The sequence below is a fragment of the Cibotium barometz genome, chromosome 24 (assembly GCF_041138505.1).
Source record: "Cibotium barometz isolate CiBa-2024 chromosome 24, ASM4113850v1, whole genome shotgun sequence".
In the NCBI taxonomy this organism is placed as follows: domain Eukaryota; kingdom Viridiplantae; phylum Streptophyta; class Polypodiopsida; order Cyatheales; family Cibotiaceae; genus Cibotium; species Cibotium barometz.
This window is the reverse complement of record NC_141069.1, coordinates 21,104,713-21,176,801: the sequence shown is the minus strand read 5'-3', so window position 1 is coordinate 21,176,801 and position 72,089 is coordinate 21,104,713. Positions and strand designations below refer to the sequence as shown.

Sequence of the window (72,089 nt, the reverse complement as noted above, 5' to 3'; positions counted from 1 at the left end):
CCTTGTTAAGGAAAGGGGGACTCTTGAGGTAGGTGCCTCTTTCACATGTGTGGAAGGGTTTTTAATTCAAAAAATTATGATATTTTTATCTCTCCTCTCTCCTAGATTAAACCAAATCAAAAAGGGAGCCAAACTGGTCCAAATCTTGTCCAAATTGAGTCAAACTAAACCTGGAAAATTCTAAAACCCAGTTGGACTTGGTTAGTGGCCTTCCTCACCTATAAATAGATCCTCAATAATTTGTAATTAAATATTGGAGCTATACCATGCCATTATTATATTAAAATAATCATATTTTCTATTATCCCTTGAATTTTCCTCTCTCTTGGGAGCTTGGAGCTCTCTCTCTCTACAACAACTCTTGGAGTTGCTCTTCTCCTCTTGGTGGACCAATTGATTGGTCGGGGGCTTCACTACAACTAGAGAATCAAGCCAAACTTGGAGGTAAAATTAATTTTTATGGTTTTTTTTAATTTTCTCAATAACTTTCTTCTTCTCAACCCCTCTCAAGCTTGAGAAGCCTTCTAAATGATTGTTTTAATTCAAATCAAGCTTTTCCTTAAAGTCTTAATGTTTAATTAAAAGAAAGTTAATCTTTATGCTTATTTGTAATTCTTTCTCTCTCTCTCTCTCTAAAAGAATATACATCTTTATGGCTAAATCCCTTGAAAAAGGATGCTTCTCAATGATAATCCCTTAATTCAAAGCTAAACTCTAGGCTTGATAAGCTAGAGATTAAGAAAATGATATTTTCATGATTTTGTACTATTAAAATAATGGTAAATTCTTTTAGATTGTTTATGAGTAGTTAAAAACTACTCTAATTCATTCTAAATGAGAAATGGATTATCCTAACAATTTAGGAAAATAGGAATGTTGAAATCACATGGTTATGTTTAATTTTATGGCTAAAATTATGATTTAAATTCATAGTTTGATTTTAAGCATAAAAGAGGAACTACTATCATATTTTCATTACAAGCTTTTATTCTCTAGAATTTTTTTTGAGAATTATCAATAATAGCAGCAGCGAAGCTATGGCAAAATTTTTAGAAAATAATACGTATCTTATTTTTATGCATAATGCTAAAAGAGGCCTTCTTACCATATTCTAGGATTGGACATCCTATGCAAAAAGAAATATTTTCATCATATTCATGAGAAATTAAAAATATATATATAATTATGCATAACTAATTGATTATGAGAAAAGAGTAATTTTTGGTAAATTTATTTTTATGCAAAAAGAGAAATTCCCATGAAATTCTATTAAGTTACGATAGTTGAAGTAAATCCCAGATAACCCTTGTTCTATGGAAAAGAATCAATGGCTGTGCCTCTTGATGAGGAAAAAAGCGTTGGACTCTATGATCCAAGTGTAATTCTCTTCCTTGATCTGACCATGAGACTTATGGGTTCGGTCGGATTAGTTTGGTTAGTGAAGACTTGACTACGTTAGAATAAAATATCCTGGAGGAATCGCCTATGTCTGCTGGGCGAGGGAGGGTTTTCCGGGTTTGGTTTTGGAAGAACCGAGGGATTAGTCTCTTGTCCATATATCCATGGGCGAGGCCCCGAGTAAGAGGCTCTACCCAGCGCAAGAAGTGCTACCGAGGGATTAGTCTCTTGTCCATATATCCATGGTGGGCGAGGCCCCAAGTAAGAGGCTCTACCCAGCGCAAGAAGTGCTACTTCCGCTTCTAGTACCCCAGAATTTGTTGCGCAGAGGGGGCATGGATCTTTCAATGAGAGGACCCCTAGGCCTAATGCAAAGTCTTTGTCCGTTGACTCTACATTCCTTTTCTTTAAGAGGTATCAACCCCATGTCTTGATAGAAATATCCTTCTACGAGGAGACCCCATTGGCCTCTTGGTCATAGGCCTATTCCAAGGATGTTAGAAGGAAATATATCAACTACGGGATTCCTAGTATTGTCTATATAATTCAAGATACTACGAGACTATCAAGATTGACTAGTCTTATTCTCTTAACATACAGTTGTGCAACAAGGTGATGTGGCAGAGCTCATAGAGGTGGAAGCATCCGAAGATGAAAGAGATGCCAATAAAGAATCAAATTCACTCAAAAGAAAATCTATGGTTAGTGCAAGTGATCCAGTGATGGGTAGTCAGCAGTGCATTGTCTAGTTATGAAATGGTGGTAGCCCAAACTAAGCAAAAAGAAATTGAGGCGAGTGATCTCAACATTACAAGGCTCAAAGAAGTTCGAGTAGATTAAGGTGAGAGAGAAGTTTGACCTCGTGATATGCCTCATTTAATAGTAGAGAATGATTTGTCTAGCATGTCCATTATGAGGCTTAACCCGGTTTCCAAAGGAGATGATAACAATAATGTCATCCAGCAAATGGATCTTGAAAATAATACAAATTAAGGAAACCTAGTAGATAATGTGTCTAATGATCATGTGCTAGTCAATTTGCCATTGGAAATCAATGACACAGAGTTGCATAAAAATGAAAGTCAGTTGATGGAGAGGATAGGGGATGCCATGGTCAATATGCCAATGGAAATAGAAGATGATGTAGTGTCTAGAACATGTGGAGAGAAAGAAGAGAAACAAGTGAGGAAAACACCCTCAGATGATTTGTTGGCAAGCGTAGTGCATATTGAATCGGACATGTGTTCTACTAATAGGCCAATGCTAACAATTATATTTAACTTTTGTGGATTACTTGTGAGGCGTTGTTGGTAGAAGTCTAAAAAACTACCGAGCTTGAAGTGTAGCCATGAGTATCTTGTTCTACGATCAGGATGTTTGGAATTCTTAAAGACATTAATGGTGGATATCTTCAATGTGGGAATATGGTCAGCTGTGCAAATGATAATTTTGTGGTAGGTATCATAAAGGTTTTGGAAAAAGAGGCAGGTGGGAAGCTTCCATTCTTTATGGTTTGGGGACAAGGTCAATGCCAAACATGTGCGATAGCAAAAATATGTCATCCAGATAATCCAGGTGCATAAGCATTTTTTAAACCATTAGCTTATGCATCAAAGATCTTTGGCTATGATGCAAGAAGAACTTTACTTGATGATGCACCATTAAAGGGATGTGTTAACCTTGTATCTAGTTGTATACTTGGTTGCACTACTTCATCATTTCTCTGACTTTGTACAATGATGAGCGCTTCTCTTTATGGTGGACAAACACCATTATAGTCAAAGGTCATAACTGTACATTCGCGTTCAATAGATTGTGGAAGAGTGGGAGGAAGAAAATAAATGTTGGTCAGATGATATACAATATAATACAACACAAGTCTATGGACACCTGGTCATAAGGCCTAAGGAAATGGTTGATTATTTTACACATGGTTTAATTTGTTTTGTAGGATAGACTTCAAGTTTTAAGTAACAAGGTTGCAAGAGTTTCCACTATGTAAGAAAAAGGTCACAAGAGTTTCCACCTTTTGCTTACATAGTGAAAAGCAACAAGGAAGGTGAAACTAGCTAAAATAAGGACAATTCATGCAAAAAATAAGGACAATGAATGCCAAAAAGACATGCAAATTAACACTTTTTTTAAAGGTCAATTTATCACTATGTAAGCAAAAGGTCGTAAGAGTTCCACCTTTTACTTACATAGTGAAAAGTAACAAGGAAGGTGAACTAGCTAAAATAAGGACAATGCATGCCAAAAAAACATGCAAATTAACACTTTTTTAAAAGGTCAATTTATTAAATAGGAAATGGGATTTTCCCAAATTATCTAAAATGGTGTTCCTTCCCAGAAATCTCTCTAACAACTCATGGTTGTGTCAGGGAGACACTTTTGTGGCCCTTGTAGACGGTTCTTCTTCAAAGTTGTTGAGTACCGGACCTCTAATCCAGGCCCACATATAGTTCATGCATTATAACCAGATATTGAAAACCATACCAAACATGCTAATCATTGTGATGAGATATGTAAATAACACAAAAATACCAAAATCGTGAAATTAAATCAATTCAAGAAATCTTAGAATAATTAACTTACTAGAGCACTCTCCATAGCCTGGCCAATCATGCATGGTCTCCACATAAGTATTTCTTGCACTGTTGTAGCCCTCTCTCCAAACCGCTTACACGCATCATGAACTTGGATACCATCCCATAACGTGTATAGCTTGTCAACTGATGGAGCCAACTAGATGTCCTTGTTCTTAACCTTGTATTTCCTTAGAACTATCAAGGAAAGTAAAAGATGCCCCTTCTTTATTGCTAACCATGGTGGAAGGTTATAATTCACTAGTAGGCAAACGGTCCATGTACTCCATGATGAACTTCGTAAGCCAAATGGATTGACTCCGTCCATTGCTAGTCCGAGACGAATATAACGAGGCTCTTCCCCAAAGTCCGACACTTCTCTTCGATATGTCTCCATGCTAGAGAATCAGCAAGCATACACATAACGTCATCTGTGGATCTGGTGTTTTGATTCCAAGTCATTAAAGATGCAATGGATTTGCATCTAAACATTTTTTGAATACGTGGAATGATGGGGAAGTGTCGTAAGACTTTAGCAGGGACCCTTTGTCCTTGGACATCTTGCCTATATCTCGATGAACCACACTGTGGACACTCGTGAAGAGTGGCATACTCATGCCAAAGGAGAATACAATTATTTAGACAAGCATGGTCTGTATTATAGTCCATCCCTATGGAGTGCAACATTTCTTTTGCTCGTGCACAGTCTGAAGGCATCTCATCATCTTTTGGTAGAATTTGATCCTATGGACACTTGTGAAGAGTGGCATACTCATGCCAAATGAGAATACAATTATTCGGACAAGCATGGTGTGTGTTATAGTCCATCCCTATGGAGTGCAGCATTTCTTTTGCTTGTGCACAGTCTGAAGACATCTCATCGTCTTCTGGTAGAATTTGATCCTTCAATAACCTATTATATATAACAAAACGAATAGTAAAGGAGAAAGACAAGACATTCATGCAAGCATGTGAAACATAAAGAGGGAAAGGGACACATGCCCCATAAGTTTTGAAATGCTCGTATCAGACCACCCATATATTGATTGCAAGTTCAATATGGAGAGGCAAGTGTGGAGAACTAAAACATGTTCTCCACAGTAAAGTGGTAGACAGGCAAGCCTATGTAGCTCTTTTCCCTCTTGAGAAGCATGCTCCACACGTCGTCTAATGTCTTCTACTTCATGAACATCTAGGGCATCTATCATGTCAGCCAGTCATCATGCTTTAGAACTTGATCCGAGTTTGTAAAAGCTTGCTCATGTTCGAATCCCATCAAGGTTGCCTCTACCCTTGCTCTTTTTCTCCGCTCAGGTTAGATATCTAGCGGTTCATTGTTGTCTAGGTGAACATTGAGGCTAGTAAGTAGATGTTGCAACAAGTACTCTGCTCGTCCCATTTTTTGGAATGCTTGTTGCAAATTCTTCGACGTCGAGTAACTAGGTACTTGCAAACGACTGCATGGGCACAACGTTTTCTCCTCTAAATTGATAAAATTTAAAAGATTCATAGCACTCATTGGCTCCATGTATGTTGAATATACATGTGAATTTGGATCCAAATGAGGGCGAGGTGGAGCTTCTTTTATACTTCATATGCATGGCCTAGTTGATATATTCTTGTTTTTTATGGAAAGGTGTCAGATCGCCAAAAAATTCAAAAATTAAATGTGAAAAGGAATTTTAAAAATGAACTTAAGCAGCCGTCGAAATAACTGTCGAAATAAGAGTCAAAAACATTATCTATCAACGCGCATTTCAACTTTTTTTCTTACGCGTATTTCGATAGTTATATCAACAGTTATTTTGACGACGATTTCGACAACTATTTTGACAATGATTTCGATTACTATTTTGACCCTGGGATTTTTAAGAGAACCATGGTGCCTCACTATTAGCGTTTTCGAAAACCAGGTTTTGCTTACCCTCTTCAAAAAATTGAAGGTTCTGTTCTCTCCCTTTCCTTCAAGTTTATGCAAAGAGCATGCTTGTTTCCTTTGCCTTCCCAAGCTCTATTAATGGTTTGATTTACTTGTTGCTTTGCTTGTGTTGTGTGTATTTGCACGTTTACCTATCTTTACACAATCTCTTCACTTCCAAGTATGTATTTACTACTTTTGTTGTTTTTTTTTTCTTTTTTTACTTATATACAAGAGGCCCCGAGATGGGGAGGTGGGTAGATAAAGTATGCTATATAGGCTTCTTTCCTTGTACAGAGTTTATACAAGAATCTCATGCATAGAACTTGCATAGGCTTCTTGCAAGCTCTATGCATAGGCTTCTTGCAAGCTTACATGAAGCTTATGCATAGAGCTTGTATAGGCTTCTTGCAAGGTTACATGAAGCTTATGCATAGAGCTTGTATAGGCTTCTTGCAAGCTCTATGCATAAGCTTCTTGCATAAGCCCTTATGGTTTAGGGTTTATGCAATAGGCTTAGGGTTTACGCTTATGCATAAGCCCTTATGCATAGCCTTTATGCATATAGGCTTATGCATAAGCCCTTATACAATAGGCTTATGTATAAGCCTTATGCATAGGCTTATATGGGAAGGCAAAGGAAACAAGCATTCTCTTTGCAAGAAGCCTAAGGTGAAGGGCTTATCCATAAGGGCTAATGTAAGAAGCCTATGCATAAGGCCTAATGCATAAGGGCTTATAGATAAGCCCTTATGCATTAGGCCTTATGCATAGGCTTATCTATAAGCCCTTATGCATTAGGCCTTATGCATAGGCTTCTTACATTAGCCCTTATGGATAAGCCCTTCACCTTAGGCTTCTTGCAAAGAGAATGCTTGTTTCCTTTGCCTTCCCAAGCTCTATTAATGATTTGATTTACTTGTTGCTTTGCTTGTGTTGTGTGTATTTGTAGGTTTACCTATCTTTACACAATCTCTTCACTTCTTCCAGGTATGGACCGTAAACACTTGCTGCTTTTGTTATTTTTTCTCTTTTTATGCATAAGCCCTTATGCATAGCCTTTATGTATATAAGCTTATACATAAGTCCTTATGCAATAGACTTATGCATAAGCCTATGCATAGGCTTATGGATAATCCCGTATGCATTAGTCTTAGGGTTAGGGTTTATGCAATAGACTTAGGGTTAGGCTTATGCATAAGCCCTTATACAATAGGCTTATGCAAGGGTCTAGGGTTTATGCAATAGACTTAGGGTTTAGGCTTATGCACAAGCCCTTATGCATAGGCTTAGGGTTTAGGGTTTAGGGTTTATGCATAAGCTTAGGGTTTATGTATAAGCCGTTATGCGATAAGCTTATGCATAAGCCTTATGCAAAGACTTATGCATAAGCCCTTATGCATAGGCTATGCATGCTTAGAAGTTTAAATGTGTAACTAATCACTTTTTCTCATGTTATATTTTGTAGGTCTTGCATTGTTGTCCTCTCCTTCTTCTTGACATTGTCAAGGTAAGCTCTCTTATTCATGCAACCTCATGTTTATTGAAACCTCATGTCGGGTTTAGGGTTTAGGCTTATGCATAGAGATATGGGGCATTATTTTAGGCCATCTAGAATGTTGTTTAAGTCAAATTAGGAGTGGTTATCCGTGAGTAGGTGGTTATAGTGGAGAGGGAGCCCTCGATCTTCTCACTATTTGGCTTTAATAGTGGGGGGAGCGTGTGGAAAGTCCTTAAAAGCTATCATCTAAAAAAGGCACTGTCCACTTGCTTATCTAAGCAGTATTGTAGAAGGTCTCAACAATGTTCTAATATCACATGTTGTCTCGTTTGTTTAAGCGAGCATTATTGTGTTATTGTCCTCTCCTTTGACTTGACATTATCAAGGTAAGATCTCTTATTCATGCAACCTCAAGCCGAGTTTAGGGTTTAGGCTTATGCATAGAGATATGGGGCATTATTGTAGGCCATGTAGAATGTTAAGTCAAGTTAGAAGTGGTTAATAGGTGATTATAGTAGAGGGGGAGCCCTAGATATTTTCATTATCCTTCTCTTATAAAAGAAAGGTTGCTTTTGTCTTTAATAGTGGGAAGCGTGTGAAAAGTCCTTAGAAGCTATCATCCAAAAAAAAGGGGCACTATCCACCCTACTTGTCGAAGCAGTATTGAAGGTCACAACAATGTTCTAATATCACATGTTGCCTTTTTTGTTTAAGCTTTAAGCATTCTTCTGTTATGCATAAGCCCAAAGTGCTCTAGATCTTAATGCTTTTGATTCATAGAGCTTTAAAAATAGCTAATATGCTTTGTTTTATTTGTGTAGACTATGGATCGTACACTTGGCGACACACCGACATATAGCCCCAATCTCTCCACCTTGCCTACACCACAGGCAATGTCCCCATACCAATTTTACCATTTCATGTTGCAGATGAGTCCGAGAAAAGGGATATGGTGCAAGCCTACTTTGGGGGAGGTGCTGGCACTTCTACACAGCCCACCCACACCCTTAGACACTCCACGGTGGCACGTCACAAAAACCCCACCCATGGCTCGCTCGACTACTTCCAATCATCATGGACAAGATCATTCAACGGGTTGTTGCCATGGTGGTGACTCCACGGACGCTTCTTCCCCTTAGTGCCGCGAGCGTGAACCATCTTTTCAAATCTTCTAATGATGATGTATCAATGTCTAGCGAATTGGCATAAGTATTATACTCTCCTTCAATGTCAAAATTCATTTCAACACTCATCATGTTCATAAACACATGGCATTTTCACCTCTCCCTCAACATCAATACCAAGCTTAGGCATAATGTCAATTGTTGACAATCTAATTCTCATAGAAATCAGATTCTAAGAGTGGTAGTTCATTCATATGTAATCATGTTTAATGAACTTGGATAGAGGCTATCCTATTTGTCATAACAAAATTTTCCCAAAATAATCGTCCACCCATAGGATGTGTTTTCCATGTGTTTAAATCAACCTTCAACATGTGGCCATTCTTTATACATGGCTCATAGACTAATCATGCACTAGCTAATCATGCACATAATGGTTAGACTAATTTAGCATCATAGGAGTCAGGTTGCTTTTACGTCACCACACAGTGTGACAATAAGTAAAGGAGAAAATCTTAATTTTTAAATCATGTAATATTCCCATCAACCTAGTCGCCATACCGTCAACCCATACCATTTTACAATTCAAATTTGTCCTTTCTAAGAGTAGTGGAGGAGGTGGTAGTAATTTCTTCATCAACAGAGCCACTTTTAGGTGCCTCCTACCAAATAATCCCTGAGCAAATTTTTAATCCCACACTTCTTAGATGATAGCATCGTTGCTTGCATTATTAAGGTACTCTTCTTAGGCCACTATACCAATCTATGTGGTCCATGGCACATGTATAGCACTGAAGAGGAGCTCATCATATTATCAAGTCTATATCTTTTCCTATGGGTTAAATGCCTACTTGGAACATTGAAAACATAACTCCTTGGGATCCCAATAATAATAAAGAATCTCTTCCTATATTGGTGGAGTTAGTTTCAACTCAGCATTGAAACCCAAAGTTTCCATTGTTTCCTCCACCAATACGTGATTAATCTGAGTGGAACATTATAGTCAATGTTGTGTCATTTGAGGTTAGTTTGTTAAGACTTGGCCCGAATGAATTGGTAAAGCAAGAGGCACTCCTTTGCTAATAAGGCGCTTCATATAGGCTATAAATTCTTTCACCATTTAATTCTCATTTTGAGTTACTTAGCTAAGTCGCACCCACTCCACTTTGCACCTGTTTAAGCATGCATAAGACCAAGAGCATAAATGACACAGCATCATGGATAGCATCTCTTCCATGATCTAAGTACACGATATAAGTACACAAAAAAGCATTTGTGTCTTTGAGAAAAGACCCTATTACTCTAAGGGAGTGGGAAATCGATTTTCAAGAAAATGAATTCCAGATGGAGGTACATTGATATGCATGGACAACTACCTTTTGATGTATAAGAAGATGAAGCATATGTTTTGATGCACGATAAGATGAAGCATATGTTTTGATGCATGATAAGAGGCAGCATATATTTCATTAATATAAAAGAAGATGAAGAATAATATATAGGAAGTAAATACCAATGAGAAGAAAGACAGGAGGAGGTGGGGAAACATTCATGCTTGGGCTAAGTCCCATCACTTTTAAGAATAATAATTCAATGGGATGTATTGCTGTTATCCACATAGCCAAAACATAACAAGACAAAAGGAGGTGGGGGAACATTCAACCTTCTTTTCTCTCTCATTCTCTACAAGCTTATGCCATTGTTTAAACTTGCCAAAAGCTTCAGCCTTATCTTGAAAAAAATAATCCCACATCTTCCTATTGTAATCGTCAACTAATAGCATATAGTAAGAAGATCCCTCCAATGTAGTAGTAGACATCTTACCATAATGATCTGCATTTAGCAAGCTCTAGAGGAATGTTTGCCCTATTGTGTGGCTCTCCTATGAAAATGCCTTGCGATGTTGCTTGCCCATGTAAGCTTTACATGGTTCCTGTAATTCTAAAAAATACAAGCAAATTAGCTACCATTCCCTTTTTCTACATCTCCTTCACATACAGATTGTTGTGTCTTACCCTTTGCCGACGACCAGCATCTAGAATTTTTGCTTTAGTTTTCTTGAAGCATACCTTAAGCCCAGCAACAACTGATAGCAAGTTCCTCTTAATTTGAGGTATATAGAGAACATGGGATAGCTTCTTCTCTTCACTTGTAGCTACCACGTTCTAGACTCCTCGACTAGATATTTAACATTATTCCCAACAACACTGATGGGTTTGTGTAGAGGGTTCCAGGAACTATACCACCGGTAATTGCTCATGCCAAATCACCCCGAATCATGTCCCAGCCATACCGACTTACGAGCACAAAGCTCATCAATCTCACCAACCTACAAGTTGTCCATTCAAACACATTACACACCCATTACACATGCTAAAATTACACAACAGCACACAAGCATTAAATCTAGCACTTAGTTCTAGCCATCTCTAAATACATATGTGCTACATATTTGGAATCACCCAAGTACCATGCTACGAATATAGTGGTAATTAGGCTTCCTCAATTAATCATAGAGGGATGGATGGACAAACCATAACATCCCTCCAACGCCTAGGATAGCAACTATCCTCAGTTGTGTCATATCAATCTAAGCTACTAACGAAAAATTATATAAAGAACCCCAAGGGGTAATTCACGTGCAATAAAATCAATAGGTCCATGCCCAAGTATAACAAAAGTGGACAGCCAACAATAGTACATAATATCTCATAGTAAATACTACAGCCAAAATACCAAAAATGAGAGCCTTCCCAATAATTGTTCATACGCCAAATCACCGCCATTATGTCCTAGCCATACCAACTTACGAGCACAAAGCTAGTCAATCTCACCAACCTACAAGTTGTCCACTCAAACACGTTACACGTTAGCAACACATGCTAAAATTACACAACAGCACATAAACATTAAATCTAACACTTAGTTTCAGCCATCTCTAAATTCATATATCCTACACATGGAATATACGGAATCACCCAAGTGCCATGCTACGAACATAATGGTAATTAGGTGTCCCCAATTAACCACAGAGGGATGGATGAACAATAATAGCTTCAAGTTTAAGTTCTTCTACCTGGTCAACAAGACTAGGTGCTTCCTCATATACAGGATGTGTAGGGAGTGGTCATTGATTTTATGAGAAGGACCATAAAAATGACAAGCTAACTTAACAACAGGGTTAGTCTCAACACTTTTAAGACGTCTCTTCTCAATACAAACCAAAACATATTGACCTACTTGAAAAACCATGTGCTTTCTTTTCTTATTAGCATGTTTAGTGTATTGCTGTTGTGCTTTAGAAATAGCATTATGAACATGATCATGAATGGAAGTAAAACTAATAGTGAATTGATATACAACTTCACTAGTGTGTGACAAATGAGTGATAGGAGTAGGTAAAACTTTGCCATCATACAGTGTGTTATTATTTACAAATTGTAAAATATGGATATACTTGTCCCATTGTTTAGATTGTGATGAAACATATGCACGAAGTAAATCCAAAATTGTGCTATTTGTCACTTCAATTTAACCATTAGATTCAGTATGAAATGTAGTGGGAAAATCCAATTTAGAGCCTAGATTATCAAACAATGTAGTCAAAAAATCACTACAAAACTTAGAATCTCGATAAAAAACAATCACTTGTGGAAAACCATGATGTGTGAAAATCTATTTAACAAACAAGTGTACAGCTTGATGTGCAGTAAGAGTCTTTTTACAAGGAAGAAAATATGCATGTTTGCTAAATCTATAAAAAATAGTGCAAATCATATCATTATGGCTTGTAGTCATGGGAAACTAGTGATAAAATCCATAGAAATCTGTTCCCAAGGATCATTAGGAATTGGAAGAGGCATAAGCAAACCAAGTTCCTTACCCTTATAACTTTTCACTTTTGACAAACATCACGTTCAAACACAAATCTAGCTACATCACGTTCAAACACTTTTCACTTTTGACAAACATCACGTTCAAACACAAATCTAGCTACATCACATTCAAACACAAATCTAGCTACATCATATTTCAATTTAGGCCAAAAGAAGTCACTAGAGATGGTCTGGAATGTAGATGAAACACCTCGATGCCTCGCATTAGGTAGTTGATGTAATTCCTCTAGAATAGAATGTCTAAAGGGTCGAGTAATGCATAATCTTTTCTAAAATAAAAGATATCCATCATCGTAGGAATACTCAGCAAAAGGGTTCCAATGATTTTCTCTCAACCTAGACCAAATGTCACTAAATTCACGGTCTTGGTCATAAGTCTCACGCATAGAGTCAAAAGACATATTCTCAATTGATGAAAAACAGGTAGAGAGAGAGGAGACACACACACAAGAGCAAACCCTAATGTATTATGCAAACCCAAACCATAGAGGGAAGCCATCTCCCTTCTCACCCAATGCATAAAGCCATAATCCATAATCTACAACACACACTGTGTTGTGTCCACACACTCCTAACCCTAGCTAATGTCCACACACTATGACCAGCTGGACGCGGTCATTTATGTCTCACACATGCTACTACCTAACATGCCAGCACATAGTGCAACTGGCATAGGCTGACATCGAGCTTGAATCTCAACAGCCCCTCTCAAGCTCATGATGTACTACCATAGATGAAGATGTAGATGAGCTTAGGCTATCAAAGCTCTTAACACTCCCCCTCAAGCTCATCCCATGTACTCCCAACATGGTACGAAAGTACTCAAACTTCTCCCTACTAAGTGGCTTTGTAAAGATGTTGGCCACCTGCTCTTCAGTCTTCACATACTATAAATCCATTGTACCATCCACTTTCTCTCTGACAAAACGATAGTGGACCTCTATATGTTTGGTCCGCGCATGAAAAACTGGATTCTTGGCCAACTGTATGCTGCTCATGTTGTCACAATGAATGACAACCTTGCCATCAATAGGCTCACCCAAATCAGCCAAGAGACTCTTTAACCATACTCCTTCACATGTAGCAATGGCTGCACCCCTGTATTCAGCCTCTGTACTAGATAAAGCAATAGTAGGTTTACTGCACTTCCAAATGTAAAGGCATAACCACTAGTAGACCTCCTGTCATATGAGCTACCTGCCCAATTTGTGTAGCCGTCTGTGTACATCCAAGCCTTTACCATGCTCATAAAGAAGACCATAATGTGCAGTGGTCTTTACATATCGCATAATGCGTCTCACTGCATCCAAATGAGGTTTACTAGCCCCACAACGTAATTGAGATCTGGGCGTGTGATAGTCATGTAAATAAGACTGCCAACCATCTTTCTATACATAGATGGATCATCCAACTCTTCACCAAAATAAGTCCCCCCGCAGCTTCACATTCTGCTCCAAAGGTGTACTCATTGGCTTACACCCTGACATACCATATTTTGCCAACATATCCAATGCATATTGGCATTGCACCAACCATGTCTTTGCATGGTCTTTGATCACTTCGATCCCAAGAAAATATCTCAACTCACATAAGTCTTTCATGTCAAACTATCCACTCAATGCCTTCTTGACATGCATAACATCTGTAGCATGATCTCCTGTGACAATCAAGTCATCCACATAGATGACAAGTAAGACAATCCCATGATCTGTTTTCTTCACATAGAGTGAAGAATCTGCTGAAGAAACCTGAAATCCAAGGGAGATAAGATATCGGCTTATCTTATCACTCCAAGCACGAGGTACTTGCTTCAAACCATATAATGCTTTCTTTAATCTGCATACATGAGTGGGATACCTCGGGTGTACATATCCTTCTAGCTGTGCCATATAAACTTTCTCTTGTAAATCACCATTTAGAAATGCATTTTTCACATCCATTTGATGTATTTCCCAACCATTTACTGCAGCCATAGCAATGACTGCTCTCACTGTTCCTTTGCAACTGGACTAAATGTTTCATGATAGTCCAAGCCTTGGGTTTGTGCATAACCCTTAGCTACCAATGGAGCCATCTGATTTGCATTTCACCTTGTAAACCCATTTGCAACCAATGACATTTTTACCTTGTGGTAAGGCAACCAAATCCCAAGTGTCATTTTGAACCCATGCATCCATCTCAACATCCATTGCCTTCTCCCATACATACTTCCCAATAGCTTCTGTATAGCATGTAGGTTGCAGATGCTTCACCAAAGAGGTCATATATGCGTAATGCATAGCAAAGTCACGATATGTCAACCTATCAATTGGATACTTAACCCTTTGGGACCTCCGCAATGCATGCGGATCACTCTGAACACCTGTCACTCTAGCATGTGGAGGCACATATCTATCCTTCCTTGCACCTGGTGTCTTGCACCTGGTGTGCGTAAAACTGGTGTCTTGCACCTGGTGTGCATAAAACTGGTATGCCAAGTTCCTCATCCAAACTTTCTAAACTTGACGACTCATAACCTGTAATGCCAATTCCTTCAACCTTCTTTTTCCCTTTATCCACAGCACTACTCCCAGTGCTCACACTCTCATGCCTTAAGCGTCTTGAACCATGGACGTATAGTGCTACTCTCAAACTCTACTAGCCCAGACATAGAAATAGAACTTGCTTGTGGCAAGTTCACATGCACATCAGCATCAACGGAATCAATTACCCCCTCATCCTTTTCCTTGTACCAACTAGCAAGTTCATCAAACACCACATCTCGTGAGATAACCACTTGCCTAGTTTGTGGATTGTAACATTTATATGCCTTGTGATCCTGTGCATACCCAACAAAAATGCACTTTTCTGCCTTAGGACCCAACTTCTTCCTTCTCTCATCTAGCACATGTACATAAGCTATGAAACCAAACACTTTGAGGTGTCCAATGTCTAGCCTAAAACTTGTAAGCCGCATCTCTGGCATACTTCCATGTATGGCTGCTATGGGTGTCTTATTAAGTACATACACCGCAGTGGCACACGCTTCTGCCCAATAATAGTCTGGCATGCTCTTTTCATTGAGCATTGCCCTGGCCACATCACAAATGACTCTATTCTTTCTCTCAGTAACACCATTTTGCTGAGGTGTGTACCTGCAAGTTAACTGCCTTCTTATGCCATGCTTTCTCAAGAAATTCTCAAAAGCATGTGAGGTGTATTCACCACCTCCATCTGTCCTCAAACATTTTATCCAAGAGCCATATTGCTTCTCTGCAAAAGCTTTGAAGTCCATAAACTTTCCTAACACTTCACTTTTCTCTCTGAGAAAGTAAATCTAAGTCATTCTGCTAAAATCATCAATGAATGTCACATAATACAAGTTGCCTTTAATGGATGGGTTTTGTGCAGGACCCCATACATCACTATAAACTATCTCAAGTGGTCTTCTACTCATGTTGCCTTCTTTAGGAAATGGCAACCTTGCTTGCTTTCTGAACTGGCAAGCATCGCAGACATGCATATTCCCATCATACTTGAATCCGGGCAGCCCACTAACAATGACTCTTTGCCTGCATGTTCTTTAACCTTTGTATATTCACATGTCCAATCCTTTTATGCCACATATCAATGTCCTGTACCACATTTCGGCTTTTAGAGAACATGGCTGATTTCAACTCAGGAATCCCAGCATCCAACTTAAATAACTTGCCTTCTTTCTTGCCTTTGGCAATGACTCTACATCCATTTTTGAAATCCTCAACGAAGCATCCATGCTCATTGAAACGAGCCTGTAAACCTTGTTCCACCATTTGACCAATAGAAGGCACATACAAGACATGTGCCAACCATAGACTTTGTTTCACCATTGTGCATTACCAATGGTACACTTCCAACATGTGTGATAGCATGTTGGGTATCATCTCCAGTCTCCACATAGCCTTTCACATCCATAGGCTTCATATGTTCAAACCATTCGCCATGACAAGTCATATAGTTTGATGCTCCAAAGTCCATATACCAAGTGTCATCACTGTCACCATTTGTCATCATAGATCCCATAACACGTTTCATGGCAAACAAGTTATTTGCGTTGCCATCATTACTGCTTGATGCAAAATTTCCACCATTTGCATAATTTCCACCATGTTGTGCATAATGTCCACCATGTTGTGCTCTACCCCCTCTCAAATAATTTTGTTTGCGCGGAAACAATCACATGCCATATGACCGAATTTCCCACAGTAATGGCATTCCACATTTTGCATAGATGTTTGTTGGCCTTGCCAACGTCCTCTTCCACGAGGATTACCTCTGCCTCTCTGAGGTGTATATCCACGACCACCTCTGGCACCATATGAAGGCTGAAAATTTTTTGTGGTGACCTATCCTACCATCCACGACCATTACCACAGCCACGTGATGCAAATCTCCCCCTGCCTCTAAATCCCCTTTGTGAATTGATTTCTGCCATTATCATCATGGGTGGCTAGTAGATGCATCATGAAACGAGTCACTGAGTTTGGATTTCCTCAACAAGCAAGAGTGATACCAACTCATCAAAATCTGGTAAACTTGTACTCCGAACAACAGAGATAGATGTATCAAAAGACTTGTACTCCTTGCCAGACCACGCAAGGCAATGTCTACCAAATCATCATCAGGCATGGGGGCATTGATTGTTGCTAATGCATCTGCATACTTCTTTATCTCTTGTACATAATCATGGATACTCCTTCCTTTGCGCTTCACATTATGAATCTGTTGTCTCAACAGCTGAGACTTGCGAGCACTAGTATCTGTATCAAACAGCTTTACCAAAGTATCCCATGCATCCTTGGGATTCTCAGCATCATGTATATGTATGAGTATAACATCCGAGATACATAGAGACAAGTAATGCAAAACTTTGTATGCTCTCTGACCATTGCTTATGAGCTACAACCTGTTGTTGTGTAGGTTGTCGGGGCAGGCTCCGCACCTATAACAAGGTTCCAAAACCCTTTTCCTTTCAGAAAGCTTTTAATCCTATACTTCCATGCCTGGAAGTTCTTTCTATCCAACTTCTCACCCACAATCTCTACTGGGTTGTCTGACATATTTGCTCAATGTAAATGCACCTTCCGCACATGTCCAAATCTGTAAACAAGCCTTCCTCAGCTCAACCACACTCTAATAAGTGTTCGAGATACTCCAAAGTACTCAAAGAACTTCACTGTTGATGTAGAAAATCAAACTGATTGCATCCAAATTGAACTAGCATACGCAGTCCAAGGTACCCTATTTTGGTGCGCTTTCCAAGGCTTAATTACAATGTAGTGGTTCAATCAAGTGTGGATAACTTGTATTGGCACCTAAACAAGCTCAATGTTGCATATCAAGACCAACCAAGGTGCGTACATACCAAATTTATCAAATCCCCTTCTCTGTTTTGAGAAAAACCAGTAAAACCAGAAAAGACCAGCCATAAAAGTGCTCTAATTTCTTTGATTCTTGTCCAAATTGAGACATTCATTAGCTTAGCATTGATGTCTACTAACTCCATGTAAAAGGAATTAGACCAATTATTTAAGTTGAGAGAGTAATTAGCCAATCAATCACCCTCTGTTTCACTAATCACAGTAGTAGACAACCTATTTAATCAACTCCATAATGCATAATTGCTTCAACCAATCATATAGCAACCTCCTCAAGTGTGTGTACCACACAATTGCTAAGGAGATTTTGGAATTAATCAACCACAAGACTTGAATTTGGCCTCCACCTAGCAAAATATTGAAAAAATTGCTCTGTTTCTGCACATCTGTCTGCATCGCCTGCTATAGGGGTGATTTGACAAGTTTATAATGATAATTGATGGTATATTTAGATGCCCAACACACCTAGACATGTGCCCAATCCATCAATGTAGTGATTTTTTCAAAAAACTAGCTTTAATTGCATCAACAATGGACCTCACTTCTCTGTTTTTGTGAGGGCTTCAAAACAGTGAATTTCCAATCATTTAAATGCATCAAACTTGCTCCAAATTCAATGTAAGGCTTGCACGTGAGTTGCCAATACATTCCCATTTGTCAGATGCATGATTCTTTTTCAGATTTGCAACCATTTGCCTCATACATTCACCACACTCAAGCTTCAATGGAGAGCTTGCAAAACAGAAATTTATCTTTGCTCAAATTTGGTGTTGTTTGTGTTTTTGCACCTGCAATCTGCTCAAGGATGTTTAGTAGGCCAAGCTCTCAGATTTGATGGAAATTGGTGTGCTCCAAGCTTCACAGCATCAATGGCAAGCTTCACAGCTTCTTCTCCCTCTTCTCTCACTCACTCATAAACCCTAATAGAGAGCACCAGGCTCTGATACCATGATGAAAAACAGGTAGAGGGAGAGAAGATACACACACAGGAGCAAACCCTAATGTATTATGCAAACCCTAACCATAGAGGGAAGTCATCTCCCTTCTCACCCAATGCATAAAGCCATAATCCATAATCTACAACACACACTATGTGTTGTGTCGACACACTCCTAACCCTAGCTAATGTCCGCACACTATGACCAGCTGGACGTGGTCATAGTGTCTCACACATGCTACTACCTAACATGCCAGCACATAGTGCAATTGGCACAAGCTGAGATCGAGCTTGAATCTCAACATCAATCAGATATATTTTGAATAGAAGGTCTTCTACTTAAAGCGACAACAACTACGTTTTCTTTACCAAGTTGGTATTAAATAATAGACTGAAAGCTTTGAATAAAAGCTGCCCATTTAATATGTCTAACTGAAATAAGTGGTTGAGAAAGTAAGTGTTTAATACTCTACTAATCAGTCTTTATAAGAAACTCTTAGCCCATCAAATAATGTTTCCAGATTTATAATGCATGGACTATAGTAGACAACTCTTTGTCATAGGTTCTATGCTTACTTTCAGTAGGATGAAATTTCCTACTCTCAAAAGCAATAGGATGACCATCTTGCATTAGCACAACACCAATGCCCTTACCACTAGCATCGGTTAAACCACCAAGAAAGGACATGAAAAATCAGGTAATTGTAACACAAGTGCATGAGTAAGTGCATATTTTAATACAAGAAAAGATTTCTCTTGAAGTTTGATTCATTCATAAGGTTAGGTTTTCTTGAGAAGTTCAGTAAGATAATGTGCCTTATATGTAAAATTATGGACAAACTTGCGATAATAGCTACACAACCCTAGAAAAGATCATAACTCATGAAGATTCTTAGGTCGCGGCCATGATGCAATAGTTTCTATTTTCTTGGGATAAACATGGATTCCCTTCGTAGAAACTATACGTCCCAAATACTCAATCTCACTCTAGAAGAAGATACTCTTTTCAAGATTAAGATAAAGTTCATTTTTCTTAAGCAAATTAAATACAATTTCCAAGTGCTTTTCATGCTCTTCTTCTGACTTACTAAAAACTAAGATATCATCAAAAAAGACAACCACAAAGTTTTAATGGCTAAGAAATATCCTATTCATCATACAACTGAAAGTCTCAAGAGCATTAGTAAGACCAAATGGCATTACTAAAAACTCAAAGTTACCTCTTGCACTAGGTAGTCCAAGAGGTAACTCATTGAGGAAACAATCAGAAAATTTAGAAAGAAAAGAGTCATGTGATGTATGGTTCTTTAACCAAAATTAAGAAAGTTTTCTCCCTCTTCCTCAAATCCCTCTTAGCCTGAGTATGGCTCAAAAGTGGTTGATCCTTGCCTTCAGAAATTCCTTGTAAACAAACATTCTTACCATGATGCATAAAAGACATTGTGTGCTTTGCATACTCAATATGTGGTGTATTGATGTCAAAAAGGCATTCCCAAAATTATGTCAATACCATGCAAAGGTGCTACTAAGAAGGTACATTCATCAAGAAATTGTGCAATAGACAAAGCAAGATTCTTCACTTTCTTAATAATGCAATTATACTTTTGATTTTGAAAAGTAGCCTTTAATTTGAAACGAGAAGGAATCATGTTAAGATGAAGAGCATATGAAAGGCATTCATAAATAAAATCATATGTACTACCATCGTCATGCAAGATTGTGATTTCTTTATCTTAAAATTTTCCTTTTATTTTAAGTAAAGTGTGTGCTGAAAAATAATGACGATCAAGGTTAGTACCTTCTTATTCAGATTTACCATTGAACTCGTTATTATCAGACTCTAGCTCGTAGTCGTCATCGTAAGTGTCATCATCGTCTCTAATGCTAATTTCTTCATCACCATCCACCATGTTAAGCCGAGCAATTGGCTTCTTGTTGTTGTTGTTGCTTGGACACTTATCAGCATAGTGCTACTTTTGACGGTAAATATAACATCAAATATTCTTCGCTTTTTCATCTCGATTCACCGAATCTGGAACATGTGTCTTCTTTAGTTCTACACTTGCTCCAATATTGTTGTCAATCTTTGCTTTATTGTTGTTGAATTGCTGGCTCCTTCTCTTGTAAAAAGGTTGCTTGAATAAAGAATGCCTGTCAAAACCACTAGAAGATGTCGAAGCTTTGGAGAATTTAGAAGTACAATTCTTCTATTGAAACCTAGGTAGACCATTTTTCTTTTCACAATTCAAAGCAAGAGATTTAGCAGAGAGATAAGGGTGTGAGGATGAAACATGTTAACCTCCACTCTAATCTTTAGATCCAACCCTAAAATAAACTTCCTTTTAAGCTTCTTTTCATGCACTTTTTCAATGGACTTCATTTGAATGAGGGCATTCGAAAAATTTTCAATGTAAGTTTGGAAATCCTCCCCTTTCAATTATCTAAGAGTATCCTAATCCTATCGGGATTTAGTTTTGTACTGGGGAGGTAGAAAGTGTCTCTTAATTTCATGCTGAAAATCCTCCTAAGTACAAGGTTTATGTCACCCATTCTTGGTAGCATTACACCATAAAGTGGCATTCTGAATCAAATTATTTGTAGTGCACTTGACCTTGTCTTTTTTGAACAAATTCTCTCTCGAAAAACAGTCATCAAACTAGCTAAGCCAAGCTAAAATAGTGTGTGCATCCTTCTTGCCATCAAAATTTTGATAAGAGAAAGCCTTGCGACTAATGCAAGATTCTTTTTGAGCAAGCGAATGGTAACCAATTTTAAAAATTATAAAAACTTTGATTTGTTGTAATTCTGTTTTTTAAACCATTGTGGAACGTTGAATATTTCTTCAATTTTTAAGCCACAACAAATTCGAATAAATTTGGGAAATTTTTGAAGGGTTTTTGACTTAAAAGAGCTCCACATATAAATTTCCCAAATTTGAATAAATTTGGGAAATTTTTTAAGGGTTTTTGACTTAAAAGAGCTCCACATATGAATCTCCTCCTAACTTTGAATCTTTTTATGAGTAAAAGAAGATGGAAATTATGGAGACCATGGATTTCTACAGGCTTACAACCACTGTTGCAAATTCAAATCGTTGGATCCTTGATGAAAGTGTGCAGATAGGATATAACTTTTATGCAAGAGATAATTCCGGACCCATCCAACAAATCAGATCAAGCTTTCGATGCAGTTTACAGAATTCCAGGGCTCAAGAGCAGGCTATGGCTGCGCACTTTTTCATTTTCTTCTTCCTTGCTAGCTTTTTTTAACCTTGTGTAGACTTTTTAAAAGCTATTGAATGGCATAGCCTTAGCCTTGTACTTGCCTTGAGTTTAGACTTAGTTAAAGCTTGGTTTGAATTCTTTTTTTTTCTTTTTTGACATCTCTTTGCCTTCCCTGCACTTGTATTTCTAGCTTCCTTTTGGTCATGACGTGAAGCCCCTTTCAAGCCTTGATTTTTTTTAAATCTCTCTTCTTGTACTAAATATTCCTCACCTTAACTCTCCCCAAAGCTCTGATACCATTGACAAGGATTTGGATCTTGGGGAGACACATCACTTACTATTATACGAATCAAAACACATAAACTTCAATTATTACCTTGAGCAAGATATCATAAAACCATAATTAAAAATAAACACATAAAAGAGTATTGGATGCAATATATCCCCCCCTCCCAAGAAGCATCGACATCCTTTCACTTCTTGGGTATTAATGCTTTTATTAATAAAAATAGCCCACATGCCAAAAATAGTTGCACACTTTTGCATGGGCTTTCCCTTTACAAAAATAGGAGTTGCTTTTGCCAAAAGCTTAGATAAATCCTTCCTATCTAAACCAGTCAAGAAAAATTTACGTGCAACAAAATCAATAGATCCACGCCCAAGTATAACAAAAGTGGGCAGCCAACAATAATACAAAATATCTTGTAGTAAATACTACAACCAAAATCCAAAAAATTGAACCTTTTCGATAATTACTCACGCCAAATCACCGCCATTATGTCCTAGCCATTATCGGCTTACGAGCACAAAGCTCTTCAATCTCACCAACCTACAAGTTGTCCATTCAAACATATTACGCACCCATTATTACACATTAGCAACACATGTTAAAATTACACAGCAATACATAAGCAGTAAATCTAACATTTAGTTCCAGACATCCCTAAATTCATATGTACTACACATGGAATATTTGGAATCACCCAAGTGCCATGCTACAAACATAGTGGTAATTAGGTGTCCCTAATTAACCATAAAGGGATGGACCGGAAAATCGTAACACTTCTTCTTATTATCATCAGAGGCTAAAAATGCAGCATCACTACCAGTGTGGGTCTTTAGTCGCATCTCCTTCTCAAGCAACATAGCACTAAATTCTTCAAATAATAGAGATGGTACTCTTACCTGAGTATTTAGTGCCGTACCAAGCCATCGTACTCTTACAGGAATTTGGATACACATCTAGGCTAGCTCCTCACATTGATCTTTGTAATCCCTATAGTAGCCATTTGATCCGTGTGATAAATGCTTTAGGCAGCTTCTCCTTTATAGCAAGCTGGTTCTCTACATTCTGAATCTTGGTCTGATTTCAGGTCTTATAATGATTTCTCAGTATAGTCCAAGCCTCCGATGCCTTAGTTGTGGGTTGAATCAAAGTTACACCTCTTTCATGCCCAAAGAAGTGTAATCTCTGGTGGAAGTGTGTTCGTGCAGTTGTTGGGGTCAAGGGTTTCCCCACTAATTTTGCATCCGTTCCTAGAACAATTTCTAGAAGCTAATAAGAGTCTAAAATGGTGTTGATTTTGAATTTCTAGAGAGTGTATTTTGTCCCATGAAGCTTACTTTTTGTGAAGGTTGGTGGATGAATGCATAGGACTGGTGCAATAGTAGTTGAGATAGAAGCCATCACTCCTAGTATTCTATGTACTATTTCTACTAAAATCACCCAAGTTCTGACACCAAAAGATAGATAGAAAAATAAAATGCAAGAGACAATGCAATAGATAGATTATGGAGAGAATTTAAAATTCTAAGATAGGTACAATGTGATGGTGGTGTCCACTCGTACTCTCTCAAGTAGAGCTTAGTAGCGATCTAGACAGACTCTATGGAGATGTACTAAGTGTAAAGGGTGTGGATGTTATGAGAATGTATTTTAAGCCCTCTTAAGAAATATTGTTCTACCCTCTTAGATAATTTGGGGATGCCTGGATTAACTTTGCGTCATGTAAAATTATATTAATATTGTGGTTGATGCCATTATAAATATTAACACATTTGATATACATTGACGTATGCTTGTGGTTTCCTATGTTTATTTGTAGTTGGTTTGTATGGCATGGTGATTCCTTGAATACTTAAGCCTAATGAACATGTATGTGGTGATGGTTTGTATGCCTATAGAATAACTTTTTTACCAATTTATTATTGTATATTTTATAAAGTGAAGAGGACTCAAAGATTGAGGTGAAAGTGCACAAACTATTATTTTATAAAGTGAAGAGGACTCAAAGATTGAGGTGAAAGTGCACAAACTATTATTTTTAGAAGGCATTCGCAATTTTTGGACAACCTTTATATAAATGTGCTAGCTTGTGTACATCCATTTATTTATTTCTACAAGCTTAGACTTGAAGCATGAAATTGCTAATATTTATTTTGTAAAGCTTAAAATCTTTTCCCTAGCCCTAAGTAATTTAATATTTAGGAGCTCTCTATTTTGGGTAAAGAGAGAGTGTCATGTAAGAATAGCACAAATTTTATATTTTTGGAGGCTATGGCCTATTATTGGCAATGATTTAAGCCACTTGGGAGTATTAAGCTAAGTCAATTTGTGTGCTTTATCTAATTATCTATAAATTATTTACTATCCTTTTTTATTTATTTATCCGTTTGTAAAAAATGGCTAATTTACCTGTAACCCATAATGCAAAAGCAAATTGCTTAACTTTAAGAGCAAATAGCAAATGATCATGTTCATAGGTGCGAGTTAATATAATGAAGGAATCATAACCAAGCTAAGATATGAAAATGGATCTGAGCTGTATCCATGAGAAGCCATGTGTTGAAAGATCATACGCCCACTCCCATGAAAGCCCAAGGATGGAAGTACCATGTACTCCAAGAAGACAAGGTGTCTGTCATATCAAATGATCAAGAAGATATTAAAAGGCCAAAAGGTACAATAGTAGATGTCTACTAAGTGACTTATATAGCCACTTACCCTAAAATATGTCCACACTAATCCATGCCCAAGCCTACGTGCCTCAACCCCAATGTGTACATGTGCTAGTGAAAAATAGCTTTGTTACATTTAGAGCACTATATTAAGCATTCTAAGTATAAACGAGATTTTCTTGATTCTGATAAAGAGAAAAGCGATCATGTTAAGACGTATTGTTTAGGGTGCTCATAGTTCTCACAATGACTCACAGATTAACCAAAAGGCGTTCACTTTCTAGAATTATGATGGAAATAAAGATGCTCGTGTGCTTATTGCATGGCTCAATCAGTTAGATGATTATTTTTTGAGTGAAAAGTTCTTTAAAAAAAGACAAGATTAAATGTGCTTGCAATCATTTGATTGAAAGTGTTGCCTTATGGTGGATAGGGCAAGTATCAATCTAGTACATGGAAAGAACTCCATAAGCTTGTGAAGAAACATTTTCTTCCTTTGTAATACAAGGCTAAAGCTTGTCAACGATGGGATACTTTATGCCACATGGAGAAAGAGAATGTCCAGGTTTACATCGACAAATTGTAGGATATTCTATTGCAAGTTCAAGTGATTGAGAAGGTCAAAGAAAGAGAGAAAAGAAGGAATGCCAACCATTAGGGTAGATGTTGATATATTTCATCCCCGTTGTTTCAATTTTGATATGGAACTTGCTTTTAATTCTAAACATAAAACTTCTACTTCTAGAGATTCTAGAATGCAAGATAATTCTTATGAAAAGTACTTATTATAAACCCTCTTTTCCTTTAAGCAAATTTGATAAATCCAAGATGTACATGGGTAAATATGTGGCCAAAGGAGATGTTTGGAAAGATAATACCAACAAACCCTTGAATGGCAAGCCAAAGAATCATATCGTCAAGTGTTTCAAATATTAAGGAGGGACACATTACACCAGACTGTCCAAAAAATTAAAAGAACTCCACACATGTGGCTCGTGTCAACATGGTTGAAGATGACGACAATAATGATTCATTCAAGCAAGAGGGTAATTCCAATCTTGACTATTTAGATAAAGGTAAGGTTCATATTCATGCTTTGTTGAGAATTCAATTAAAAATAAAGGGAAAGAAAATTTTTATATTGTATGATGATGGTAGTTCTCATGATTTCATTTTTGAAAAGGCATTGAAAGCACTTAACCTAGATGCATCACACTCTAATTATAAAGTGAAAACCGTATTTCAAGAAACAAAGTACAATTACATTAAAGAGAATCAGGATCTAGAATTGGAAATGAACTCATTGAAAGAAAAGAGAACATTTTTAGTTGCTCCTTTGCAAGGTTTGCTTGAGTAGAAAGAGATTCAAAAACAAGTAGAAGAAGACCCAATAGTTCTCCATTTGGCGCTCCAGTTCCTCTCGTTAAAAAGAAGATTGGGACATACAGAATGTGTATTGATTATTGTGCTTTAAACAAGATTATGGTGAAAAGCTGATATCCGATACCACGAGTGGATGACTTGATTAACAAGCTCAAGGGAGCATAAGTCTTTTAAAAAATTGACCCCAAGTCTGGTTACCATCAGATATATATGGATGAAGGAGACATTTTTTCAAAACAGCTTTTAGAACCCAAACCAACCACTATGAGTTTTTGGTTATGCTATTTGGTTTGACTAATACTCCGGTTACTTTCAATAGGATGATTAATAGAATATTCTTGAGAAGTCAAAATTTTATTGTAGTGTTTTTTGATGATATCTTAGTTTTCACTAAGAATTGTCAAGAGCACAAACATCATTTAAATAAAGTGTTCTCACTTCTTCAAGAGCACAAACATCATTTAAATAAAGTGTTCTCACTTCTTCAAGAGAATAACCTCTATGTTAATCCTTATAGGAGCATTTTCTTTCAAGAAAACATTGAATACTTAGGACATCTGCTAACGGTATTTGAGTAGAACCTAAAAAGAACAAAAGCATTTTTAATTGGCCCAAACTACATGATATTCAATCTTTTGTTAGCTTGTGTAGCTACTATAGGAAGTTCATTAGAAATTTTGCATATATTGCACATCTTTTAAGTAAACTTCTCAAGAAAGCTAGGCACTTTGACTGGAGTAGTAGACATGACCATTATTTTTTTGAGCTTAAGAAAGCTCTTGTACTACTAGATTTTTAACGACCATTCTTTGTAGTAGTTATTGATGCAAGTGGGCAAGGTTTTGATGCTCTTCTCATGTAGGATGTATGGAAGTTGTAACAAATTAGCTGACACTGTACATGGTTTGAGACTTTGGAAACATTATTTAATAGGATCTGAATTTTTAATCAAAACTGACCAATAGAGCATTTGTCATTTGTTGACCCAACCTACCATATCAAAGGGGCTTAATTTATACAAAGTTTCCAACCCATGATCCAATATTAGCTAGGGAAGGAAAACATTGTGGTAGATGCTTTAAGTAGACATTCTAATAGTGTCCACAACATCTTTGTGATTAAGAGTGAACCCTTTAGTTCTATGAGTAGGACCCTAATTTCTCTAAATTTTGGATGAAGCTTACAGATGATAATTGGAACCCTATTAGTGATTACTCGTGTCATGATGGTTACCTCATCTTTCAGAAGAGATTATGTATTAATTGACCTTTCAAACATTTTATATTAAAGGAAATGCATCAACCACCATACATGGGTCATAGAGTTGTTTCTGCTACTTGCAATTAGTATTTAGAGAATTCTTTTGGCCTTATCTTAAAACAAGATGTAGTAGCTGAATGTTTTATTTATTAGAAAATTAAAAGTTATAAAGGTAAGACCCAAGGGCTTCTCACACCTCTACTAATCCCTAATGATAATTGGAAATAAATATCAATGGACTTCATTACGGGTTTGTCTACTACATCCCGTCTCATAATGACATGATTTGGACTGTAGTGGACCGTTTGAGTAAGCAAGCCTATTTCTTACCTTGACTCCTCAGTAAGCCGCAGTCATGTTTATCAAGCAAATATTTGTGCATCATGGTTTGTCAAGTCATTGTTTCTAATAGAGACTCTAGATTCTACAATAAAATTTGGATCACTCTTTTTTCTACCTTAGGCACTAAGACTTCTCCGCCACTTTCTATTAAAAAACAAATGGATAGGCTGAGGTTACCAATTGCATTATCTTGGATCTACTTAAAACCTATGTTGCCCAACAACCTAATTCATGGGATGAGTACATTCATCTTTTACAGTTTGCATACAATAATACCTAATTCATGGGATGAGTACATTCATCTTTTACAGTTTGCATACAATAATACTTCTCATTCGGCTATTGGTCGAGCACCTTTCGAGATTATGTATAGAAAATCTTTATCTATTCTGGCTACAAGACTTTCCCACAAGATCAAAGTTATTGATTAATTTACTATCAAACATTTTGAGTGAGATAAAAGACTCTATTACACATGCTCGAGATAAATATATTAAAAGACTCTATTGAGTGAGATAAGAGACTCTATTTGCACATGCTAAAGAGAGAAAGCAAACCACAAACGTAAAGCTATATCTTTTAAAATTGGAGATTATGTACTCTTGACATTTGAGAAACACATACTACCTTTTAAGGTGATTCACAAAATTAATGACGTTGCTTACAACTTAGAATTGCCTTCTCATTGGCAGATTCATAATTCATTTCATGTTGCTTACAAATTAGAATTGCCTTCTCATTGGTAGATTCATTATTCATGTTGGTCTCCTTAAAACTTTCAGGGGATGGCACTCCTCCTATGCATGAGGATCCACCCCAATTGGGGTAATTGTAAACTCAAGCAAGAGGGAATGTTATGAAGATGTATTTTAAGCCCTCTTAAAAAATATTATTCTACCCTCTTAGATAATTCAGGGACACCTGGATTGTCTTTGTGTCATGCCAAATTATGTTAATATCGTGGGTGATGCCATTATAAATATTAATACATTTGGTCATATGTTTGTGGCTTCCTATGTTTGTTGTAGTTAGTTTGTATGGTAGGGTGATTCCTGGAGTACTTAAACCTGATGAACATGTGTGGTGATTTTTTATATACCTATGGAATAATTATTTACAAATTCATTGTTGGATATTTTATGGGTGAAGAGGACTCGAAAGATTGAGGCAAAAGCACATAAATTATTATTTTTGGAAGGTATTCACCCCAACATACAAAGTAAAGATACTAGGAAGATAATCTTTAGTTGGAGCTTGGTTGACCTTAGGCATATATGAACATTTTTATGTAGGAGTATGAGATGAGTAGCATTATAAAACCAACTTTAAAAACTATGTACACCAATGTTTGCTTTGAAAACTATGTAGACCAATGTTTACTCTGATATATTTGCTGGTCTCCATCCTTTATTAATCTACACGAGAGTTGTTAATAGCATGCATGCCACCATGCATATTCAGCCTTTTTTGGTTTCACTGTGCAATTTAGTCTTTTTTGGTTTTGTTGTGCTATGTTCCTTTCCATTGCCAGAGAATTTTTGAAAATTCAAATTCGCAGACCAGAGAACATCGTGTTTTTGAAAATTCAAATTCGCAGACCAGAGAACATCGTGTTTTTTTATAATATAACATGTATTAAAAACGAACCGAAAACCAATTTTGAAAGAACATTAATACCACCATGTATTTGCAGTTGGAGACAAGGCTGAATCGATACGTGCTAAATTGTAGAAATAAAAACTTTAAGCATGCTTTCCATTATATATGTACATACGATCCTTCTTGCTATGTACATAAGAAGGTCATGAGCTGGACCAAACTGAGACACATGTTTTATTGTTGTTTTTTTATAAGCACACACTCAAAGACTACAAAACCCAAGCAGTAAAAGCAGATTCAAGATTGTAATATATCAAAAGAAGGCCACATCTTTAGGAAGGACTTTTCATAGAGATAGAGGCACATAATAATCACCATTTAGTATGGCTTTTTTGTATTGCTAGGTTCTATCCCAAATAGAGCGATAACTACTAGCATACTCTTCAGCTAAGCTAAGACTTTCATTGGATTCAAGGATTATGGGGTTTGTTGAATAGTCAAGGTTTGTTGAATAGTCAAGGTTTCTATACGCAGGCGCAGGAACATGGTCATGTGCATGTGTCATGACTATTGCATTAGACCTTGCAATTTCTTTGCCATGCTGAGGAAAATACTTAAATGCGGGTATATCAAAGAAGAAGATGTTGTCTAGATCATTTGCATATGCCAAGTGTAGCATTCTTATGACTTTCCATGCTTTCTATCCATGTCGTGTCCCACTTTCGGAATCACCCAAGAAGCTGTCGGATAATACTTTCCTATTTGTAGGATCTTTAGTAAAGTTGAATCTAGGTCTACTCCCAATCTATTGCCAATGCACGTAGCACTTATTGAAAAGGTTGAGCATTGTCAACAAGTAGACCTTGTTTTTAAATTTTGTTTGGCCATATAGAGTGTAAACTTGATGACCCTTAGTGAGCTCCTCATTTGTAATATTATGTGCAAGAACTTGAAGTGGGTTTGTGCAAATCCTTCATGTAGTAGCCCAACATATCTTCAAAAGTGTGCATGCGGATTCGCTTCAGTCCGCAACACATAACCAAGCCGCTCGTGGTTTGTGTATATGCCAACCCATGTATCTCTTGATCATTTTTCCAATTGATATAAGAGATGGTGCCATAAGCCTACCATGGATGTGATTCAACATACCACCTTTTTCTAGAGAAAACAAGTCTTTCATGGATTCCATATGGACAAATTCGTTAAGTGATTCCCAAATTCTTCATGTATTCCTTAATCATTTTTCCAACTTGACATAAGAGATGGTGCCATAAGCCTAACATTCATCTGGAAACAAATGTGATTTAACGTACTTTTTCTAGAGAAAACAAACCATTCATGGATTCCATTCGGACAAATTCTTCAAGTGGTTCCCAAAAAGACAATATCAGGTCACGTGCAAGTCATACGCAGTGAAAACCAATTACATGTGCAGGAGATAACAACGAAAAAAGAAAGTTCTTTATTAATATTGTCAAAATCTTAACCCTTCAGATATGAAGCTTAGGAAAATACAAATTTTCAAAGCTTTTGTGGCAAATTAAATTGAAGACCCCTAGAACACAATGTTGGGTGCCTATTAGCATGGATAGCAACTCCTTACCCATCACCCTCCTACGCTGCTTGCTCTCGCCAACGTCCCTTAGCAGCTGAGAGCCTCCTCCACCAAATTCCCTCTTTTGTCCCACCTGCCTAGCATCGAAGATCGCCCCTCTCCCCTTAAATTTATAAGCACCAAAAGCTAGGTAATTATAATATATTTTAAATTTAGTATGTTAAGTAAATTTAGAAAAGAAAAGATATCACTTAAAAACATATTATAATTACTTAACATACTATAATTAAAACATACTATTTAAAATTATAAACATACTATTTTTGAACCTTATAATTTACAAATTATTCTAAAGATTAAGGATTCAAAAGTTTATTTAATTAATAAACCAATGACCATTCAAAAAAAAGCGTTTTGGGTGCTTATTCTAATTATTGATTCAATCAAATATTTAAGTGTGCGAGCAGGCCGACATAAATGGCAAGCCAAGCATATAAAGGAGGCTAAATTGAACGGCCGTTCATCTGTCTCTCCCGCTTCCCCTTCTCTTAGGAAGAGAGAGAGACACACACACACGCACATGAACACCTCTCTACCCATAGACACATATCGACGCAAAGGAGAGGGTTACTCAAAGGGGAAAAAACGCAAAAATTAGGGGTACTTGCACAGACAGAGATACTTGCAGGGACACACAGATCTGCACAGGCCATGGCCTCGAACCTCGCCAGTTTCTACAGCCAAGTAATGCAGGATGTCATCCTCAACGTCCGTGCAGACTTTAAGATGCAAGGCCTGGATGAGAGTGTCCTTGATGAGCTTCAATCGGTATGTGTATCTTCTTCTTCCCCATCTTGCAGCTAATTGAAATTTGTGTTCTAGCTCTATTAAGGAGTGGCCGCGTTGATGTGGACGTGGCTGTGTTTGAACCACGCTGATTGGATGTGGCCTTGTTAGCTTGTGCTGATTGGATGTGGCTCTGTTTGAATTATACTGATTGGATGTGGCCATGTTCGAATTATACTGATTGGATGTGGCCGTGTTCGAATTATACTGATTGGATGTGGCCGTGTTTGAACTTATGCTGCGTGGATGTGTCCGTGTTGGAACGATGTTGCAGTGTTTGAATTTTAATGATCGGATGTATCCATGTTTGAACTATTGCTGAGTGGATATGGCCATGTTTGAACTTATGCTGAGTTTGAATTCTAATTATTGGATGTGGCCATGTTTGAACTTATGCTGAGTAGATATGGCCCTTTTGGAACCATGCCGTATGGATGTGGCTGTGTTTGTAGTATATCCTCTAATGGCAACGTAATAGCATCAGCACCAAACCTGAATTGCATGCAAAGAACTAAATTGATTGAGTGGAACCAATAAACCAACCACTAAAAGCCCAAGCGCTAATCTGCTAGCTACTCTATTGCTGTTTCAAAATGCAAACAACGGGGAATATGTTTTGAGACTCAAGCACTGCTTTGCACTCAACTGAAGTTCTTAGTAGAGCATCGTTAGCTGTAGGTAGGCGGAGGTATTAGTGGATGGTTGCTGCATTTGCAATCCTGTGTGCTTGTGCTCTGTACACAGTACTGGGGATTGAAAGATGTTATTGACCCATAAGATCTCAACAATCATCTGATCAGAGCAGGCGCAATTTGAAAATTTACAGTCCTGCACATGTTTGTGTGTGCTTGTGCTCTGTACACAGTACTGGGGATTGAAAGATGGGCGGTTCCCTCATATGAACGTTTTTATATTATGGATATGGAAGTCTGGCTCTCTAGCCTCAAGTTGGCATGAAACTAAACAGTTTCCAAAACAGGTGGAATGGAAACGATTCAAGGCCAGAACAGGGGAAAGGCATTCAACATGGGTGGTACATAATCCATCACTTATATAACAACAGATTTTATAATGCAAGGCACAGCAGTGCACAACTCTCTAGGTAGCCTGTGCACCCCTTTCTTCTGTCAATCCAGATCCTCTGACTGTTCACAGCTACAGCATCCTGTATAGTTTTTCTCTTGCCTGTCAATCATCAGCGCTCGTTGTACTATCCTCTAGAAAGCACATTACTTGAAGGTTAATATTTTTCACTAACAAAAATTATTAACTTGCTTTTGCTTTATTTATTGACCCTCAATGTTCAAAATAAAATAAAAGAACACTTGAACACTTGCCACCTGTAAAACACATATTTATCTGGTTTTAGTGCATCCACAGGCCCATAAATGCATTTAAATGCAGTGCTTTACTATTGGAACAAGCCTTCCTGTTTTTCCTCCCAAGAAAAGATCCTTCAATCAGGAAAAAGAGAAGTTCTGCCCAAATGCAGATTACAACCCTCTCAGGAGGTAGAAATGCTAGAAAGAAGAGAGGACTCCCTTCTTTGCTGGCTGCTGTCAGAGGGTGATTACATCCTTGGGGGTGGGGGAAAAGTCACATTAGGGGTTTGTAATGCCAGATTGGACCACCATTGTTCAAGGTGAGGAAGAGACTCGGGCTTTATGTGCGTATAAGGCCCCAAGAAGATAATGTTTCCAAATGGTCAAGGCATGAATTACAACCAATAACTCTTTTCTCATGTAAGTAAACATTCATAAGTGGGTCGGTGTTGATTATTCCGCACTTGCAAAGACCTTTTAGTGCAGAGTGTGATGCTTGTGGAAATTGCGTTGGAGCTGTCCTAAATCAAGAGGGACATGCCATGGCTTATGAGAGCCATCTTTTGCATGATGCCAAGCTTTCTTTGGGCATCAGTTGGTAGAATGCATTCCTCTCATCCACTGTCCATTTGAACATTGCTTTCTTCTTGGTAAGCTCATGCAATGGTGAGTCAATCCAAGCAAAATGCCTTATGAAACCTTGATAATATGCGTATAAGTCAAGAAAATTTTGTACTTCATAGGATGTTAATTCTAGCCAATTGCGAATGGCATCAAGTTTTGTGGGATCCATTCTTACACCATCCTTGGATACAATGTGCCCCAAATATTGTATTTATGACAGGAAGAATTCACTCTTTTTGCCATTTATAAAGAGCTTATGCTTACGAAGCTCTCTAAAAATTATGGCCGAATGAGCTCTATGTTCCTCCTCACTCTTGGAGAACACCAAGATATCATCAAAGGACACACGGAAATGCAATCCATCATTCTATTGAATGTAGCCGGGGCATTCATGAGACCGAATAGCATGACTAAGTACTCATAAAGTCCAAAAGCTGACTTGAATGTCTTCTTATGAACATCCTGTTGTACCATAGGACCTGGTGATACCTGCTCTTCAAATCAATGTAGCTACCTTGCACATCTGGAATTGCATGCACATTTATTTTAGGTTGCGTGTTGCTTTCATTCTTCTACCATTGAGGACATTCTCTAAACATATGGTCTTTGCTCCTACATGCAAAGCACTTCCTTTGCTGCGGGGTGTGTGCCTTTTGTTGGGCTTGTCTTTGGAAGAAATATTCTCAGCTTTTCCCTTATGTTTGGCCTCTTTCTTGACCCATTTAGGTGTCTGTCCACCTTTTTGCAGGTTTTGGACAGCCCTCTCTTTGTCCTTGTTATCGCGTCCATCCTTATTGGATTGCTTAATCTTTTGTTCTAGTTGCTTGGGTGGCAAGAGTAGAGGCTATGAGCTATTGCAAAGTTTGATTTGGATGATGTTCCAACCCCGATTAATAGACGAGATGTAAGCCTGAGTCCGGGCTCAAACTTTCGTTTCTTCTCTTTATCGCTAATATGCATGAAAGGTATGACTCCAGTACAGACTCCATCATAACCTTCCAGATGCCGTAATTGTTCCCGTCCAACTGACGGTCCACAGGGAACGTGGGGAGAGTCGGGATCTTCACGTGCGTCTCAGTCATCTCTAACAAATCTGCCATCGCGGGGATTAAACTGAAAAAGGGTGGATGGGTGGGGAAAAAAAACTATAAACCTGCAAGTGGCTGTCCAGCACCTTAGCCCGCCTTACTCTTGCAATTTCTCTTCCCGAACAGTCCAAAACAGTCCACCAATCAGCAACTTAACTATCCCCCTCTTGCTCAGAAAACTCCCAAGATCTATCCAGAGCCTGTACCATGTCAAAATACGCAGCGGAAATGATAACCAAACTTGGGTCCACAAGATCAAGTAGAGTGCAGAAAATAGACAGCAAACACTGAGAGATGGGCGTGTAAACTCTTCTCTATACACAAGATCTCGTACAAAACTGAATGAGAAAATGGTGAGGAACATGGGGCCTATTTATATGCCCATGGATGAAGTCGGCCAGCGCTTGAGGGCTCTCCATGATTGCATAAAGCAAGTCGGCTGGCAGAAAATATCTCCACGACTGTACAAAACAGGTCGGCCAGCATCAAAACCTCCACGACTGCATCATAGGCAGTCGGCCAGCCACCAGGAGCACATGAGGTGCAGTCGGCCAGCACCAGGGGCTCCTGCCAACATGTGGCATCCATCCACACCATGGAAAAATGGGGAAAAAATACGGGGAGTGAGGAAAAATGATAAAACACCTATACAGGGCGGGCACACCCACAACAGAAGCCCTGGTGTCTGATTAAGACAGGAGATGACTTCTAACATAGGCAATGTACCATGCTTTGTATGAGATGCATGCCTTGCATATGCATGTCCACCTGGCTGTCCACTATCTTTGGCATAGGCATGTCTCTCATCCCTCATGGCATGTGGTGAAGAAGCATGTCGGAAAGCCACTAAAGGCTCCTCTCTTTGAAGAAAAGACTTGCTCTTGCGAGAGAGAGCACTAGTAGACTCTATGCAAGGAGGCTTCTTGAATTGTAAGACACTAGAGTCACCTTCCAATACATCTCCGTTCCGTATAAGATGGGTGAGAGCCAACTTCCTTGGCTTCACACCCAACTCCCTTGCCATCAAATCAAATGTGTGGTCCACCATGGATTTAGCTTTAGTAGCCTCAATAAGCTTGTGAACCTGTGGGTTCTCGTGCAAAAGCTTTAGCTCTTCTTCCTTTGCCTGCAATTGCCTCTTCTCATGATCAAGTTCAGCCCTCAATGCATTGGGCTCCTCATCTTGCACCTTCTCATTACCACGGGACGGAGAGGGAAACAATACCAATGTAATTCACCCCATTGGGTGTGAGCACGTATTGGGCACCCGTGTCGTAAATAACAATCACTTAATGAATTGGACACAACACAAAACTTAACAAACATGCACACCACATTGGGGCCGGAACCCAAGCCAACACAGCCCCCCCTCCCCTCAATACCAAGGATATTTTTTGAGTATTTTATTTGTACAATGTTTCACAAGCTATGATAGCTACATTTGCCATAAACAAAGAAATGAATACAAATACCAAACAATGTTTGTCGGGGAAGAATTCCGTTGGGGAAGACTTTCAACAATTCCTTGTCACTTGTTGGAGAGAAGCAAACATGTCCTTGGTGGTCTAGGTTTGACACTGGTGTGCCCGTACTAGCGTCTGGCTTGCCCTCTTACAATGCATAAATGCTGAAAATGGGGAAGTGGCACTGGTGGACACTCCCGGGCTCTATTTCAAGCAACGGTGACGAAGTTTGTCACGTGCACCTTGCAGTGGGGTACACAGTGACACACTGGCATTATCATGAGTGCAACATTTGTACAAAAGTAATACCTTTTTCTAGGAATATTTGTCATACGCCGTCACCCCATTGTGAGCCCTTAGTCTAGCGATAGTTAGGCACGAGCTACGAAGGGTAGTCTCCGAGCCATAGAGGTGAGTTTGGAGTCGGTCCTCTTAACCTATTTCGAGAATTCATTAGATAGGTGCATGTAGCAATCAGCCTTAGCAGTAGGTTGCATTAGAAAGCATGTAGCAGCATATATGTCAGGTAGGCATGCCCATGGGCTAGCCCATGGCTGGTGGACATAGCCACAAGGGACAGAAGGGACGGACTGTTTCGGTAGCAGGAACGGGGACGGCACTGTGGGGGGACGGCAGGGAGCCATTCTGCGCAGTCTGACTGGTTTCTTTTGCCCGTTTCTAGCCGTTTGCGGGGCCGTTTCTAGCCGTTTGGCTTAGCCGTTTGGGGAGGCCTTGGGCCGTGGGCCTTGGCCCTTGCCTCTCTCTTGTGCCTTGAGGTTTGGCCTTTAGGCTTGAGCCTTGGGGCCTTGGGCCTTGGCCCTTGAGGCTTGGCCCTTGCCTCTCTCTCTCTCTCACTTGCCCTTGCCTCTCTCTTGCCTATCTAATATCTATATAAGAACAAGGCTACAAGCACACACACACCCCTTCAAGTTTTCAAAGTTCAAGCAACTCTCTCTCTCTCTAGTCTCTCTCCCTCAAGCTTCTTCTAACTTAGTAACTTCCAACTTCCAAGCCTTTCACACAAGGCCCTACTCTCTACTATCTAGACTCTCTCTCTCTCTCTCTCTCTCTCTCACCTCTCCCTCAAGCCTCTTGAGTCTTTCAACTTCCAAGCCTCTAGGCCTCTAGGCTCTCTCTCTCTCTCTCTCTCTCTCTCTCTCTAGTAGACGTTAATACAGCTTTCTTTCTTTCTTTCTTTCTCTCTCTCATTTTGTATCTACTTAATTATTAATACAACGCCTTCACTCTTTGATTGGCGTATTTTGTTAATATGACTCTAAAGCCTACCATTTTATGTAAATTTGTGCTCATTTTGATGTACTTCCAAAGTAGAATAAGTGTAGAGTAGAAAAACTTAAAAAAAAAGTATTTTTTGAGTGCTGTTCCCTCCCCCGTCCCCATTCCCTACTTATGGCCGTCCCCCGTCCCGTCCTAGTCCCAGTCCCCTGTCACCGTCCCCCGTTCCTTGTGACTATGCTGGTGGACCTATCAGTTGCCTAGTCAAGGGCTGTTTACCCTCTATTTGAGGCAGCCGACAGCAAGAAGGGGCACTATGTTCCTGTCGGCCAGCATAAGGGGCAGCCATGGGACCCAACAGCAGCCTGCAAGGACAGTAGAGTAGTCGGTCAAGCATATTTGGGCAGCAAGATTGCGCGCAGCATTTAATGCTATTTTTGGCATTTTTGTGTCCATATGAACTGGCCGACCAGCAGCCCAGCATCACGTATAAGCAATTGCAAAAATTCAGCACAAATCATCCCAGAATTCAGCAAACAGCAAGCAAATTTCAGTCAACAAATCAGCATCCTACTCTCTCCACGCTAATATTGAAGCTCCTATTCCATTCTCAGCCAGCATACCTACAGCTATCTAGACTTGCATAAGTGGCCCCGAAGAGAGAGCCCTTGGATTTGTTGGGGTAAAGGCATTATGCCCACCCTTATAGTGTGTACAAGCCCATAAGTTTTATAGTACATAGTACACTTAGTACTTTCAATGTACTAAGTGCACTATGTGTACTAGAGCAAATATACATGTGTGATAGGGGAGTCACACACTCATACTTTGTGAGTTGACTTATCCCCACACGTCTCTCTCTCTCTCTCTCCCTTCTTCCTTGTGTGTGTCTCCCACATGAAACCCTAATTGTTTCAGCTGAGCTTCTTTAGCTCCCTTCAACTGGTATCAGAGCGCAAGGTCAATACCGTGAGCGCCGTTGTGGTGCAGTTGTACCAGGTCACCGTAAGCTGCAACGCGGGCAGGAGCTATTGGGCAGGTACAGGTGAAGCGTAGGCAGGTAGCTTGCAGGTGTGTGTCCAAGCAGGCATGGCTGAAGGTCGACAGCCTGTGCGTGTGAGCATTGGAGACCGCGCTGAATTTGGGGCCATTAGTGACAAGCTTGAGGAGTTGCCATAGCCATAGCCTGTGTGCCACGGGTATGTGTGTGTGCAGGTCATCAGCTAACGGGACCAGGTCCTGTGAGATGTCGCCAAGTGCAACAGCACGATTTGCTGACTAGCGTAACCATCGGGTGTAACGCAAGCTTGTGGCGCTGGACTTTGGGCAGCCTGAGCAACGTGCAGGGCTTTGGGTCCAAGCAGGTCAACAACAGCAGTGCAAGGCACTGGCGTGAGCAAAGCACAGGGCGGCCAGCAGGTGTTCCTTGTGGTGCAGCTCGCAGTCCAAGCAAGGACCAGGCTGGGCAGTAGGTGTCAACGCAGGAGCTGACCTACAGGTGTATGAGGCCGCCATGGCGTGATCGCAGAGCTCCTCAGCTACCATCCGTACCTGCACAGCAGCAGCAAATACGACGCCCCCCCTTTTCTGCAACAGAAATCAAAAATTTTCAGAGGTATTTGCTTCAATTTTGGGATTTGCATGTCCATTATCATCAATTGAGCAGGTATAGGTCCTAATGGCTCAGATTTGAGCACAATTGGCAACATTGGTCACATTCCGGGTCAATTGGCAAGAAATTGGGTGTTAACATTTGGGGCTTTTGATGTAATTGTGCCATTGGGCATTCATACATGCTGTATGATGTGAGCAATCTCACATTCGGGGCTAAATTGCAGGAAATTGGAGTGTAAATCAAAGGGCTTTTGTGCCAATTGGGTTGTTTTGCATGCAGGCACTGGCATTTGATGTTTTGGGCAATGTGTTGATGCCTATCAAGCACTCAATGTGCCAGTAAATCAAGGGGCTTTTATGTATTGCATGTATATGTGGCCAAGGGGAAGCATTGTGAAGACTTTGGATGCCTTTCATGTGCATTAATGTACCATTCATGATCAGAAATTGATCTTGAATCAAGGGGCTTTTCAAGATTTTGTGCTTGTTGAGCTTGGCAAAGCAGCAGGGAAGACTTTTATGCCTTGAACCCTCAATAATCCACTTGCAGTCAAAGGGCTTTTGCCCAATTTCTGTCCGGGACTGTTGTATGCAGTGGTGGGGACTGTCAAGGTCTGATTTTCACTCATTTGGACAGCTAGGAGAGCATTTATTGCTACTGTACTTGCTGGTACAGATTTGGTATAACTTTGTACAAGTTTTGGCATGGCTGTACATTGATTTGAGTGAGGAAAAGGCTCATTTTCAGCTGCTGTACTTGCCGGTACAGATTTGGTACATCATTGGTGAGCACTTAGTATTGTTGTACAATATTTTGGAAAGGGAACAGAGCACATCTAAGGTGCTGTCATAAATCTGCAGCAACCAGATTTTGGGATATGGTACCCTCTCTGTCAAAGTTCTCTTGTAATCAAGATAGGCTTATAATCAGTTTTGAATAGACACCCTATGGCCCCTTGATCATAGGCCTTCTCCCATTCTTTACTTGTCAATTCCATGTGAATAAGCACCATGTGGCCCGTTGGCCATAGGCCTTGCCCTCATTCTTTACCTGATAATTCCATGCGAGTAGACACCCTATGGCCCCTTGTCCATAAGCCTTATCCTCATTCTTTACTTGACAAGCCCATGTGATAAAGTCTGAATACACATCTTATGCCCCCTCAATCATAGCCCTTGTCTTGATGCGTTACTTGTTGACAAGTCTAATTGAAATGTCACCCTGTGCCTCCTGATTGTATGCATCTTGTAATCAAGCTCTAGAGGCCTTATAAATAAGTTTGGATAGACATCCTATGGTCCCTCAATCATAATCCTTACCATCATGCTCTACTTAACAAGTCTATTTAATTAGACACCCTGTGGACCCTCCATCATGGGCCTTGTCCTCATTATTTATTTGATAAGTACATTTCAATAGACACCCTATGCCCTCTCAGTCATAGGCATCTTGTAGTCAAGTCCTATAGGCCTTATAATGAAGTCTAAATATGATTTTATCACATTCAGTGGGAGGAGAGTTGCATTCGTGCTTTCGCAGTGGGAGATAAACTTTGGGAGAACAACTGTGAGCACTTTGTGTGCTTTTGGTGCAGTGTTTGCACATCTTGCAGGGAGTCAGGCATTGACTGTGTCAAAGGTTGCATATTGCTATGGCAACCACAGGTGAGAGCTCTTCATTGCTTCACATCAAGAAGCTTGAAGGCTCACGTAATTATGACATTTGGCAAACCCAGTGCTATAATGTGTTGCTCCAGAAGAAGCAGCACAAGCCCATCAAAGAAAGGGGTGTAATGCCCGCTTCTCTTACTGCTGAAGAATGGGAAGATATGGATGAGCTAGCAAGATCCACCATCATGTTGTCTGTGTCAGACACTTGACAAAATATTTTGTGTCTTTTATTGATGATGCCACACGCAAGGTGTGGGTTTATCCTCTTCGTTTGAAGAGTGATACATTCTCAGTGTTTGAGAAGTTTGTTGCTCATGTTGAGAATCAAACTGGCAAAACACTAAAGGCTTTGCGTTCCGACAATGGTGGAGAGTATATGTCCAAACAGTTTCAGGACTTTTGTGATGCTAAAGGCATCAAGAGGGAGCTCTCTGCTCCTTATGATCCTCCACAAAACGGGACAGCAGAGAGGATGAACAGGACCATTCAGGAGAAGGTCCGTTCTATGTTGTCACATGCTGCGTTACCTCATGGTTTTTGGGCCGAAGCTGTTATGACAGCCGTTCATCTTATAAACAGGTCACCTAACACGAGGCTTGGTGGGAAAGTGCCAGAGGAAGTATGGACAGGGAAGGCTCCGTCCTACAAGCACTTGAGAGTGTTTGGTTGCGTTGCGTACGTGCACATACGCAGGGAAATACGCACCAAACTTGATCCTAAGTCTCACAAATGCATATTCCTAGGATATGGTGACAGAGGTGAAATGGGGTATAGACTTTGGGATCCAGTGAATAGAAAGATTATACGTAGCAATGATGTCATTTTTGATGAAACATGCATGTATAAGGAGCCTGACAGAGTCATCTTTGATTATGATGGACATCATGGACAACAACCAAGGGCTGTAAATCAGCCATTACAGCAACAAAACCAGCCCTTAAATGGTGCTGAAAATGGTCCAAACGGACAGCCAGAGATGGCAGAAGATATCCCTATGGATATCCCACAGTTAGAGGAGATGTCAAATCCCCACGGATCCCCTCGTGATCGATCTTGGTTCGAAACTCGAATCCTGCAAATAAACGAACAAACAAACAAGCAAGGGGGTGCAGGCCTGACTCACCTCCCAACCATGACAGCCGTGGGCAAGCCCACAATCTTGGCTGTCCCCACCGAGCCACGAGCTGAGCTAACTAGGATGACGTACCGACCAATCTCCTCCTCGCGACGTCCCATACCGCCACGAAGCTGCCCTCGCGGGCCTCGAGACTGCTGCCAGCCTCGGCTGCATAAAGCAGGTGCACGTCTGCACTAGATCCAGGCTCCAAGACCATAGAGCTCTCACAAACTCGCGAGACTCTCTATAGCACAATAACTAACCTTGGCCACCCTTTTATAGGCTCTTGGCCGGTCATCGGGCGTCCACACTTGGTTGCCCGCCCGTCCATACTTGGGTGCCCGCCCGTTAGTATATCCCTAACTCAGCTCGTCAATCAGCCTGCCTAGTTTCAAGCTTCCCCAAGCCTCGAAACTAGTCTTGCATGCGTATAGCACACGGTAGATACCCACTGTGCACATGACATACTCCCCTTCCTCTAAGAGCTCACTCCTGAGCTCACTAAAAAGCCAGGGTAATCTCTCTGAAGAGAAGTCAATGTCTCCCATGTAGCGTCCTCCTCAACACGATCCTTCCACTTGATCTTGTATTCCGTGATAAGCGTATGACGCAATCTTCGTTCACGAAAGCCAAGAATCTTTTCAGGTTCGTACGGAACAAATGTCATGTCCTGGACATCTATAATTTCTTGAGGAGTAACTAACTGATTTGCTCCACCCAGTACTTCCTTAAGTCTACTGACATGAAATACAGGATGAACTTTCACATGAGAAGGCAAATCCAATTCATATGCAACTGAACCAATCCGTCGTGTAACACGAAATGGTCCACAATATCTAGGGGATAATTTCGGAGATCTACCTGTCCGTAAAGTCTCGGAATCTTTCGGAACTCGCAAATACACCATCGTTCCTTCAGAGAACTCTCTAGGTGAACGATGTCTATTAGAATAAAACCTGTCTCGGTCTTGAGCACTTCTAATAGATTCCTTCGCAACTTGTAACATTTCCTGCATATCTTGCAAAAAATTACGTGCTGCATCATGCTGAAGTCCTGAGAATCCTATTGTAACAGGTGATCTTGGTTGAAAACCGTACATAAGCATGAAAGAACTAAACCTTGTACTCGTATGCTTAGTACTGTTATATGCAAATTCTAACATAGGAAGATAATCCTCCCATGAACTTTGTCTTTTGGATACATATGCTCGAAGCATATCCTCCAAAATCTGATTCACTCTTTCAGTCTGGCCATCAGATTGAGGATGATCTGAGGAACTCAAATTCAAAGTTGTTTCCAACTTCTCGAAAACAAGTTTCCAAAAGTCACTCGTAAACTTGAGTCCCTATCACTGACTATGTCCTGCGGTAACCCGTAGAGTCTAAACAATTGCTCGATAAACTGCCGAGCTAATTGCGTAGCTGTAATAGTCTTCTGGGTCGGTAAAAATCTAGCCATCTTTGTCAGGCGATCTACCACAACCCAAATAGAATCGTGGCCTTGATGTGTTCTTGGCAATCCGGTAATAAAATCCATGGAAATACTTTCCCACTTATTACCTGGGATTTGCAAAGGATGCAACAACCCAGCCTGTCTAAAGCGTTCAGCTTTATTTGCCTGACAAATCTGACACTTGAGAACATAATCTTCTATATACCCTTTCATCTTCGGCCAATAAAAAGTGTGTTTCACTAATGATAGTGTCCTGTGTACCCCAGGGTGTCCAGCAGAAGGGGCGTCGTGACACTCCCTCAGAATCTTGGACCTAATGTCCGGGATCTGTGGTACACAAATTTTGTCATTACGGAATAGTAAACCATTCCGAATCATCCACTGACCTCCTGCAGCCTGAATAGTAGACTGCTCAGTCACCGAGTCTTGGTCAATCAATTAGCTCCCGTCCTGGATCTTCTGCCAAAATGGACCAAAATAACTATCAGTCCTGCAAAGCCCTCTCAATGACTGAAATAAGTCAGTAGAAATCTCGATGAACGACAAAGTATTCACCTCTCTAATCCGACTAAGCGCATCTGCAATATTATTCATGGACCCTTTCCGATAACGGATCTCAAAATCAAAATCTTGCATTAACTCTGCCCAACGAGCTTTCCTTCCTCTCAAATCATCCGCATCACACACATACTTGATTGACTGATGATCAGTCAATACCACAAACTTGGAGCCATATAAATAATGTCTCCAAACCTTGAGAGCATGAATCACAGCATAAAGCTCCTTCTCAAGGGTTGGCCAACGAGATTGAGTGTCGTCTAGCTTTTTACTTTCAAAAGCAACCGGTCTACCATCTTGAAATAAAGCAGCCCCGATAGCAGTCACTGGCATCAGTTTCAAGAACATAAGGCCGACTAGGATCAGGCAATGCTAAGATAGGTGCTTCCTTGACTTTATCTTTCAAAAGTCTGAAGGCCATATCCAAATCGTTATTCCAAGTGATAGGCTGATTGGACTTACGTCCACGACCTTTCAATAAGTCGGTCATCGGTAGTGTGAGCTGAGAGTACTCCCGTACAGATTTCCTAAGAAAAAACAACAAAACCGAGAAAAGAACGAAGTTGTTTCACTGTTCGTGGTATAGGCTAGTCCAAAACCTTCTGAACTCGGTCATAGTCAATGCTCAATCCGTCTCTAGTGATCTTGTGTCCCAAGTAAATGATGTCGGTCATAAAGAACTCACATTTACTGAATTTAGCATATAGTCGATTCTGTCTTAAAATAGATAAGACAATCGTGAGGTGTCTGACATGATCCTCAAGAGTACGGCTATATATCAAAATATCATCGAGGAACACCACCACAAATTTCCCCAAATGTTCATGAAAAAGATTGTTCATCATTTGCTGGAAAGTGGCTGGAGCATTGGTTAACCCAAAAGGTAATACAAGAAACTCGTAATGGCCATACCTAGTCCGAAAGGCGGTTCTTTCGACATGCCTTTCATGAATACGTATCTGGTGGTAGCCAGTACGCAAATCTATCTTCGTGAAATATTTCGCTCCTGCTAACCGGTCAATTAGGTCATCTGATCTAGGGAGAGGATAACGGTTCTTAATTGTTAGCTTGTTCAATCTTTTGTAATCTATACACATTCTCCAAGTATTGTCCTTCTTTCTCCTAAGCAACACAGGTGCACCCCAAGGTGATTTACTTGGACGGATCTGGCCCATCCTCAGATAATCTTCGAGTTGTTTAGCCAACTCATCTTCCTCAGCTTGGCTCATCCTATAAGGTGGAATACTCACAGGATGAGCACCAGGGATCAAGTCAATACGATGATCTACTGCCCGTTCAGGTGGTAAACCCGATGGCAATTCCTTAGGAAATACATCTTGAAACGAATCAAGTATCTTCTGTAATTCTTTGCTTTCAAACACACTTAATTCATTCACATCCAATGAAGGGATGAGAAAAGAAGAAAGTGGAATCAATACACAATGGAAAGCGGTGTACAAAGAAGAATTCATTATATTTCCAAAATCAATTGTATTTACAAGAGGTCCCTGAGAGGGATGGATACAATCACCTAAAATACTATACTTGGTGTCCCTATGCTGAAAAGAAAAAATATGACTAGACCAATCTATCTGGACATCAAGAGTCTTAAACCACTCAATCCCTAATAACAAGTCTACATTTTCCAGATGCATGACATAGCATTCCAGAGTATCTTTGTAGTCCTGAATCTGGATTGGAAGCATCTCCACCTTGCGATCCCAAACTTGTCTGCCCGCAGGTAGACGTACCTCATAGGTATGGTCGCTGAGTGTCGTGTCAAGACTCAATTTCTGCACAAGTTTGTAGTTAACAAAGTTATGCGAACTGCCAGGGTCTAAAAGAATGTGAATTTTATGGCCATTCACTTCTCCATAAACTCGGAGAAGATCATGCATGCCAAATACCTTAGAATTGAATAGACAATCAGAACAAGTACTAGGGCGAGAAAGTACAGTAATTGACGTACCTGTCAAAGACAACTGGTTAGCTATCTTTGGCTTGGGTCCTGCGTTTGACTTGGTACCCTTTTGCTTCGGGCACTCATTACGCATGTGTCCTTTTTCTTCGCAGATAAAACAACGTCCTTCCTTCTTGAGCTTCAAAGCCCTAAGGAGTCGTTTCTTCTTTGCTGGTGTCGAACTTGTATTCTTCGAAGGTTGGTCCGAAGACTTGCCTTCATTCGTGTTAGCCATAGGTGCGGAGAACTTTCTTTTATGCTTGTTCCCCTGCTCGGTAACGGGTTTTGATTTGGAAGAGACCATCGTATCATCATAGATACGAGCTGAATGAATGGCCTCGTCCAAAGTTTTACATTTATTATTTTTAACCTGTAAACGGTACGAGTCGAGTAAACCAGCTACGAAAAACCCCAAAAGAGTAGTGGGATCCATCTTTGTAGCCTTCATCTGCAAGTCACGAAACTTTTGGAGGTAGACCTCATAAGTGAGGGGCTGCAAGGTCATGGTCAAAGCTGAAAACCGGGCAACAACATCGTAATCATCCTCTTTCTTGAGGAATTCTTTCTTGAAAATGTCTTCGAATTGTGCCCAAGTCGTTGGCTTTGGGTTCAGTTCCTTCCACCAAAGCAAAGCTTTGCCGGACAGGAAACCTGCTGCTAACTGTATCTTCTTTCCATCATCATATGGATGAAACTGAAAGTGAACTTGCCACTTATGTAGCCACGTGTCCACGATCTCCTTGGTTCGCTGCATGAAGGATTTGGGTGATGCAAATCACATTTTGGGTATGCGGATACTTCGGGACAGAAATCAGCATGTGTTGTATTTGTCTCAGAAGGAATACATTGGCAAAGTTTTGCAAAGGTTCAATATGGAAGGGGGGAAGAAGACTAGTACTCCTTTGCCTCCATATGTGAAACTCAGTGCTATGGACTAGTCGGATAGTGACAGGGCTGATATGGCCAAGATTCCGTATGCTTCAGCTTGTGGCAGTCTCATGTATGCCATGGTTGCTACCAGGCCGGACATTGCATTTGCAGTGGGAGTGGTTACTAGATACATGGCCAACCCTGGCAAGAAGCATTGGGAAGCAATGAAAGGTGTCATGAGATACCTGAAGGGCACACAGGATATGTGCATCTGCTTTGGCAAACAGGATGCATTAGTGCATGGTTACACGGATTCGGATTATGCCGGTCATCCAGATAACCGGAAGTCTACTACCGGTTATGTGTTTACATTCACAGGAGGTGCTGTGTCATGGATATCCAGGATGCAGAAGTGCACTGCCTTATCTACTACAGAGGCCGAGTATATTGCAGCCATAGAGGCTTGCAAGGAGGCATTATGGCCATCTCGGTTAGTGGTTGATTTGGGTTATACAGGGGATACTCCATTGTTGCATTGTGATAGTCAGAGTGCCATCTAGTTGGCAAAGAACCGTGTCTTTCATGCAAAGACGAAGCATGTGGATGTGAAGTATCACTTCATCAGAGAGGTGATAGAGAACAAGTTGATTCAACTTGTCAAGATTCATACGGATGACAACCCGGCTGATGTGTTGACAAAGAGTTTGCCTCCAGAGCGGTTTGCTCATTGCAAACACTTGATGGGCATTGGATGAGGCCAGTTTCAGCCTTGATATGGCCTTGTATATTATCATGTACATGCTGATTTTTTCTTTTCCTTCACTTAAGGGCACATTGCCTTTAAGTGGGAGGTTGTTGGGGTAAAGGCATTATGCCCACTCTTATAGTGTGTACAAGCCCATAAGTTTTATAGTACAAAGTACACTTAGTACTTTTAATGTACTAAGTGCACACTGTGTACTAGAGCAAATATACATGTGTGATAGGGGAGTCACACACTCATACTTTGTGAGTTGACTTATCCCCACATGTCTCTCTCTCTCTCTCTCTCTCTCTCTCTCTCTCTCTCTCTCCCTTCTTCTCTGTGTGTGTCTCCCACATGAAACCCTAACTGTTTCAGCTGAGCTTCTTTAGCTCCCTTCAGGATTGGTGGATACTCAGCTAAGGTACTGTCTTCCCCGTCCTTGTGTTGGCAGTCATATTGCTTGTTCTCAAGCATTTTACAACAGTTCTCCAAAGAATTAATACAAGCAAATACTCCTGCGTGTAGGGGGGCCTTCAATGGGTAAATTGGGACCCAATACTATGTTGTCTACTTCTCTTCTATTCTCTTTTCTCTCTCTACTCTGTGAATTGAATGCTAAAGCTCTCACCACATAGAGTTATAAAGAAGGCCCTGTTGTACGTTACTATGTTGTCTACTTCTCTTCTATTCTCTTTTCTCTCTCTACTCTGTGAATTGAATGCTAAAGCTCTCACCACATAGAGTTATAAAGAAGGCCCTGTTGTACGTTACCACGACCAACCTTAGTGCATGTAACATTGGTATCAGAGAATCAGGTTGGTGACCCGACTCGGCTACCTAAAGAAGTGAGAGCATCCGGTGGATGGTAATACTACGGTCCGGAAAAAACACCCAGTGGGCCTCTGTTAGCAGGCATCTCCTGCCTGTATATTTACACTAGGGCCTCTGTTGTTGGTGTGCCCGCTCGATTTAGGTGTTCTCATTTTTCCTCACCCTCCATATTTTTCCCCTATTTTTACTAGATGTGGGAGGCTGTCTTGTGGTTCCTGGAGTAATCCAGGTGATGGCCGACTGGTTTTGTTGCACCCTGCTTCTCTCTGCTGCTGGCCGACTTCACACGTGTGAGGGCCGACTCACTGAAGCTGGCCGACTGGGTTCAGCAGGCCGGGTGTTGTCTTTGTTGTTGTTGGCTGTCCCTACTGCTGGCCGACTAGACCATAGGGCCATTTTATATGGCCCCTTGCTCCCACACTTGTTGTATTAGGTATTCGGGATTTTCTTGTGTATATATGAGTTACACGCCTCTCTCTCTCTCCTTCTCTATTGCTGTATTTTTTCTGCAGTGCACTTACTCTTGTGTTCTCAAATTTTGTCTTCATCTTCGCTGCATAGTCTAACAGCCTCCACCATGTCAAGAGAGACATCACATCAAGAAGAAAGCTAGTAGGAAGTTATGGAGTCACAAAGCTTCCAAAGTGACACACCAAAAGAAAATACACTTCCGCCAAGCACAGAAGAGCTCTTGAGAACAACGATGGAGCAAATCAATTCATTGAAGATGCTGCTTGCCGCCGAAAAAGAGAAGCCCAAAGAGGGCCTCTATTCTTCGGTCTGGAGGAACAAAGAAGAAATGACGACGAAAGATGTGAAGAAGCAAGAAGAAAAGCTGAAGAAGAAAAGAAATAATGTAAAACAGAGATGTGCAGAGGAACAAAGGGATAAGGTGGCCACACACAAGTATGAGGAAGACCAGCATCGTTGAGAAGCCGCCGACCAAGAGTTTCACCAAAGACTCAATTGGGAGGCTATGCAAATCCAGCATCAGTAGACGATGGCACAGATTTTGGCATTCCTCTCCAACTTGGCTCTAAATACCTTATTTGTCCATGGACCTAGCCGAGCAAGTCGGCCAGTCCATGAGGTGTTCCAAGGCCTATTTAAGGCACCAATTGACCATTGTGTAGGCACACTCCCTTAGGGAGTAGGGTCAATAGACTAGAGTTAGACTAGGTGTTTACCACCTCGTGAGGGGCAGCCAAAAGCTTGCCATGATGTACACCTTTTTGTATACTATGAATATCTTGAAACTCAACTATCTGTCTCTCTTCTCTCCATCTCTTTTGCTTGCATTTTGCATCAAGTTCTTCAAGGATGGTGTTTAGGGCTAAAAGAAGACTGGCGGAGGTTCCGCATCTGACAGTGGTATCAGAGCTTCGGGCTGGTTTTGAGATATTGTTCTTGGCCATGTCCAACCCACCCTTACTGCATCGTGCATTGATGAAACCATCACCCGCGTCTTGATCTTTTGGTGGTGTGGTGACGAGGGAACATTGTATCAGTATGAGGGTCAACAAGGCTAAACACTGATTCAGTCCCAGATGAAGGTGCATAGTCCAAGGAGAGTAACACAAGACATGGAAGAAGTTCCCAGGAGGTTAGTTGGTGGTGTTCCATAAGACCCAAGGGGAATGGCAGTCTTGTGAGTTGGGTGCCACTTGGAGCATACCACGAAAGGCTTTCTGGAAATGGTCCCAAGGGAGGATGATTCTCCAAGGGGTGGAGTGAGAGTGCGAGACTGAATACTCAGGAACGCAAGACCATAGAAAGTGTTCAGGGGAAGGGCATGAAGGGATAGGAGACAGGATGGAACATATGCATAGATCTTCATCACATTTGGGAGTTGGATTTGGAGACTGGGTAGGGTTTCAATTAAAAGGTTGCCAGAAAGGGAAGTATGATAGGTTTGGGAATCTAGGGAAAAGACAAAGAGATGATGACAGTCATCCAAGAACAGAAGTTGGAATCTTGTCTCATCAAGTTTAGCAGGGGGGATGTCATGTGCATGCTCATTCCCAGGGCTGATCTTGGAAGGACAACAAATAAAGAACCAGTTTTGAACTAGATATGGGAGTTGATGCAGCTTGTGTGGGCAGGGAATACCGTGTGGAGGACTCAGGAGGTTGTCGGCCAACACATAGATAAGATATGCATTTGTCGGCTGCAGCAAGAATGGATTATTTGTCCATGGAGGATGACAGGTTTGGGAATCAAGGGAAAAGACAAAGGGATATAACAATCATCCAAAAAACAGAAGATGGAATCCTGTCATCATCAAGTTTAGCAGGGGGGATGTCATGTGCAAGCTCATTCCCAGGGCTGATCTTGGAAGGGCAACAGATAAAGAACCAGTTTTGAACCAGATGTAGGAGGTGGTGCAACATGTGTGGGCAGGGAATACCTTCTTGAGGACTTAGGAAGCTGTCGGCCAACTTATAGATAAGATATGCTTCTGTTGGCTGTATTTGTCCATGGACCTAGGTGACAGCAGGTCGGCCAGTCCATGAGGTGTTCCAAGCCCTATATAAGGCACTGATTGACCATCGTGTAGGCACCCACTCCTTTAGGGAGTAGGGTCGAGGGGCAGCCAAAGGCTTGTCATGATGTACACCTTTTTGTATACTCTGAATATACTGAAACTCAGCTATTTCTCTCTCTTCTCTCCATCTCTTTTGCTTGCGTTTTGCATCAGGTTGTTCCAGGATGGTGTTTAGGGCTGAAAGAAGACCCAAGAGCTTCCGCATGTGACAGCCCTTACCACCACCGTCATATGAACCTCTCCGAACTTTAGTTACTTGGAAGCCTTGAACATGCCGCCAAGCTAAGCAGGAGGGAATGTCACGTGCACCTTACACTGTGGCATCATCATCAGTGTAACATTTGTACAAAAGTAATACCTTTTTATAGGAATATTTGTCGTATGCTATGACCCCATTGTGAGCCCAGAGTCAGGCACGAGCTACATAGGTCAGTCTCGAAGCCATAGAGGTGAGTCTGGAGTCAGTCCTCTTAACCCACTTGGAGAATTCATCAGATAGGTGCATGTAGTAGTCAGCCTTAGCAGTAGGTTGCATTAGAAAGCATGTAGCAGCATATATGTAAGGTAGGCATGTCCATGGGCTAGCCAAATGCTAGTCCATGGCTGGTGGACCTGTCAGCAGCGTGGTCAAGGGCTGTTTACAGCCCTGACCCTCTATTTGAGGCAGCCGACAGCAAAAAGGGGCACTATGTTCCTGTTGGCCAGCATAAGGGGCAGCCATGGGGGACAACAGCAGCCTTGCAAGGACAATAGAGCAGTCAGCCAAACATATTTGGGCAGCAAGACTGTGCGCAGCATAAATGCTGGCTGCACAGCATTTAATGGCATTTTTGTGTTGACATGAACTCGCCGACAGCCTTTGTATTGTCCGACCAGCGGCCCAGCATAATATATAAGCAATCGCATAAATTCAGCACAAATCATTCCAGAATTCAATAGACAGCAAGCAGTTCTCAGTCAACAAATCAACATCCAACATCCTACTCTCTTGAGGCTAATATTGAAGCTCCTGTTCCATTCTCAGCCATCATATGTGCAGTCTTATAGCTATTTGGACTTGCATAAGTGGCCTCGAAGAGTCTTTTGCAGAGCCCTTGGATTGGTGGATATGCAGCCGACGTACGGTCTTGCTCATCCTTGCGTTGGGCAGTCATATCGCTTGTTCTCAAGCATTGTACAACAGTTCTCCTAAGAAGTAATATAAGCAAATACTCCTACTTGCGGAGGGGGGGGGTGGGGGGGCGCTTTCAGTGTGTAAATTGGTACCCAATACTATGTCTACTTCTCTTCTATTCTCCTCTCTCTCTCTCTCTCTCTCTCTCTCTCTCTCTCTCTCTACTCTACTCTACTCTACTCTATGAATTGGATGCTAAAGATCTCACGACATAAAAATAAAAAAGGCCTTGTTGTGCATTACATGATCAACCAGTATGTTCTTGGTCTTCAGAATGTGGTTGCAGATGCTTTGAGCCGCATGCCTCGAGCCACTAATTTTGCCATCACGGATGTACAAATGGAAATCCCTGCTTGTTTCGAAAATGAGTATTTGACTGATAGAGATTTTGGAGATGATGTGAGCATATGCCTACGTGTAGCACACAAAGAGCATAAACGATGGAGAGCTAGGTGTGTAGGTAAGAGACGATTTGCTTAGAGAGTGGTGAAAATAAGTCATGCATGAGATTTGAGCTGCCCATAGCAACTAATGGCCACTTGGGTGGTCACGCCTCACTTATGGGGTGCGCATCCCACACAATGGTCACTAGGGTGTCCAAATCGAGTGCCCACCAAGTTGAGCCCCAAGTCCACCCATTTTAAATGAATGTGAACTTGCGAAGGGTATAAACATTACAAAGCATTTTAATAACTAATACAAGAGTTTTTGAGTGCACTTACCACCTGTTCACAGGCCACAAAACATGTTAGAATACAAGGCAATCGCACGATTTACGGGTAGGCGTCCTAGGCTTGTGAACTAGACATTCATAGTAGGCAAAACAAAAAAAAAAACAGTTCACGCAAAAATAGTTTCAAGCATGCAAACATGTGTGCGTGTGCACTTTGTTATGAGCGAATCTCCCAGATATGGAACAAATATTGTCACATGCACCCTGGACTAGAGTGTTGTGTGACACATTGGCTCTACATCAGTGCAACATTTATACAGTAGGATTTTTTAGGAATATTTGTCGTATGCCCTGATCTCATTTTGTGAGCCCCCATCCGGGACATGTCAGGCATGCGCTACGTAGGTCAATCTCCTAGCCACAGAGAGTCTGCATGTGTCAGTCCTCTTGTCCACTTGGAGAATTCATCAGATAGATGCATGTAGAAGTCAACCATCGCTGTAGAAATCAACCATCGCTTTAGAAATCGCATTAGCAAGCATGTATCGGTTAGATGCCTATGGGCCAGCCCATGACCATAGGACCATTCAACAGCCTGTTAGGGCTGTTTACAGACCTGGATAGCACATAGAGTACCAACCGACAGCATGGGAAAGCTCCATGTTGCATTTGGCCAGCATCAAGTAAGGCTATGGCAACAAGTCGTGGAGTATAGCAGTCGGTCAGCAACATCAACTTGCGCAGCATTTAATGCTAACATTAACATTTTTTGTTCATATAAAACAGGCCGACAGCGCTCCTACTGGCTGACCAGCAGCCCCATATCATATATAAGCAAGCGCTTAGTATTCAGCATAAGTCATCATTCATCCAAGCAGTATTCAGCAGTTCTCAAGCAGTTCTATGTGCCTAAAGCCTTTGGCTTCTTGCACATACACTCAGCATTCAACACTTGATTGTGTTACAGTCCCAAGGCCTCCATGAAGAGCATCCTTTGGCATTCAACTAGCATATGTGCATCTCTCAATTTTGGGCTTGAATAGTGATCATTGAAGAGCTATTCAAAGGAGCTTGGACAGCATCTGGTTCAGCTTGTGTACGGTCTACTTCGTCCTTGCGTTTGGCAGTCCTCAGTCATCATTCATACTCATTGTACAAAGTTCCCCAAAGAAATATAAGCAAATACTCGTGCTTGCAGGGCGGGGCCCTTTAGTGGTGGGTAATTGGGACCCAATATTGTGTCGACTATCTCTCTCTCTCTCTCTCTCTCTCTCTCTCTCTCCCCTCTCTCTCAAAAGCGGAATTGCATAAACTCAGGTATAAAGAAGGCTTTGTTGCACGTTATGACGATCAACCTATTGCATGCTACAAGTATAGCAGTGGCATTTCTAGGCACACACCTAGCACATCAGAAAGCGCGGAACTGGGATTCCGAGCACTCGGATCCACACATTGGCCATAAACATGCGCAAGAAACTACACTTGAATCCACAAATTGGCTAGTAACAGGCCCAAGAAAGTGGCATTCCGAACACATCGAATCCACAAACTGGCCACACACGGGCACAAGAAACTGGAGAGAACCATTTGGGTGGCCAAATGGTGACAGTGCACAATTGCTCCATAAGCTCTAAGTCACTGTGCAAGAATTCCCAATGTCCCTAGAGGGTGTGGAGGATGTTTGTCGAAACAAAGCAAATGGTCACCGGAATCAAGTTCATGTGTGCAAGTCATTTAGAGGCAAACATGTTTAATGCTACTGCGTTGTTGACTGGACAATCTCCCGTCTTCCAACCTTCGATTCGAGTAATCTGAACTCAAGCGTGGGTATTGACCCTAATGTGCCTCTCCACCAGTTTTGATGGTATTGATCCCTTTGTGCCTCTCCATGGGTATTGACCCCAGTGGGGGAGTCAAGCCAATCCATGGGTGTGAACCCAAGCATGGATAGCCATCAAAACTCTCTGAGCATCTCTCATAGATATGGACCACGGGGATTAATGTCCAATTGGTAACAATATGCTTGTAGTCTGTGGGTTGTGTTCTTCTTTAGGCTTTCTCAACACTTTCCCCTTAATATTTTTTGAAACATTTTTATTTCTTCAATGCTTCCTATAGAGTCGTTCCAGGCGGAAGAGGAAACAAAATGTCCTTAGAATGCACCCCTCACATACAAGTTTGACAGGGGCCTCAAGCTTTGGCAACTATGACACCATCTCTTGCCTTTTAAGGCGCAATAAACTGCCAAAATTCAAGTGATCAAAGCAAGAATTGCCATAGCTCCATGGCATCACTCATAGCACGTGTGGCAGTCTGAACAAGCATTATGTGCTGATCTCTCATACCTGTCCAACCTGTAAAGCCAGAGGTGGTGTGGGTAAGTCCTTGTCCTCCTGACAAGTATGGAGGTTCTCTAGTGGCTGCAGCATATGGTTGGAGGCGGGATACCTTGATATCGACCATGTCACATGCACTCTGCACTCAGTGCATGGTGACAAGATGGCTCATCATCAGAAGTGCAGCAGTTGTACAGTTTTAGAACCCAATAGGATGATATTTGTCGTACGCCGTGACCCCATTGTACATCCTCAGTCGAGGATAAGTCAGGCACGAGCTACGTAGGTCATTCCTCAGCCTTAGTGGGCCAGTCAGTCAGTCAAGTCCCTTAACCCACTTGGAGAGAATCATTCATGCATGTAGAGTCAGTAGAAACCTTAGGGTTTGCATCAGAAAGCACTCTGCATCCTGCATAATATGCATTCATATGCCTGTGCATCATTTAGAACATCCCCAAAGCCTTAGGGAATTTACTGGGATTTATCTGGTATTTTTTCCATATTTATTAGTATTTATTTAGCATTATTTGCATTATTGGGCATTTATAAATATTAACTTTATTAAATGACCAACCTCCAGTTAGTATAAATAGGCTTGCCTAGAGCCTCTTTTCCTCATTCAGTCTTCATTGTGCTAAGAGCTCTCCTCTTTCTTGCTTTCAGCCCAAGACTAATCCAACCCTAGAGCCCATAAGCTTGCTTCTCCAGCCCTTGAGAAACCCTAGCTTCATTCAACCCTGAATTCAGCACTCAGTTTAGGCCCAGATTCAGCATACCCTTCACCCTCAGTTCAACGCCAGAATCAGCCTGCATAGACCTGCGTTTTTGCACAGCCGTACAGCAGCAGTGCTGCGTTTCTGTTCCAGCCGTACAGCAGCCCTGCAGTCATCTGTTTGCTCATGCGTTTCAGTCCACAGCCTCTCTACAGCTCAGCGTTTCTGTCCACAGCAGATTCCAGCCTTGAAGCAACAGTCTACAGCAGTTTCCAGCCCTGAAACTGTTGTTTGCATCAGTGTCCAGCATTCTGTGCATCATCCACACATTCAGCAGTCATATGGTGAAGGTAACACATCATTCATATGTCTTTTCAGCATTCTAACATAGTGTAGAACAGTCCACCTTCTTCTTCTTTGAGCCTCAGGTGTGCAGCCCTTCCTCATGCCCTTGGGAAGAGTGCATAGGCTCGAGATCAAGTCATTGAGGTGTTTCTACAGCAGTGTACAGATCATCCGTTCTCCGATCCTCCGAGATCTTGCGTTTGGCTTATCTATAGTCTACAGTCATTCTCTCTAAAGTAATAAAGCAAATACTATCTCGTTATCGGGATAGGGGGCCCTTCAGTGGGTAATTCGGGACCCAATCTGGTGTACAGTTCTCATATCTCTCTCTCCCATCTCTTTAAAGTTTGAAGTAATGAAATGGATTGCTAAACTCACGAAACTCAGGATACAGAAGACGGTGTGAGCATTTGTGTGACAGGATCAACCAATACAAAGACTTCCGTTGCATATCACATTGGTATCAGATTCAGATAGTCCACACACACCGTATCCTAGCGTGGGGGCATCCTCGGATGGTTAGATTGCGTTCCGGCACGACCACCGACTTCAGCATCATGTCTACAGGAGAGAGTACTCATAAGCCGGAAGACGTCTCCCCCGAAGGAGACCTTGTTCTTCCGCCTACAGCAGACACCATAGCTCTTCTTAGAGCTCAGAACCAGCTTCTCATGGAGCGTCTCCAACTCTTGGAGGCAGCAGCCAGCAGCACGTCCTTCTACACCTCCAGCAGCACCTCCCTCTTCTTTCAGATGGAACAACAAAGGAGAGAGGACGAGGCCCGAAGGAGAAGAGAAAAAGAAGAAAGACGGGACTATGAGGAAGCCCAACGCAGGATCGACGAAGACCGGCGTCAGGTTGACCTCGCCGCTCGGGAACACCAATGTGAGCTTGATGGAGAACGTATGTTACTCGAACACCAACGGGAAAAGAAGGCCATACACTTGAGGTATCAGCAGCTCTCCTCAGTCTCCTCAGTCATAGGTGTCACCAGCCAGCATCCCGCAGCAGCATCAACCACCATCATTCGTAGTCAACCGAATTTCAGCAAGATGGTAAGTGTGATCATTCTTCAATTAATCAATTTGTTCATCAGTTTAATGCTCATTTTCCATTAGCTAGGATCACAGACCCTCAAGACAAAGTCCACTTAGCGGCTCCCCATCTCACTGGTGAGGCAGTCACTTGGTGGCAGCATTGGTCTAGTATTCATACTGACCAGGCCACAGGTGTCACAGCCTTTGACGGGGACATCTTTGTCCATGACCTGAAGACCAGATTTCTCCCGCCCCAGTACATGACCGGTCTGAAAGACGAGTTCTATGGACTCAGACAGAACGGTTCCCCAGTGCTTGAGTTTTCCGGTAAGGTTATTACTTTAGCACACCAGTTAGGGTTATCTGAGCAGGCCAAGATGGAGCAATTCATTCGTGGATTGGACTCCAACATTCGGTTCACAGTTCGTAACTTTGAACCAAGTACATATGACCGGGCTCTGACTCTCGCTCAGAACGAAGAAATGAAGCTCAACGGGGGCAAGCCCAAGCAGACATCTCAGTCCAGTACCAAAACTCCAGCAGCAGCAATCAGTTGCACAGACAGGGAAAGGTAATGCATCTTCTAAAGATGCTAAGAAGGACAACAGTAATAGCTCCAGTTCAGGGGGTAAGAAGGATAAAGAACCTAAGAAAACCCCTGATGAAAAGGCTAAAGGAGGCATTACTGGAGGTTATCTTCCTCCAGAGGAGCAAAAGAAGTACCAGGCAGAAAATAGATGTTTCTTCTGTCATATTATAGGGCATGGTAAGAAGGATTGCCACAAATGGCAAGCGGCACAAGCTGCCAAAGCTCCTTCTGCCACAGTTGCCACAGCCGGGTGTGACATGATCTTAGGAATTCAGTGGTTCCGTCAGTATGAGCCTATTCCCAATTGGGGGCAGGACACTTTTACTATTTGTAAAGGTTTTCCTGAGCCTGTCATGATTCGGGGGGATAGAAGCATTCTTGGCATTCCATTGATTTCACATCTCCAGGCCAGACGAGCTATCCGCAAGGGAGCAGAAGGAGCACTTCTTTATGTTCGTGCTCAAACAGCCCCTCCCTCATTAGTAGCATCCCTTACATCTTCAGTCCCTCAGTTAGCAGACCTCCTATCCAGACACCAGGACATTATTCTTAGGGACGATCTCCCACCCAGTCTCCCACCCTCTCGCCTTGAGGACCATCACATTGATTTGGTCCCCGGATCAGATCCTCCTAGCAGGTTTCCCTATCCTCTTTCCAAGACTTTAGAGGGCGAGTTGGAAAAGCAGTTATCTGAGCTTCTCCGAGCCGGATTCATTCGGCCTTCTTCCTCCCCATTTGCTGCACCTATCCTATTTGTCCAAAAGAAGGACAAGTCTGCACGCCTTTGTGTAGACTACAGGGCATTAAACAAACTCACTATCAAGAATAAGTTTCCTATGCCCAGGATAGAGTACATTTTGGAGCGTTTAGACGGTGCTAAGTTTTTCACTAAGATCGACCTCAAGAGTGGTTACCTTCAGGTCCGTATTTTTGAAGCTGACATTCCAAAAACAGCTTTCAGGACAGAGCATGGTCACTACGAGTTCGTAGTCATGCCTTTTGGGCTTACAAATGCACCAGCAACGTTCAATAAGATGATGTCTAGGATTTTCGCAGTCCACATTGGGAAGTGTGTTTTCATATTCCTTGATGACATACTAGTCTTCTCAGCCACTGCGGAGCAGCATGAGAAAGATGTGGAGAAAGTCTTGCAACTTTTGCGAGACAATCAGCTCTACATAAATGCCAAAAAGTCTATCTTTGGTGTTAAGGAAGTTCAGTATTTGGGCTACATCATCGGTTCCGATGGGATTAGACTGGACCCATCAAAGGTTCAGGAGATCTTAGATTGGGATATTCCTAAGACCGCCCAAGAAATCCATTCATTCGTAGGTCTTTGTTAGGCCTATAGCACACATGTCTATCAGTTTTCTAACCTTGCAGCACCTCTTACCGACTTGCTCAAGGGGGTGAAGACTCGCAAGCAGAAAGTCTCAGTTACAGGTAAGGCACTTGATGCATTCCGTGCACTCCAAAAAGCTGCCTCAGAAGCACCTGTATTAAAGTTAGCATCATGGGACGAACCTTTCGAGGTCATCACCGATGCCAGCAATGTAGCCATAGGTGTAGTCCTCCAACAGGACAATAGACCCGTGGCATATTACAGCAGAAAGTTGGATGTCGCCGAAAAGAATTATTCGGTATATGACAAAGAGCTTTTGGGTGTGATCACAGCGCTCAAACATTGGAAGCCTTTTCTTTATGGACAGGCCTTCACAGTGAAAACAGACCACCAAGCACTTAAGTGGCTTCAGACTATGCAAGTGCCCAGTGGAGTGATCGACAGGCCAGGTGGAGTCAGATCTTCCAACAGTTTGGAGGTATGATTGAATACATCCCTGGTAAGCATAACCCAGTAGCAAATGCTCTCAGTCGAAAGTCCAGCATCCAGGCAATCCAAGAAGCTACCATTCTCGAAATCACGGGGAAGGACTTGGATAGTATGAAAGACCAATATGTCGACTCCCCTAAGTTTGGTACTCAGTATAGTTTGGCCCTCACTTCTGAGCCTGGCCACTATTCAGTACAGAACGGTTGGTTGTTCTACAAGAACCGTCTCTGTGTTACTCGGGAAAAGCGTTCTGCTCTTCTCCACGATGCCCATGACTCCTTAGTTGGAGGACATAGGGGTATCAACAGTACCCTCGAGAAATTAGAACGGTCCTTTTATTGGCCAAAGATGAGGCGTGATGTCTATGCACATGTACAAGCCTGTAAGATTTGTCAAAAAGTCAAGGTTCCCCATACAAAGAAGGCAGGTTTACTTCAACCTTTGCCTATCCCTGACGGACCTTTTATCGACATATCTATGGACTTTGTAGGGCCTCTACCAGCATCCACTGGATCCCGTAACACTCAGTGTTTTACCATTGTGGATCGCTTTAGTAAGTTCTGCATGCTCATCCCATGCAAGCATACGGCCACAGCCGAGGACGTAGCACGTCTGTTTCTCAAGCATTGGTATCCAATTTGTGGTTTGCCTAGCACCATAACATCAAATAGAGATTCCAAGTTTACCTCGCATTTCTGGAGGGCATTATTTGAAAACTTTGGAACTAAGTTGCAGTTGTCTAGTGCATTCCATCCCCAGACAGATGGCCAGACAGAAATTTATAATCAGTTGGTCTTTGATGTCCTCAAGTCATACTGTCATGACCAGCAGTCCAAATGGGAGCACTATCTTCCGTTGGTCCAAGCTATCTTGAAGGACACTCATTCATCCAGTGTCGGACGGATTCCATATGAAGCAGCCTTTGGTCGCCGTTTTTCTTCTCTTTTGACGAGAATGGTGTCTCCATCTTTAGAGGCTAATAAAACCACGGAAGCATTTTCCGAGATTATTGAGTCAGTCAAAGACCGCTTGACCAAAGCTCAGGAAGCATATAGCAGACAGGCAAATAAATCTAGACGAGATGTCCACTTCAAGGAAGGGGATTGGGTCTATTTGTGTATCATAAAGCAGAGATTGAAACAAGTGGGCAAACGTTGTCCCAAGCTTTCATTCCGTAGTTTTGGCCCTTTTCCAATAGTTAAGAAGATAAATGATGTCTCAATGAAGTTAAAGTTGCCTGCCAGTTGGACAATGCATGATGTTTTCCATGTTTCTTGGCTAAAACCATATGTTGGTCCAGAAGTGTTTGATGTTTCAGATGAACAGCAGCCAGACGTGGTAGACGAGGCAGAAGTGATTGAGCCTGAGCAGATCCTTCTTCATCGATGGAAGCATGGTTCCGGTCGACGGATTCGTCAGTTCTATACGAAATTTCGAGATCGAGGCACCCACGAAGCCGTATGGCTCGACGAGAAGTTCTTCCAGGAGTACCCCCAGTTATTGGCAGACTACTTGGAAGCCATGAACCTGCCGCCAAGCTAATCAGGAGGGAATGTCACATGCACTCTGCACTCAGTGCATGGTGACAAGATGGCTCATCATCAGAAGTGCAGCAGTTGTACAGTTTTAGAACCCAATAGGATGATATTTGTCGTACGCCGTGACCCCATTGTACATCCTCAGTCCAGGATAAGTCAGGCACGAGCTACGTAGGTCATTCCTCAGCCTTAGTGGGCCAGTCAGTCAGTCAAGTCCCTTAACCCACTTGGAGAGAATCATTCATGCATGTAGAGTCAGTAGAAGCCTTAGGGTTTGCATCAGAAAGCACTCTGCATCCTGCATAATATGCATTCATATGCCTGTGCATCATTAAGAACATCCCCAAAGCCTTAGGGAATTTACTGGGATTTATCTGGTATTTTTTCCATATTTATTAGTATTTATTTAGCATTATTTGCATTATTGGGCATTTATAAATATTAACTTTATTAAACGACCAACCTCCAGTTAGTATAAATAGGCTTGCCTAGAGCCTCTTTTCCTCATTCAGTCTTCATTGTGCTAAGAGCTCTCCTCTTTCTTGCTTTTAGCCCAAGACTAATCCAACCCTAAAGCCCATAAGCTTGCTTCTCCAGCCCTTGAGAAACCCTAGCTTCATTCAGCCCTAGGTGCTTGCATTCAGCCCTGAATTCAGCACTCAATTCAGGCCCAGATTCAGCATACCCTTCCTTCACCCTCAGTTCAACGCCAGAATCAGCCTGCATAGACCTGCGTTTTTGCACAGCCGTACAGCAGCAGTGCTGCGTTTCTGTTCCAGCCGTACAGCAGCCCTGCAGTCATCTGTTTGCTCATGCGTTTCAGTCCACAGCCTCTCTACAGCTCAGCGTTTCTGTCCACAGCAGATTCCAGCCCTGAAACTGTTGTTTGCATCGGTGTCCAGCATTCTGTGCATCATCCACTTTCAGCATTCTAACATAGTGTAGAACAGTCCACCTTCTTCTTCTTTGAGCCTCAGGTGTGCAGCCCTTCCTCATGCCCTTGGGAAGAGTGCATAGGCTCGAGATCAAGTCATTGAGGTGTTTCTACAGCAGTGTACAGATCAGCCGCTCTCCGATCCTCCGAGATCTTGCGTTTGGCTTATCTACAGTCTACAGTCATTCTCTCTAAAGTAATAAAGCAAATACTATCTCGTTATCGGGATAGGGGGCCCTTCAGTGGGTAATTCGGGACCCAATCTGGTGTACAGTTCTCATATCTCTCTCTCTCATCTCTTTAAAGTTTGAAGTAATGAAATGGATTGCTAAACTCACGAAACTCAGGATACAGAAGACGGTGTGAGCATTTGTGTGACAGGATCAACCAATACAAAGACTTCTGCTGCATATCACAGACCAGAAGCAAGGAACTGTCATGGAGGTCTAGATGCAGATGGGATGCTGCTGAATTGGAGTTATGTTGTTTAGGTTTAGATCTTGGCAGTCTTTGAACCATGCCTTGTGGAGGTCATAGGAATATGTCGGGAAATATGGGGCCCTTCAAATGAGTCCATGGACAAGACTTAAAGAAAGGGGCCTGTCTGCCCTCTTGTCTGAGGCTGGTTTCATAAGCAGCGGACATAAATCAATAATTGTGCATTGCTGGTCGGTGTGCGAAGTGTAAGTCTGAAGTTTTTATGTAGGCTGTAAAGTATGTTTAGGAGGTTGTAGAATTTTCAATCCATGACTGATCTGGTTGAGTAAAAATTAAACTATAGTGCGGAGGTCTGGATGTGGCTGGGTTTGGACTATGCTGTGTGAAGGACCCTATGTGTTGTTCTTTCTTTACTCACCATTCTTGTATGTTTGATCAGCTATGGGCGATGAAGCTGAAGAATGCAAATGTTCTCCCAGCCGACTACAAACGGCCTGCCCCTGCCCCTGCCCCTCCTGACCTGAATCTGAACTCAGCGGAAGCGCCCGATTCCCATGATTTGCAGGTAATAATCCTTTTGGTAATCAAATCAAAATCATAAGGTACATTTATCTTTGATTCATCTGGAAATATTTTGAATTTTGTGCAAGTGTGACCTTCTTGGGATCATTGTGTGTATTGCAGATGCAATTGGAAACTGTGAATACTCCCGGACATGGACACACTTCAACTGGATCCGCTCCTTTATTGAGTACTCCAGAGGAGCAAGGCAATTTTAGTCATAATGAATCCAGACAACCAGGATTCAGAACATCGGCTTTTATGGTACAAATCTATACTCATTCATTATTTTTGGACTCTAATTTGGCAGCATTATATAAAATGAGGACACTAAATGCAGACAAGCACCAGTGGAGTCATAATGGTCCCTGACCTGCTCTCGTCCAGTGCCCCGGCCAGGAGCACTCGCTTGGTGTCCCATTGTGCCCTTGACTTAGATAGCAGTGGGTGGAATGGTGGGCATAATATGGGAGTTAGCGGGCAGAGGTTCTGAGATATGGGGTAGGTAAAGAAATGCCTTCATTGTGATCGTTTGATGGATGTGGAGAGAGATCAATTGTAGGGTGGAGTAAATGGCCAACTGGTCAAGCTCATGACTTGAAGATGGGGTTCAAACTATGGACCCAAACGTAGTGTTGTAATTTTAAATTCAAACTTGTTTTTTTTTTCTTTCTTTGAAAAGCTAGTCCCCCTCCCCAATTTAAAAAAACCCGCTTAAAAAAGAAGGGAAAAGGACATCTGCTCAAGATCTGACTACAGAGCCCCTCTCAAGAGGTAATGATACAACGTAACAAATAGAGGGGCCGCTCAAGATCTGACTACAAACCCTCTCAAGAGGTAATGATCCAAGGCAACAAAAAGAGGGGAGGCTTCTTTCATGGTTGTCTGTTCTCAGATGGAGACTACATTGGAGGCGGGTAGGAAAGCCACACTGGGCCTGAACTACATCGGAGTCCCTCTGAGTGAGGAGGCTCCAATAAGGTAAGAAGGCAGCTGGACACTGCCGCATCTGCTCCAAGCCACTTCTCAAATGCTCCAATAATGAAAGGTAGGTTCAAGCAATACATTTTTAATTTGACTTATAAGACCATTAAAAAAAAAGGATTCGGGTATTCCTTGCATGAGCTACCTGAGACAAAGGTATGCGACCTACCTGTTGCAGCTAATTCTACTCACTGCGAAGGTGTTTTTTTTCAGTTTCATATGCCACTCCATTTCCTACATGACGTGAACAATGCTGTATTTCTGTTGGGTGCAGGACTGTACGCATGATTCTTTAAACAAGCAGAAGAGAGGCTTTTTAGGGCCCTTCCTGCAACGAGGTGGTGACATCACTCCCCCGTGGTCCCTGGTACAGAGTTTTTCCAGTTGTTTTATGCAGTGGAATTTCAAACATTCTCAATGAATCCTTAAGATGCATGTGGAGTCTAATTTGGTCCATTTATTTCTTAATTAAGAGAACTCCGGAGAGAAGATATGCACAGCTTGATGGCACCGATGACGACTACGATGATGTGAGTGCTACGTGTATAGTCACTTGTTTTATTAATCAAACCATTTTGTCTTCGTTTTTCCTCTGATTCATGGTTCTTATCATGGATGAAGCATGTTGCGGAAGAAGATTACAACTTGCCTGGTGAAGAAGGTATCGTTTCATGCATCTAATATGGCCAGCCTTGCATATAGCTAGTCCAAGTTGTGCCTGTTTTCAAAACCAAGTCAACACATTTTATCTATTTTCCTTTTGTTCCCTTGGATTGGGTAGATGCACCTGATGGGGAAATAAAGCCCGTGAAGGGAGAGGGAGCCGACTCAGACGGTTCCGAACCGCCTTTGAACGAAGATGACGACGATGATGATGTTGATGATTTCAGTGAAGGAGATGAAGCATCAAAAACCAACAACCTGGTTGTTGCCCAATTCGAGAAGGTGTGCACCTTTGAAACTCTCTCTCTCTCTCTCTCTCTCTCTCTCACCCTTCTTTTTCGGGATATTTGCAGGTGACAAAGGTGAAAGGAAAATGGAAGTGTATTTTGAAGGATGGAATAATGCACTTGAATAAAAAGGATTTTCTGTTTTCCAAGGTATTTATCCTTTTTTCTTTCGGGGTGCATGTGCGTGAGTGTATATATACGTACGCACACACGCATGCATGCACGCACACACAGAGTATGTATGTAAGTATACAATGTGTACATCTATATGTTTGTGTATGTATGTATTTCTAGAGTGTGTGTGTGTGTGCGTGCACGTGCGTGCGTGTGCGTGGAGGGCTAGCCTTCATCATGGCTGAGCCTGCCCTTCACCTTCAGAGGAGTGATAGAAATTCATTACAGTGGTTCATCTATGAAGATTTCTCCACTAAGGTGGACATCTTTATGCATGAACCTGCACCTCTTGGGTGCTGACGAAGTGAGTGGGGATGTCATAGAGGTAGTCTATACTATGCATGATGGAGTTGATGGTTAGTAGACTCCCATGGAGTCAACATCTCACTTTGGTTTTTGTAAAGTTTAAGAAATAACCTGAATTTTCCATTGGTGTGCGGGACCATAAACCACTTCTGAGAAAAGACTTAACTGATGCCATTTTATGACAGGCAAATGGAGAGTTTGACTTTTTCTGATCATGTTGCGGGCTTGAACAGACCGTGAAACAGCTCTGACAGGGGCTGTCAAGTGCACTCACAGGGGAATTACAAGTTAAGAATTATAGAGAGCTGATCTCCAGCAAGCAGAAAACGCACTAGTCTCATTGGGGCAGCAGCAACATTTGGAATGTCGACATCTATGCATAACGAGCCGCCTTCTTTGGTTAGGCATTCGCTTCAATGCTAGCCTGTCGCGTGCTTTGATTCTTCAAGAAGTTATCAAAATCTAGCAATGCTAGTTTGTTTTGTAGACAATAAACATCTTGGAAGCTAGTTGAGTGAGTGTATTTGACATGGAGCAAGAAGCATGCGTGTCATATCTGTGTATAAGGTTCGGATTTAGGTAGTCATTAAAGCAAACTGTTTCTTCCAAGAGCCATAAAAAATAAGCTACTTACATTAAATAAAAGATTTATACATTTAAGACACCTTCTTTGTGTGTTTGGGGTTTAATGGTTTACGTGTACAACACAATTTTATAGAAGGTATTATTTGAGTTATGGCTACCGAGAAAGAACGAATAGAGCATGCGAAGGAATAGTCTCAATGTGAGGTCTGTGCTAGTCTGCCGGCCCTCTTCTAGACGTGCTAGATGTGAGTAGAGCCTACAAGGGTGACCTGTTTCCCAGGCCACAGGAGCTTCATTTCATTCGGAGAAGAACACCCTGCAGGAACACTTCGCGAAGAGAAGAAAGTGGGCACCCAGGACCATGCCACGAGGTTTGCCATCTCGATAAGAACGTGAAGGATGGTCCAAAAGCCTTCCATGTGGAAGCCTTTCGGCATGGGTTTCACATGTTCGCCTTCTTGGCCTTGGCAAAAGGCTATGGTTCGCCAGTTTGTCCTTTGTATCTTGATAACGAGATACAGAAGAAGCAAAAAGCTATGTCTCCAGTGATACACGACAAGCGGGCAGAGCCACACACAACAGCAGCAGAGCGACCTTGTTTACTAGGCTGGGGTTTTCTCTCCCCTCATGGGGCAAAGTCATATTACTGGACTATGCAAGGTTTCTGGATAAGATACACTATCTAAACATTTCACAATATACGTGATTCTCCCATTGTTCTCCCACTGTTTCACAGCACTATTTGCTCATCTGCCCCTGTTTGTCGAGCCACCTAGCCACAGTACAATGCCATCTCATCAACTGCAGCTTACGCAGTAACTTGTGATTGGTGACTTGATGACATTAGGGGACTAGTTGCATTTCATGGGTGCTGGTAAAGGCTTAAGTTTGACGATTGGAACACATGCATGCACTTTACACTTCATGGTGTTTGCAACAAAGGGATCTGAAACGGGAGTGAGAAATGCTACATGACACATGCATATGTATGAATCATGGAAAGCCAGTGACGGGGCTGTGGGCTGTGCTGGTTTCTGTAAGTGCTTGTGCATTGAAAATTTTGTAACAAGTCACCCCTTGAAAGCAAACCAACTAAAATGTATAGTAGGTGTAAGGGAGCACCACTATGCCATTCATGGCCAAATGGCAGTGAGTTTTACATCCTTTGCTGCATGCGAAAAAGTCTTAGGTTTATAATGTCAGCATCATAAAACCCTTCTTCAATAGAAATTACCATCTCTCTACAGCTCCAACAGCAATGTTGCAGGACTGATCTTTCTCAAAATCAGCCTTTGGATTGGAATGTTGGCATTAACATGAAAGAGTAGCGAGTGAGCTATGTACAATTTTCCAGCACCACTCTCATATTTGCAAATCTAACTGATTTGTGCTCTAACTTTGTTGAGTCAGTCAAACTTCCTAATAATGGCTTGGCAGGACCTAATTTGCACATGGATCTTCGAGATTGTTTTCAGCCTTAAAATTGAGGAGCTAGCATACATATTTTTTCGCGGTTGCTCTTTGTGCTCCGTTTAATATTGCGAGTGTTGCACTAGAGGTTTTGTAACACTTGTTTTGCCCACCTCTATCAAGTTGGAGTTTGAAGGAACAAAGGGGGTTGGATGGTTGGGATTTAAGTTGCTTCTCTTGATAAATGAAGGCTTAGAACTTGAGTTGACTTTGAAGTTTGAATGTAGGGTAAATATCGAGGGTGAAGTGGTACTTAACACCCTCCCTTAGTCTCCACCTAAATGTTTTACTTTTTAAAGCCTCAACACATCCCCAAACTACATCCCATTATTGACCTGCCACCTGCGAAGTTTGTAAATGAGGCTAGCTACGTGCACAATGATTCTATTCCCCATGTTTAGCCCATACCATGGGCACATGCTTTCATGCAAGTTGTAAGTTGACCAAACATCTTAAACCCATGACAAAACACCTTCATGAAAAAGTGCATATACCATTGATCCAAGTGACCTTACCATTGCTTGTTATGATAATAATGGTTGGAAGGCGTGCAAGAGGAACCCCCAAGGGCTAGAGTAGCTCAAGTGATTCCATCATATGTACTCACACACTGTGAAATAGATACATATCGTTAACTTTATTGATGCCACTAGGCAAACAATCTCAACTACAGCAGCACACATGTTAAGATTAGAACAAAAAATACGAAGAGGGGTGGGAAGCAGGCTTGATTTTTGATGGGCACCCTTGCCCCTTGCATTCTCATTCTGTAAGGTTGCCCAAAAACTCTCTTCGAATTTTCAACTTGTTTGGTTTTTCCAAAATAGCCTCCATGTGACAAACCACCTTCCATCTCTCTTTTGCCAATCAATAGACTTCGTAAGCTCCCTAATCTTATCTTAACTATATATTAATTTGATAAATCTTAATCAAATTATTAATCATTGTTAATAAAATTTATGAAAAGCCTAGGGTAGAACTGGCAAAGAAGGTAGTAGTGGATGAACTAAAGCAAGCAGCCAAGGTGAGCAACTTCCAAATGCTATCAATGTGACTGGACCTAGCAATAGAAGTAGATTAGGAAAAGCCACTAGTGGAACATGGTAGATTAGGTTGGCAAAGTAGAGGATCTAGTCATATTTTGTGCAAAGTCTCAATGATTACATGTAATAGCAAATCGTCGATGGTGGGAAGTCTCTAGAAGATCTACCTTGATGACTATAAATGGAGTTATCAATTTAGCATGTGAGGGCATGTTTTAGCCCATACCTTGTCTTATTAATTTAGCATCACAAATCTTGGGGACCTTCTCCTTGACATGTCCATTTAGAAAGAAAACCATCTACATTACTGGTCACTTCTCATGAGCAACCAAAGCTAGTACCATATGGTGGTCAATCTAGCTATATAGGGGTGAGTGTCTTGAAAGTCAAATCCTTTGACTTGTGTAAAATCCCTTTGCCACTAGTCGTTCCTTATAATTTTTCAATTTACCATGAGATCTATACTTAGCCTTCCAAACCCACTTGGTTTCAATGACCTTGCATCTCTCTAGACAATCCACTAGATCCCAAGTGTTGTTCCTCCTACCTATTCTATATGGCCTCTTTCCAATTTGGATTTGCCTCTGTTGCTTCCTCAAAATTTGTTGGCTCCTGCACCTTCATTATCTTAGCCATCAAGGCATATTCACAGTCAATGTGTGCATGTTACCTCTTCTCCTCCTCTAATATCTTGGATTGATAAATAGATGTTAGCTCATCCTCTAAATAAGCGGAGAGAGCTTTCCCATCCTCAAAAAGTTGCTTCACCCACTTTGGATATGGTTGTCTCCCATGTTTTAGCAATAGCAAGCATGCCGTCTTTGTCTTTGGGTTGCAACTCTTGTGGAATAGAACCAAGCTTCCCCTTTGCCATTGAAGTGGGAGCCTACAGTACTTCATCTGGTGAGCTACATCTTCATTGATGTGGATAAAGTGAATGGAGCCTCCTCCTCCATTTTATGGGGTTATTTTAGAATCACTGCTGCTAACCATAATCTTCCTTGCCTCAGGGCCATATAGTCAATACCCTCCTTCACTCGATAATTGTGCACCCTAGGTAGATACACTTTTTGATTTTGGCATGCCACTTGGTTCTTGATGAGTCTGAAGCTCGCATAAAAGAAGTCAGATCTAGGTCTATAAAAAACATCTTCAATTTCTTTCTTGTCTGATACTCGATCCCAACTTATTCCCTATCCCAAAGAAAATGTACCCACATCTTCTTAAGTCATCAATCAGTCAGAAAAGCTAGGAAGAACCACTCAATGTAGTGGTAGGCATCTTCCCACTTAACCATCATACAAGATTTGCATGCATTTGACATCTCTAAAAATATTGGTAGATGTGCCACACTTCTAGACTTCTACATCTCTTTTAAGAAGACATAGCTCAGATGCCTAAGTCTCTTATGCCATAGCCTGCTAGTGCCCACATTGACCTCTGTAAAAAATTTTGATAATTCATACAAATTTTGTACCTTGTATCTTGTTGGATGTAGGGTTTATGGTGCATCTCCACTTGTAAACCTCCTAGAGGGGACACTAGATTGCATACACCCTCATGTAACATTATACATAAGTGTAATCAACCTAAAGCAGGTTCCTTGTGCTCTATATTTCTCTCTGATGCAAGAGCGTGTGTTTCATTTAATCATGTGTTTCTATCTCTCCTCTTCTCTCCCATTGATTCTGCACTTTCTAACATGGCATCGAAGCTTTGTATTTTAGCTATCTTGGTGTGTGTTGTTGCTATTTAATGTAAATAATCAACTCCTATTCATCATATGTACTGTTGCAAATGCATGTTTGTGGAGCTGTGCATGTACCTTCCTACTAAAATTCTGTTATGACCCATGTTATTTGAATAATAATCATGGTTATTTAAATTTGTATATATTTTTTATGATGCCTATTTCTCATCATGAACACGTTAGGATTGATTGATGTGATGTCAATTGATTGTTACTACTGACGTGGTTTATGTTTATGAGTTTAGGTGATGAGGTGTGCAAAGGTACCGATTTAGGTGTTGCACAGTGCGAGGGTACCGATTTAGGTGTCGCACGGATGGTCGATTGAGTCATGGCGTGTGGACCAATCTCACAATATAAAGCAAAGAAGGTAGCATCTAGTTCTTCATTGTGCGGTGGTAGCTATTGTGTTAACTTTGGCGAATGCAATGGCATCTGTTGTTGCTGATAGTTCCTTCTAATCTTAAGTTGGCCTTTTACATCTATTTGGATCTAGAGGGAGATGTGGAAGGAAGAGGAAGATTTATTCTCCCATGTTATCTAGATGGGGACTTCAACAGTAATGTCAAAGTGCACATTGGTGCTGAGGAGATCTAGGGTGGCAACACCTGGATTGGTCATGGGTCACTCCTAAAGGACTAGCCATTGCCTTCTTTGGAGATCTAGAGCTATTCATCATGATCTAAGGTAATAGCTCAGATGTAGTAAAAAGCTCATTCGAGAGATATAGTGCAATGAGGCAGGAACTCTAGAAAAAAGGGAAAAGTTTTTTTTTTTACTTCTATGGCATCATTGGTCATGGAGCTGAGAGAGGGAGTATTGGATGTAGGATTTTTATGGTGCATCTCCACTTGTGAGCCTCGTCGAGGGGACATTGGAGTGTATACGCAAGTGTTTTACTTATGGGCATGTGAATAGTCTCTTAATTAACTATAAGGTTAGTGTGAATACACTTTAATGAAAACACTTTAAGGCTTGGTCTAGTGCCTATATAAAGGAACCTCATGTAACGATCAACCTAAAGCAAGTTACCTTGTCCTCTATCTTTCTCTCTTGTGCAAGAGTATGTGTGTTCATGTAATCAAGTGTTTTCTCTCTCTCCTCTTCTCTCCCACATCGACTATGCATTTTCTAACGACATTACTGTTGGCATCCAAGATGATTGCACCTACGGATCAAAATGGACCCTCAGGTCAGGATCCAATGGTTTCTCTATAGAGAGTATGTTCCTCTTAATATCTAATACATAGTGGACATGACAACTTAGTAGGATGCATTCTACTTGGCATGGTGCCAAGTCTATAATCTCGTAACCATTATACCACATCTATTGTATAAAAATTGGGGCACCCAATTGCTCAAAAATGGCTACTCCTCATATAGGGGGCTTTGCAAAATAGAGCAACCCATCACATACACAGTGGCAATGATGAGAGTGGAGCATATAGTTCCAACAGTGGTAGGTACTTTTGACTTTTTGGTGGGGACCTTTGATCTTTGGACTTTTAGCAAATTAATATATTGCGCAATTCACGGAATAACCTTAAACAATAAAACAATATTCTTAAATGAAATGAAATAATAATCATTCAAACTTTTATAGCCTTTGTCATATTCACACATGATTTTAGTGTTCTAAC

At 41.2% G+C, this 72,089-nt stretch overlaps 1 protein-coding gene across 1 annotated transcript; it reads left to right on the top strand.

The window, feature by feature from the left end:
- Nucleotides 1-31,576: 31,576 nt before the first annotated feature.
- Nucleotides 31,577-66,267, top strand: LOC147625016 (uncharacterized). The gene is made up of 9 exons (XM_086818237.1): nucleotides 31,577-31,904; nucleotides 63,066-63,191; nucleotides 63,311-63,451; nucleotides 64,446-64,538; nucleotides 64,645-64,701; nucleotides 64,793-64,832; nucleotides 64,953-65,116; nucleotides 65,188-65,271; nucleotides 65,787-66,267. Exons 1-9 carry the CDS (start codon nucleotides 31,788-31,790, stop codon nucleotides 65,811-65,813), a joined length of 849 nt encoding a protein of 282 aa, XP_086674363.1. The 5' UTR covers nucleotides 31,577-31,787; the 3' UTR covers nucleotides 65,814-66,267.
- Nucleotides 66,268-72,089: the final 5,822 nt, after the last annotated feature.

What these genes read in the sequence shown, in the direction of transcription:
- LOC147625016 (XM_086818237.1), top strand. Translation starts at nt 31,788, where the DNA reads ATGGCCTCGAACCTCGCCAGTTTCTACAGCCAAGTAATGCAGGATGTC. An exon ending in CCGATTCCCATGATTTGCAG is followed by an intron (nt 63,192 to 63,310) that starts GTAATAATCCTT and finishes TGTGTATTGCAG; the next exon opens with ATGCAATTGGAAACTGTGAA. An exon ending in TCACTCCCCCGTGGTCCCTG is followed by an intron (nt 64,539 to 64,644) that starts GTACAGAGTTTT and finishes TTCTTAATTAAG; the next exon opens with AGAACTCCGGAGAGAAGATA.